The sequence below is a fragment of the Benincasa hispida genome, chromosome 8 (genome assembly GCF_009727055.1).
Source record: "Benincasa hispida cultivar B227 chromosome 8, ASM972705v1, whole genome shotgun sequence".
Classification (NCBI taxonomy): Eukaryota; Viridiplantae; Streptophyta; class Magnoliopsida; order Cucurbitales; family Cucurbitaceae; genus Benincasa; species Benincasa hispida.
The window spans coordinates 14,475,802-14,547,890 of record NC_052356.1 but is presented as its reverse complement, the minus strand read 5'-3'; the positions used below and the strand labels follow the sequence as shown (position 1 = coordinate 14,547,890).

Sequence of the window (72,089 nt, the reverse complement as noted above, 5' to 3'; positions counted from 1 at the left end):
AAGCATGTCTTATACTTAGGAAATTCAAAATTTACCCTCTGGCTTTTCCTCTGCGTTGACCAGTTTTTCAAAATATAATTCACTCGTACCTCTAACCTTGGCAGCAACACTCTTCTCAAATTTGGCTACTTCTTCTATGAGATACTTTCTAAGTTAAAATCTAGTAAGCCTCTGTTAAAAAACTTTTTTACTCATTTCGGGCGATTTTGCTTTTAACTTTCTACAATGCGCTCATTTAATACGATTCATAGCTTCATGATAAATTATTGAATTGGGGTGTTGAACTTGGTTACGCTCTTCGTTTTGGCTTGCCCCTAGGGTGTCATGCCGACATCCAATTTCGGTTGCGTGTTATATTCAACTCAACTCTTGTCTTAGCTTATTTGGGTTGAGCCATACAGAGGAGTTGTTATTATGCGTTGATTCTAGTCACCTACTTTCGTTTTGGCTTACTGCACGAGTGTCATACAAAGTATCCAACTTCGGGTAAGTGTCTTTCACAACTTTAACCCTTATCAGCTTGGGGCTCCTCTTTGCGCTGACAGTGGAGCTTTTATTATGAACTTTTTTTTTGTTGAAATAAACATCATAATGCTTAGACTGGAGGCATTTTCCTGAACCATTGCCACCCCCAAATTTAGAGAGTGGCAAAGGCCTTGCCAAAAAGCTAAAAGCAAACTCGTTTAGGAATGCGGTAAAAGATGTTTGAGCAGAGGTTTACACGTAATAAAACTTAAGAATGTCAAACCTTGAAGAAGTTACTAAAGTGAAGTGAGCCCTGCGACATTTAGTTAGTGGATGCAGTGAATTATAAGTATCATCATGCATGCTAATCTATCAATGCAAAAAAAAATCAAACGGACAAAAGAGAATTTCAGAAAGATAATGCATAAAAGATAACAAGAAAAGAAACCTACAAGCAGAATATCAATTGCGTTAATACTTTATAACTCATGCGAAGGAAATAGTCATGCGTTGAATGATGGAGAGGATTCTTCCTTTGAAACAACGCACCGAGAGGAATTATTATCGCACCTACAAAGAGCGAACACACACCACATCCAAGAAAGCAGCCGCAAATCCAAAATGACAATAATCAAATAAATAAACTCAAGTTAACAAGGAAAGCAAAGTAAATATAAAGTAGAAGACGTCCTTGGAGAAATCGGAGTGAAGCCACCACAAGGAGTCTTCGATGCAGGAGATTGATCTCGACTGCTTAGGTCAAGGAACTTGTTGTCCTGACCACCGGAGCCTCCAGCATTTGTTGGTCGCATGTTGGTTAACATGCTTCTATGACTGCTTTCAGCTCGTGCGACAGATAGTCTTTCTGTTTTGGGGTCAATATTGACTTTTGGTGCGTTGCCTTTACTTAAATACTGTTTGCAACTTGGTCGCACAAGCTACAATACACCCAAGACTAAAAGAGGTGCCTGCGAAAACACAAAACTTAACAAACTATTAGTTGCCAAGTCCCCAACAACGGTGCCAAAAACTTGTTGGTTTGAAAAAGAGGAGACGAAAATATGCTTATCTTATGTTATGTGTTAATCTCCATGCGTCGAAGGTCATGCGTTGGACTAGAAAATATACAATATGCATTTATACACGTAGGCAATGACCATAAGTTCCTGTCACAAGTTTTCTTGCTTTCTCACCAAGTATAACGAGATCGAAAGTTTCTCGGGATGATCCGAGGTCGAACATAGGGACTTGTAACTCAATAATATTTGTGACGCAATGCGATTGAGGCGATAAATAAAAGTAAAAACATAGAAGTTAATGGAATATATGTTACTCCTACTCCTAACTAAACAGATTGAGCAATGGAAGTTTAACTATGAGAATTGGTAGAGATGCAACAACTGTTAATGCATAATAAGGTGGCTTCATTATGTTTGTTCGCTTGAGTAATCCCAACTTGCCACACTAACGCATTGCACACCTCTCGATGGCCAGCCACATGCTTATATCTCTATAATGCATAGTTGCATCGAACATAAGATCGTTCCTATCTCTAAGAACAAAGGTTACCTTACTTTAGTGTGTTCCACTACGTACTCTCTCGGGCAGTTAGTTGCAGCTAATCAGCTCATAGACAACTGTTGTGACAACCTCACACCAAGCGAAGAGGATTAAATCACTATACTCGTGCAACGCACACCTCTCGGTGAGTTGCTACATACGTCATATCTCTAAATCGCATGACTAAGTATGTGACTGTCTTCGATACTTAACTAAACGATGAATGTAAACGACGATAAAGAAGATGATGTTGAAGGAATTAAGAGATGCATTGATTACAAAATGTTTTAATGTCTTAAGCCAAAAGGTAATACAATACTGAGATAAGAGGAGAGATGGAGGGCTGGATGTAAGCAAATTCTTACTTTTCATCCGAAATGCGTCAAGGCTACTGATGGTGCCATGGATGGATGGTGGAAAAGTCTCTCTCGAGCTCTATCTCTAGCGAAACTTCGTTCGTCAATTGAAAGGGGTTGTGGAGGTGAAGAATCCTTAAAAAGTGTCTTGCTCTTGCTCTCATCTGTGATGACAAGGATCTGCCTTAAGGTAGAGACTCAGATGATTTGAAGTGAAGATCCAAAGCGCTATTTATATAGCTCAAACACTGACAGCATTGGTGATTGCGTTCTGACTCACTGCTATCTTTGTCGCGATATGATAAATGTCAGCATCATCTTATCTTGTTGATACTCCCAAGGTATGCGTTCAAGCTTGTTTCTCTTGAAGTGTCAATGCATTCCACCCAATTGGCGATCAATCTTCTATTACGATTATCACTCTGTGGATGCAACATTCCATGCGACGAACTAGTCTTTAAGAACCTTTGCATGTGGTTACTTTTGCGGTGATCTGAGGTCGATGCATGTAGTCAATTCCTGCAATGGCTGCAAAAATAGACGCTTTGATGCATAATAGCACATGATATAAATTAGTGAGGATTTATAGTGTTGGTCGACGGAAGCTCACTTTTCCACATGAATTCTTGGTATTATTAACGCATATTTTGCTTATTAGCCCTCATAATTCTAAGTAAAAGGCTACAATAGTTTGTATTTCTACAAGCTATCTTAAACTCGATTTCAAGTTATGTAGTGAAAATTTTCTTTCTAAAGTGCAAAGAAACTACTTTTAAGAGTTTTTGAAGAATAAATTATTCAAAAAATATTTGAATTAAACAAAATTAAAATCAATATATGTATAAATAATTGTTTTATAAGTAACAAAAAAATATTTTAAAGTTAATAATAAACTCGGGTTGGTTCGAGTTGGTTTGGGTTATTAGGTGAACCCATGAACCAACCCAACCATAAAATTTTCATTTATTTGAACCCAACCCATCCCATAAAATTTTCATTTATTTGAACCCAAACCAACCCAAATGAGTTTATAGCCCAACCACAACCGCACAGGTTGGGTTGATCAGTTTTTTCGGGTCATCGATTTTTTTGAATACCCTTAAGAGGAGGGTTTGAATATTTCATCACCTTTACTGATAATTATTCAAGGTATGGATATGTTTATTTGATGCAACATAAGTCTAAATTTTTTGAAAAGTTCAAAGAGTTTAAGGCCGAGGTTGAAAATGGACATTTCAATCTAATCGAGGTAGAGAGTTTTTAGATCTTATATTCCAGAACTATTTGATAAAGCATGGAATTATATCCTAACTCTCAGCACTTGGTACACCTTAGTAAAATGGTGTATCAGAAAGGAGAAATTGAACCCTGATGGACATGGTTTGGTCTATGATGAGTTATGCTTCTTACATGATTCGTTTTGGAGTTTTGCAGTACAGACTGCAGCATATATTTTGAATTGGGTTCCATCTAAGAGTGTTACGAGAATACCTTTGGAGTTATGAAATGGTCGTAAAGCTAGTTTACGCCATTTCAGAATCTAGGGTTGCCCAACATATGTGCTTAAGGCAAATCCTAAGAAACTAGAACCTCGTTTAAAATTGTGCCTATTTGTAGGCTACCCCAAAGGAACGAAAGGTGGTTACTTCTTCAACCCTAAGGGAAATAAAGTGTTTGTATTAACAAACGCTAATTTTCTAGAAGAAGACCATATAAGGGAGCACATACCCCGTAGTAAAATTGTGTTGAATGAACTTTCCAAAGCAACTATTGAAACTTCAATAAGAGTTGTTGAAGAACCCAACACCTCAACAAGAGTTGTTAAAGTTGGATCATCCAGTAGGTCAAATCCACCTCAAGTGTTGAGGGAACCTCGACGTTGTGGGAGGGTTGCAAACCTGTTTGTCCGTTATATGGGTTTAACAGAAATCCTAGCTATGGTAGCTGACGAAGATATTGAGGATCCATTGTCTTACAAGAAGGCAATGGAGGATGTTGACAAAGATGGGTGTATCAAAGCTATGGATCTCGAAATGAAGTATATGTACTTAAATTTGGTTTGGGATCTTGTAGATCAACCTGATGCGGTAAAACCTATAGGTTGCAAATAAATCTACAAGAGAAACAAGGTGCTGATGGAAAGGTGCAAACCTTCAATGCTAGAATTATGGAAAAGGGTTACACCCAGGTTGAAGGAGTTGACTATGAGGAGATTTTCTCACCTGTTGTCATGCTAAAGTCTGTTCGAATTCTCTTGTCCATTGCCTCATATTACGACTATGAAATCTGACAAATGGACGTCAAGGCTGCCTTTCTAAATGACAATATGCGGCAACCTGAGGGATTCATAACCCAAGGTCAAAAGAAAAAGGTTTGTAGGCTTAATCGGTCCATCTATGGGTTGAAACAAGCTTCTCGATCTTGGAATATAAAATTTGATACTGCGATCAAATCTTATGGCTTTGATCAGAATATTGATGAGCCTTATATATACAAGAGGATCATAAATAGTTTAGTAGCTTTTCTAGTGTTTTATGTAGACGATATCCTACTCATTGGGAATGATGTAGGTTTAGTGACTGGAGTTAAGAACTGACTAGCGACCCAATTCTAAATGAATGATTTGGGAGAGACTCAGTTTGTTCTGGAAATTCAAATCTTTAGAGATTGAAAGAACAAATCACTAGCTCTATCTCAGACATCGTACATTGACAAGATGTTTGTCAAATTTTTGATGCAGAGCATCAAGAGAGGTTTACTCCTTTTCAGACATGGAATTATCTTATCTAAGGAACAATGTCCTAAGACACCTCAAGAAGTTGAGGAAATGAGACAGAACCCCTATGCATCGGCTGTTGACAGCCTGATGTATGCGATGTTATGTACTAGACCTGACATCTGCTATGCAGTGGGGATAGTCAGTATATATCAGTCTAATATAGGATTTGATCATTGAACCGCCATTAAGAACATCCTTAAGTATCAACAGAGAATGAGGGACTATATGCTCATGTATAGTTCTAAGAATTTGATCCTTACAGGATACATAAACTCTGTTCTTCAGACTGATAATGATTTTAGGAAATCCACATCAGGATCAGTGTACACTTTTAATGGAGGAGTACTAAGCAAGAGTGCATTGCTAACTCCACTATGGAGGCTAAGTACGTAGCAGCTTGTGAAGCTGCTAAAGAAGTTGCATGGCTTAGAAAGTTTCTGTCTGATCTAGAAGTGGTTTCAGATATGTCAAAGCCCATCACCCTATATTGTAATAATAGTGGAGTTGTGGCTAATTCTCGAGAGCCTCGAAGTCACAAACACGGGAAGCACATAGAGCGGAAGTATCATCTCATCCGAGAGATTGTGCATCAAATAGATGTGATTGTCACGCAGATAGCTTCGAAGCATAATGTTACTGATCCATTTACAAAGGCCCTCATGACTAAGGTGTTTGAGGGTTACTTACAGAGTATGGGTCTACAGGACAGACCACATTTAGTCTAGGGCAAGTGAGAGATTTTGTACCGGGGGCGTGTTATGCTCTAATTTATTGTTTTGTGTACTTGTATATTGTATTCGCCACTAGCTTTAGAACAAGTGGGAGATTGTCGGGGTTAGTGCCCATAGGGTTCTATAGTTTGTAATTGTATTATACAAAATTTTTATTTATTTAATGAAATATGAGATATTTTATTTGACATTTAGTAGCATTAAACCCGAAAACCAATAAACTAACGTATAAGGTTATCATTTGTAGCTTAAACATGTATGTAGAGACATATAGGTGGATTATTTTTAATTGATAACCTAAATGGTCTGTAGTAGATGGATAAGACTGAATATTTTATCTTGGTGACACTACGAGTACTACCCGCTTTATAGATGTTATAATGGTTGTAAAGTGCTACAAATGATTTGATCCTGACCACTCATGTGATGACATGTGAGTAGGGATATTCTATACAAATGAGTTTGTATAAGACCGGACCACGAAATGACTAGTCTTATTATTTAACACTGCTCATAATATAGACTTACATTTCACCGGGATGACCGTAGGTGACATGACCTGAATCCTAAGTGAGTTGTGAACTCCTACTTATGAAGGTAGTCCTTTGATTTGTATGGGTGAGAGTGGCCAGATTGCCGACTCAACAAGCCTACCATTTTGGAGATTCGTTTGATTGGGGAGCTAGGAACACAACTACACAAGACGAAATTCACTCATTCCTCGAGGTAGGAAAAAGTAGATAAATTGCTCTCTTAAGGGTTGATTCCGGGGCTTGAACAATGTGGCGTCACACCCTCTCTTGGCTCGAGAGGGGTTTAGTCATAGTTGGACTACAATTTATTGTTCATTAGAGGGATCAATGGTACTTAAGGAGTTAGATGTAACTACATAGGCAAAACGACAATTTTGGTCTAGCTGTACTTACGAGTAATTTGTGAAGGGTCATTGCACTGTTGATTGGTTATATCCAATGAACACAGAAATATATCTGTAGTGTGAAGAGTGCAACTATCGGTATTTAGTGAAGTGCACGACAATTAATGGATATTGAGTAAATTAATTAAAGAGTTTAATTAATTATTCAAGTACTGTTGGAGCTTCATGCTACAGGTCCATGAGGTTCCCTCTGTAGCTCAACGGGATTCATGAGAATCAATTTTTGATTAATTTGAATTGTTCAAATTAATTGAGGGAATTAATTATATGTGATATAATTATTTTAATTTAATTATATATGATATAATTATTATAATGTATTTGATACATTATAATATAAAGTTTATTTTAGAGGAAATAAATATTTGAATATGATTCAAATATTAATTATGTAAATTGGATTCATATAATTAAATTTAATATAAATGGAATTTATATTAAATTTCATTGTTGAGATAATTAAACTATATGTTATATTGTATTGGATACAATATTAAACTATAGGTTATATGTTATATTTGATATGACATATAGTTCAATATATATTATATGATAAAGTGGTTATCGTGTATATATATAAATGTTTTTTTTATTAAAATTAATTTTATTTTTTAAAGAATATTTTAGGGAGGGAGTTACTCCCTCCCCATTTTTCTCTCTACTACGTGTTAGTGGGAATGGGTTGGTTGAATTATGATTCATTATCTTCTTCCTCCTTAAGGTTTTACAGAAAGAGTTATGTAATTGTGGATCTATCCCTATCTCTCAAATCTCTCTTAATTCTTTCCCTCACCAAAAGGCCAGAGCTCACACACTCATAGATTCTCATCCCAGAGAATACAAAGGAAATTAAGTAATGGTGTCCATTGTAAGGTTTCAAGTTTGTGATTTTGGCAAAGAGGACAAACGTGAAGAATAGTTCTTCAAGGGTTAGTTCTCTCACCCTAAATCTCTCACTTCATTTTTATTTGCATGTTGTAAATTTATGATTATGCATAACATTTGTACTCTAATTTTGATTATGTGAAAATAATTTTTGGATCGATCTCCATGCTTCCGCTCAAGGACCTTCAAATGTTCCTTGTGTCTTAGGACACTGTTCCTTAAATAATATAACTTTATGCCTGAACGGGAGTAAACCTCTATTGGAGTTCTACATCGAATACTTGACAAGCATTTTGTGAATGTACGATGCTTGAGACAGAATTAGCATTTTGTTCTTTCGATCTTTAAAGATTTGAATTCCCAGAATAAACTGAGTCTCTCCCCAATCTTTCATTTGAAATTGGGTCGTTAGCCAGTTCTTAATTTCAGGCAATAGACCTACATCATTTTCAATGAGTAGGATATCGTTTACATACAACACTAGAAAAGCTACTGAACTGTTGATGATCTTCTTGTTACACAAGACTCATCAACATTCTGATCAAAGCTATAAGATTTGATCGCAGTGTCAAACCTTATGTTCAAAGATCGAGAAGCCTGCTTCAGTTCATAAATGGACAGATTAAGCATGTAAAACCTTTTGCTTTTGACCTTGGGTTATGAATCCCTCGGTTACTCCATATAAATGGTCTCCTCAAGATTGCCATTTAGAAAGATAGTTTTGACGTCCATTTGCGATCATAGTTATAATATGAGGTAATGGACAGGAGGATCCGGATAGACTTCAGCATTGCAACAGGTGAGAAAGTCTCCTCATAGTCGACTCCCTCAACTTGGATATAACCCTTCACCACTAGTCTAGTCTTGAAGGTTTGTACCTTCCCATTAACACTCCGTTCTGTCTTGTAGATCCATATGCAACCTATAGGTTTAACCCCATCAGGTTAATCTACAAGATCCTAAATCGAATTGAAGTACATTGACTCCATTTTAAGATCCTTAGCTTTGATCCACTCATCTTTGTCAACATGCTCCATTGCTTTCTTGTAAGACAGTGGATCCTCAACGTTTTCGTCAGCTACCATAGCTAGGATTTTTGTTAAACTTATATAACGAACATGCGGGATTGTAACTCACATTGCATTGAGGCTCCTTCAACACTTGAGGTGGATTTGACCTACTAGATAATCCAACTTCAACAACTCTTATTGAGGTTTCAGGTTCTTCAGCAACTCTTGTTGAAGGTTCAATAGATTCCTTGGAAAGTTCATTCAACACAAACTTATTGCGAGATTTGTACTCTTTTATGTGGTATTATTCTAGAAAAGTAGTGTTTTTCGACACAAACACTTTATTTTCCTTAAGGTTGAAAAAGTAATCACCTATCATTCCTTTGGGGTAGCCTATAAATAGACATAGTTTTGAATGAGGTTCTAGTTTCTTGAGATTTGTCTCAAGCACATATGTTGGGCAACACCATATTCTAAAATTATGTAAACTAGCTTTACAACCATTCCATAACTCCAAAGGTGTTCTAGTAACACTCTTGAACGAAACACGATTCAAAATATATGTTGCAGTCTGTGTTGCAAAACCCCAAAACAAATCAAGCAAGGAAGCGTAACTCATCATGGACTGAACCATGTCCAACAGGTTTTGATTTCTCCTTTCTGATACACCATTTCGCTGAAGTGTACCAGATGTTGAGAGTTGAGATACAATTCTATTCTCTATCAAATAGTTCTGGAATGTAATATCCAAAAACTCTCCACTTCGATCATATCAAAATGTCTTAATTATTATATTTAATGCATTTTCAACTTCAACTCTAAATTCTTTAAGACTTATGTTGCATTAAATAAACATACTCATATCTTGAATAACCATCAGTAAAGGTGATGAAATATTCAAACCCTCATCTTGCTTTTACATTTACCAGACCACAGAGGTCTGAATGTACTAGCTTTAAGGGTTCTTTGGCCCTATAACCTTTTCCAATAAAAGATCTTTTAGTCATTTTATCTTCAAGGCATGACTCATACATCGGTAAAGAATTTTCTTCTAACTCACTTAAAAGTCTTTTATTCACAAACCTCTCAATCCTATTGAGATTGGCGTGTCCTAATCTCAGGTGCTAAAGTTGAGCATTTTCTTTAAGAGAAATTCTAAGTATTTTATTTTGAGTTATCACAGTTTTAAATATTTTAGTGTTATAGAGGGTTTTAGTTGCTAACGGTCTTAGCGCATAAAGTTTGTTTTCCAACTTTACAGAACAAATATTAACATCATTCTTTGAAATAAACACTTTATTCACAGAGAAATGAATACAATATAATTGTTCTAATAAACACTTTACAGAAATTAAATTCCTTTTCAAACTAGGAACTACATATATAACTAGTAAAATATATTTATCCTGTAAAGTCAGCTGGAGACCTCCCACTGCCGTAGCTGAGATGATGTACCCAGTTCTAACCCGCATCGTCATCTCCCCAGCTTCTAGTTGTCGTCAGGAACTAATTTCCTGAAATGAAGAACAAACGTGGTTAGTTGCGCCCGAATCAATTATCCAGACCGAATCATCATTATCCACTAAACTTGGTTTCCAAAATAAGAAAATTCATATTTACCTTGCTTGACCTTCTTCTTTTCCACTAAGTATTTGGGACAGTTCTTCTTCCAATGTTCTCCTACTTGCAATGGAAATAGATTCCTTTTGCAACTTTGGCTTTCTTGCTCTTTTGGGTAGCAGCTGGTGGGTTAGCCTTCCCTTTTCTACCTTTCTTCTTCTTCCACTTTTTGGTGCCGAATGAAGAAGGCACAAACTTTATCCCATAGATCGAACCTCTGTGGTACTTCTTATAAGATGAAACAACATTTGCATCACTCTTTTGTGTTGGAATACAGAAACATGCAGCGGAAGAAAACGAGATGATTAAGAATTCTAATTCCTCAATTTTGACATCAAAATAAGCATGTTCATATGATATCAAGAGGGTTTCATTACATACCTTTGAAAATCCTCTTCAAACTCGAAATATAGCAGCAATATTCTCTAATTTAGGTCGTGGACCACCACTAGAGCTTTCCTACTATTCTCTTGGAGCCTTATATTGAGTTGTGAGACTGAAAACAAGCTTGAACTTAAAGAAATTGGAGGAAAGATTGTCTGGTTTTTCAACTTATTGAATAACAACTTCTTCAACTTTCAAAACTCAACAATTCAACAATTGCATCAACTTTTCCACTCAATCAATAGTGGTTTTATTACATGACTCTCATGCAAATTGATCACTTGAAATGAATCCAACTACTCCTTGAATTTGGTGGTGGAATTATGTGTAAGAAGGTGACTAGCCTTCTTGCTTGAAAGTGGGAAAATCCCACATTGAGATTTTTCTCTATTTTCATTTTTTTTTAATTTTGAAATTGATTTTCAAAATCAAAACTTTTTCCAATTTTAATTTTTAATTAAAATTGAAATTTTTATTAATTTTACAAAAATTAATTCAATAATGTTTTTTCCTAATAAAATTAATAATAATTAATTAAACAATTTAATTAATTCTATTAATTTAATATCAAATATTAAATTAATTTATCACCAGTTCCATTACTATGAATCCCTATTCATGAAATTAATATTTAAACCATATTTATATATCAATCGATTCTCCAATTACGTTTATTCTAAAATTAAACGTGTAATTATATCACATATAATTACTAATTCCCTTAATTCGAATTTGAACGTTTCAAATCAACTTATCACCCTATTTCAAGGCTAATTTGTTTGTGAGCTAGTAGGAGACCTAATGGATCTATAGATCATGGGCTCTAACGATCCAATATTAATTGGTCAAACTCTTTACACCGAATTAACCCCAATTTGTTAACTACCGGGTCACTTCACTAAAGCCCAGTAGTTGTACTCCCCTCACTATAGATTCGTTAACTACCAGGTCACTTCACTAAAGCCCAGTAGTTGCACTCCCTCACTGTAGATATATACGCTTACTGCCTTCTTGTATTTCTCAATTTTCTTTGCTAGCGTTTAAGCATATTTCATCCATCAAAAGGTTAAAGGCGTGAATTTTTCCTTTCACGTGTTGTCCAGCTCAAACAAAAGAAAAGATTCAAAACTAGGGGTTCCCCTTTTATTGAGTGATCTTTGTACAAATAACCCAATTCTAAATGCGCTAATGTGAATGACCCAATATTGAAACCAATGAAAATTAACCTTTTGCTGACGTCATCTAACATTGAACAACTTGGTACTTTTCCTCGTGATTGCGTAGGTTCCCCAATCGCAAATTAATCGGATCATTAACGCGATTTCAGTGTGCATCACAATTTTTTTTTAAATCTCTTTGTTGGCCATTCACGATTGCGGATGGCAAACTATCACAAAATTATAGCGTAGCACATATTGCGGCGATCTTAAGACAAATGGCCAACTGGAGATTTTTTAAAAACTCGCAATGCATTTTGAAATTGTGTTATAGTGATCCGAATAATTCGTGATGGGTGAGAACTTGGGATCGCGAGGAGAAGTTTCAGGTTGTTCTGTGCTATGTAACGCAAGAAGAATGTTAGTTTTCATAGGTTTCAACATTTGAGTAATTCCACATTAGGATTTATATAATTGGTTTATGTACAAAAAAAATCTCTTTTATGGATAACCTTTCTATTAACATCCCACGTATGGTAGCTTTATTCACCAATGTCGTCCTCTGATAGGACACAATTATTTCTGGAAAATTTCACAAAATGATCTAAATCTTAAAACTTTTCTATGAATGACCCCTTCCTATGGGCAAAAGGTAAGTCATAGATAAGTTTTTAAAAAGAGGTCATTCATAAAAAAGTTTTTGAGATTTGAGTCATTTTGTGAAATTTTCCATTGTTTGTTCGATCGAGTTTGAGTGAAAAGTAGGAAGTTCATTTCCAATAAATTAGAAATATTGAATTTTACTAGAGAGTACGGCCATCTCTCATTCTTCATCTTTTAAAAGTATAAATAAAAAGTAGAATTAATTTAAAACGACACAAAAAGAATCCCCACAAACTTGATGAAAGAAAATTTGGCTTAAAGAAACTGCAGGGGAAAGACATTTGGAGGAACAACTATCCATAAATGTGTATAGATGAAGAATAAAGGGTATAAAAATCTCATAAAATGTTGATTAAACGCGGTAAAGAAAGCAAAGTTAAGAGATTGATTTAATGAAGATGAGAAATGGTCTAGCTGAGACAATTGTTGTGTTGTTTTACCTGAGGGTGGGAAACATTCTAATATTACATGGGGGCTCGTTTATTCGATACAAAAGAAGGAATTGTTTAAAATCACATGCTACATGGATTGGCACGTCGTTCAAGTTGAATATTCCAATATGAAAACCAACTGTAGACTCCATTGTCACCTGCACATTCATTTGTACCCTTTTTCGATCATCTTCTAGTTGCGATACATTGTCTTTATCTGTAGAAGCTCCCACGACATTCATGGTTACGTTAAAGTATGTGGTATTTCCAGGCTTATGAGTGAAACCGGGAATCACGCTCCTGCCCAATTTCACGTCATCTGACGCCAAATTCACCACAATATTGCTGTAACTCAACTCTATTTTGTCATTCTTATTCCTCATCTCGATTGACACATCTACTTTTGCATTTAACAGAACATTATTCTGATTTGTGGAGTTATTAGTCTCAAATTTGGACAAGTTCAACATTTTTACGGTGATTTGTGGCAATCCTGATTGAAGGAAGGACATGAATATTACGCCAAGGATAAGAACGGCGAGAACAATTCCAAACACCACAAGACATATCCATGCGCAACATGCAAATAAACGGGGACAACATTTGCTTCGATGCCTAGAATTACCTTCGCCGGATGCCGCTCGGTGTCTAGGAAGGGATTCAGAGAACGCCACCCGACGCGATCCTCTGTTTTGGCTTGGAAGTCGATCAAGTTGATTAGAAGCAACATTATTCATTTCTTAAATTGCAACGAGAGAAATCAACCTCTCGCCCAACCCACCGCCACCACCTTCCCAATTCTAAATTTGATTTTCTTTTACCTCTCACGATCATCTCCATCACCCCCAGGGGTCGGGGCACAAGTTATCGTTGCCTAAAGCATCGAACTTGTCAGATTGAAATATCCATTTATAGTAAATTGCGGTTTTTCTTTTCCAATTTTTCACAACAAAGGTAAATGTAATTTGAGGCTGGCAACTGCCGAGCAAAGCCTCTCCATCTTCATTTTCAAACAAAATTTACCCCAATGTTTATGTGGGTACATATGTGTCATTTTACATTTTCTTCGCCAAATATATAGATTCATCTTTTCAATATATATAATAATGTTTTCCTACCCTCAATTTTAAGGTATTATAATTTTTCTCTGCAGCTTCTTGCAGTGAGAAAGTGTGAGAAAATTGACTAAAAATCAAAATTGAAAGTGCTAGAATTTCTCTAGCAATTTTTCACAACGAGAAAGAACGAGAAAATTTACAAATAATTGTTTCTCCTTCGAGAGCTTGTTTGATTCCGATCTTTGTAATTCGAAAGTGGTGGGTATCACTTACAAGACTTATTAAATGTTAGTAAAGTTCTTGACCAAATAAACGATAACTAAGTACTATAAAGATAAGAATTATTCTGGTATTAGTATTTAGTCAAGAATGTCTTGATTCAGTGAAGGAGTAGTCAACTGTCCTTTGGTGGGACTATTCTTACTCACTGAAGTGTCGTAGCAAAATGATAATGAGAATGGATACATTATTTTTGCTAAATAAATTGGATTAAAAAGAGTTGAAATCAATTCTCTAATAAATTTGTTTATTTTTTCAGTATTGTCATCATCCATTTTACAACTACTAGCTTCTGAAAAACTTAACGACGATAATTACGAAAGTTGGAAATCGAATATCAACACGATACTAGTAATAGATGATCTCCGATTCGTTTTAACGGAGGAGTGTCCACCATCTCCTAGTCCCAATGCAAACCGAACAGTTCAGGATGCGTATGACAGATTAGTCAAAGCTAATGAGAAGGCTCGGGTTTATATCTTAGCCAGCATATCTGATGTATTGTCTAAGAAACATGAGAAGTTAGCTACTGCAAAAAAGATCATGGACTCTTTGCAAGGCCTTTTTGGACAACAGTCCACATCTGTCAACGGGCTCCAAATTTACAAATCTTTATTGAAAAATAAAGGTTCAGAGGCAGAAGCAAATGTTGCTTCCCCCTTAAAAGGAAAACCCTATAAAGAATCATCTTATGGGAGTAAATTTGGCGCTTCTTTCTCCAAGAATAGAGGTATTCAAAAGAAAAAGAAGAAAACTGGGAAGGGGAAGGCTCCAACTACACAGAAAGTTGAAAAAGAAACACAAGGTAAATTAGATTTACTGGTTATTGAAACATATATAGTGGAGAATAAAGATTCTACCTGGATATTGGATTCAGGGGCCACTAATCATGTTTGTTTTTCTTCTTAAAAAACTAGTTCCTAGAGGCAGCTTGAAGAAGATGAGATTATTCTCCAGGTTGGATTAGGGGAGCGCATCTCAGCTAAAGTAGTGGAAGCTGTTAAGTTAACTTTTGGAAATAGATATATGTATTTAGAAAATGTTCTTTATGTACCTTCTTGTAAAAGAAATTTGATATCTATTTACTATTTGTTGGAAGATTTGTACAAAGTAAATTTTTGTCTTAATGAAGCGTTCATTACAAAAAGAGGTATACAAATCTGTTCTGCAAACCTAGAAAGTCACTTATATAAGTTAAAACCATCTAAAGTTGAAGCTGTATATAACACATAAATGTTTAAAACAGCTAGAACTTAAAGAAAAAAGTAACGCATTTATCAGAGTATCTATCTTTGGCACTTGAGACTTGGCCACATTAATCTCAATGGGATCGAGAGATTAGATAAAAGTGTTCTTCTAAACAAGTTAGAAAAATGTCTTTTTACCACCATGTGAGTCATGTCTTGAGGGAAAAATGACAAAAAGAACTTTTTCTGGAAAAGGTCTTCGAGCCAAAGAACCTTAGAGTTCGTATATTCTGACTTTTGTAGACCGATGGGTGTTAAAGCACGGGGAGGTTATAAATATTTCATTAGCTTTATAGATGATTATTTAAGGTACAGTTACATTTACCTAATTCATTTTAAGTCTGAAGCTCTTGAAAAGTTCAAGGAATTTAAGACCGAGTTTGAGAACCAATTAGGTAAATCTATTAAGACACTTTGATCAGATCGATGTGGGGAGTATTTGGATTTGAAATTCCATGACTATATGATAGAACACGGGATTCAGTCACGATTTTCTACACCAGGAACGTCTCAGCAGAATAATGTATATGAATGGAGAAATAGAACCTTGTTGGACATGGTTCGATCCGTGATGAGTTATGTTTGGTTGCCTAACTCGTTCTGGGGGTATGTAGTAGAGACTGCAACTTACATTTTGAATAACGTTCCCTCTAAGAGTGTTTCAGAAACACCTTATGAGTTATATACAGGACGTAAAGCTAGTTTATATCATTTTTGGATTTGGGATTGTCCGGCACACGTGTTGGTGCAAAATCCTAAGAAATTGTAACACCGGTAAATTTTATGATCCTCAGGATGATAAGGTAATTGTATCGACAAATGTCACATTCCTCATTCGAGATCATAAACCTCGCAGTAAACTAGTATTGGAAGAGATTTCAAATAATGCTACAGACGAATAAAAAAAAGTTGTTGATCAACTCTGCTCATCAACAAGAGTTGTAGATAGATCAAGGATGTCTGGTCCATCACATCTTACTTAAGAGTTGAGAAAGCCTCAACATAGTGGGAGGATTGTGAGACAGCCGGACCGCTATATGGGTTTAACTGAAACCGAAGTCAACATACCTAATGATGGTTTAGAGGTTCCATTAACATATAAATAGGCAATAGATAATGTTGATCGAGATTAGTGGATCAAAGCCATGAACCTTGAAATAAAGTCTGTGTATTTTAATTCAGTTTGGGAACTTATAGATAAACCTGATGAGGTAAGACCTATCGGTTGTAAGTGAATCTACAAGCGTAAAAGAGGCCATACGGGGAAGGTACAAACCTATAAAACCCAATAGTAGCAAAGGGATATACTCTGGTTGAGGGGGTGGACTATGAAGAAACCTTCTCAACTATTGCTATGATCAAATCAATCAGGATACTCTTGTCCATTGCCACTTTTTATAATTATTAAATTTGACAAATGGATGTCAAGACTGTGTTTCTAAATGGAGATCTTGAAGAGAGTATTTATATGGTCTAACCAGAAAGATTCATTAAACAGGGTTAGAAGCAAAAGGTTTGCAAACTGAAGAGATCTATTTATGGATCGAAACAGGCATCCAGATCCTGGAATATAAGATTTGATACTGCAATCAAATCTTATGGCTTTGAACAGAGCGTTGATGAACCGTGTGTATATAAAAAGATCATCAACTCCACTGTAGCATTTATAATTTTGTATATAGCTAATATCCTACTTATCGGGAATAATGTAGGACACCCTAGTTTATTGTATTTAGTGAAGTGGGAGAAAATGTGGGTATGAGATGCCCTAGTATATTGTATTTAGTTTTCTCTCACAGCACACAACTTTGTTGAAACCCACTAGGAGTTTTAGTCCAAGTGGAAGTTTGTTGGGTTGTATGTCTTAAAACTTGTAGTTTTGTAAACAGTAAACATATATGAAGTTTATTTAAACAAATGTTGTTGATTGTTTAATAACTCTAAATCCAATAAACTACGAACCTTTGGCTATCGTCACGAATACTTGGACTTTATGTGGAGACATAAACTTGACCAAGTTCGAGTAAAATAACCTAAACCGTCTATAGTACTTGGATTAGGTTGGGTACCTATTTCTGGAGATACTATTGAATACGACTCACTTTATGATTGTTACAAATGTTGTAAAGTGTCATAAACGATGTGATCAATTTGTTCATGTACAGACATATGAGCGAGGGTATTCTACACAATAAGATTGTGTAAGACAAACCACGAAATAATCATTGTTACGTATTAACACCGTTTACTATTAACACTGATTAATTTCACTTCTTGATGACTTAGATAACTTGATCTGAATCCTGTGTTGTCTATGAACTCCTGTTTATTCGCGATTGTCCCTTGATATACATAGGTGAGAGTAAGCCCAACGTCGCTGCTCAATATGCATGGGTGAGTTTATAAGATATGTATTTTTTCCCATATTTTTTAGTGGTTGTTTTTCGAATAATCTCTCGTGTACTATGGATTTCTTTTTAATTTTTTTAAAAATAATTTTGAATGAAACATTGAATCTATTCATTTTAAAATGAATTTATATTAGTTACATCTTATGTATTTCTAAATCAATTCATTTGCTCTATTAATTCCATGATAATAATGTAGGAATGCCAATAATGGCCTTGTTTGAGAACCATTCGTTTTTTGTTTTTGGTTTTCTAAAAATTAAGTTTATTTTCTCTCCATTTCTTACAATGATTTGGATCTTTCTTAAGTACAATGATTGAATTTTTAGCTAAACTCCAAAAACCAAAACAAGTTTTTAAATGCTACTTTTTTATTTTTCAAATTTTGACTTGATTTTTTAAAACACTGATAAAAAGAATATAAAAAAAAAAAAAAACACAAATGGTCACCAAACTGGACTCGGTGATTTTTATAAGAAATTTAGTTTTTGTAACAAAGTAACAAAGCTTTGAATTTAGTTCTATAACAAATGTACTTTTGCTGTAAATTTATAATTTATCTCTTTTTTTTAAATAACAGATTTTTTTGATAACAAATTAGCAAAATTTGAAATTTAGTTTACTAACACATTTACAACTATTTTAGTTTTGCTTTATTCCAAACCTTATCCATGTTGGTAGTCGCTTGTCTTATGAGTGAATCTCGATCAAATTTCTAGTTTATCTCTCTTTTGGTTGCCATGAAATGATATTAATCCTTGAAGTCAGTATTTAATAACATTTCCAGTCCATTCAACAGTTTCTACTTTTTATTTTATGTGTGTGTAAAAAAGAAGGAAGGAAAGGGAATAGGGAGGAAGAAGAAATAAGGAAAAAAAAAAAAAAACAATTGTTGATGACCGTCGTAGGTGACCAACGATATGGTTGGTTGGCAACAAGTGGTGAAGAGAATCTGATGACCCATGACCAACAAGATTGATGCAACACTTTAACAATGGGAGCTCCTAGATGAAAGGGTTGACTTTTTATTTTCGTCTTTTGTGTGAAAATAAATAAGAAGGGGAGCGGGAGGAAAATAAGAAAAACGGAAAAGAAAAGAAGAAAAAGAAAGAAGTATAAAACAAAAATCAAATTGTTAGTGGTCAACGACGAGTGATATACAATGAATAAGATTTGACAATCCACAACTAGCAAAATCGATGTTGCACTTAAACATTGAAGCTCTTAGAACAAGTGAGTTTGTTTTTTATTTTTTATTTTTGTGAAAATAAAAAGGGGGAAGGAATGAGAAATCCTAAGGAAAATGTGGAGGAAAAAGGAAAAGGGAAGGAAGGAAGAGATAAAGAAAGATAAAAGAAAAGTCGGTGACAACTAGTAGTTGTTGGCAAATGGCCGACAACAGTTGCCAACTATCACAGGCGCCCAATCATCAATTGTTGATGGTCACAACAGTCGGCTGAACGACGATTGCCCATGATCACGAGCTCACAACTATTTGGCTATCAATGATCATGACAGTCAGTTGCCAACCATTGCCTACTGTCACGACGATCAGGACAACCAATCGACATTTGTTGACAACAATTGTCGATAACCTTATAAGAGGTTGGAGAAGAATGAATATTTTTCTCAAACTTGTGCCATTTTTTGAAAACTCTATTCCAAACCCATGAGTTCATTTTTTTTTAATCATGGAAGTTTTATTCAAAGTGCCCAAATATGGACTTGGCTTCAAAAGAGCCAAGTTCCCCTAATTCCGAAACCATGAGCCAAACACTCCCTAGATGATAGATGTAGAAGCAGTCGAAAAAGTGTCAATATTGTGCCTAATGTGCCTGGCTTGTTAGTTCAGTCTGATTTTACAAAAACTCTTTGCAAAAGTCTTGAAATTTGTAAAATCTTTGATCAAATCAAATCACCAATATTCTTTGCTTAAACTAGTAAGGACAAATCTCTATGCCGTTTTGGAGGAAACCCTAGTCCTCGAAGTTCTATAAAATATAGTAAACACTGTTCCAAATTATCAAGCTTCACTACCGTAGAGAAACTCTCGAAAATAATGTCCTACTCTCTCAGCCATTAATTATGAATTCTCGAATAAGATTTTCTATTTTTCTTGACCTCGAATTTATCTAGATTATGGGGGAAGGAAGGAAAAAAAAACTATATATAAATGACAGTTATAAAAAAAAGACGAAAAATCTACATAGAGTGATTAAAAAGTCAAACCCTATTTCCTTAGGAAAAAATCAATCCTAATTATCTAAAAATTCAATGTTCTTCACCTCTTTTAAATGGTGGAAGTCACCACATGTGCTTTGAACCAAAAAAAAAACTCCTTTCAATTTTTTTTTAATCTCTTGAGTAATTTTTGTCGGCAATTTGGGGATTAAATATAAATAGTTAGCAATGCCATAACTTAATCTATAGCTAATTGAGTTGACTGGGTCCACATGGCGGTAGTGGAAATCTTAAATAAGTAGATTCCGTTCCGATTCCGTTTCCAATCACGGCGGCATCCAGTGTTTTTCGGTATGTCTTTTCGTTTCCGAAGCGAGGAAAACCCCATCGCGCTCGTGGGGAAAAAGGAAAAAGAAAAATATAAACTAGAATTATTGACAAAGCCTATACCCACTCTGACCTGGTCGTTGTTATTTTATTGTCTTTCCATGACTTTGAAGAAGTGCATGAAAGGGATGGCTTCTGTCATCATCAGCTACAGCAATTTGAAACTCAAAGTAAAACTCAATAACAATAGATTCTAACCTTCCACAGCCACCACCACCTACCTTCCCTTTTCATCTTCTGAAACCCAAACATCTATTTTCAACTATTCATCCTCCCCAAAGCTTCCAATTCTTCCTGTATTCTCAGTGCTTCCCCTCCTGAAATGTGTCGATCACAGCAGTGGGCTTTTGTAGCCCTTCTGCTCCTCTGCTCCTCGTCGTCCTTACTAATTGTTGGTGCAGCAGAAATGGTTACCCACCCCTCTGAAGGTAATTCATCTTCTCCCTTCTAATTGATTTTCACATTTCTTTTCCCGCAAAATTATTCTTCCTCAATTCTCCTCTCAACATTTATTCTCCAAATTATCTGAAGCATCGCGCTCACCAGTTTCTAGATTCAGATTATGTCATGATTGAATTCACATCTTTTTCTGGATATCATCTATTTTTAGTATCATTTCCATGGTACTTTTAACTCAGAAGACCATGGACCAACTTAGCTCTTAATTCTTATGGTCTATCTAACCTTCTTCCTTGAAGTTTTGGTCACTCTTTCCTTTTATTTTCAGTGGACGCTTTGCTAGTCATCAAAAGAAGTTTGGTCGATCCTAATGGGAATCTGAGCAACTGGAACAGAGGAGACCCTTGTAATTCAAACTGGACTGGTGTTCTGTGCAATACTACATTGGATGATAACTATCTACACGTTGCTGAATTGTATGATCTCAAGTATTTATGGATTCTCGTAACTTATGTTAAGACGTATCTCCATCCATCCTTTGGTATCAGTTTAAAAATAACAATTTGTAATTGTTATTATGGAAGTTGTTGTTATGGACAATCTACAGTTCTTAATTTTATTAGTTAGTCACCGACCTAACTTTGGGACTTGAACATCTATGAAACGGCTTCTTGTTCAAATAATCGACTGCATACTCCAAATTTGTAAATTATTGCGTAGCGTGGTTATTTGCATTTCATATTTTGGTCAGTCATATATGAGGTGTTAAATTCTACTTTTCTCCTCATACCTTTTCATGAACAAGAGGCTAAACCATCGACCTGTACAATTCTTTGCAGGCAACTTCTAAATATGAGTTTATCAGGAAATTTGTCACCTGCGCTTGGTCGTTTATCTTACCTGAGAGTTTTGTAAGTAACTAAAGAACAGGAAACGGAACTTTCATTGAACTTAAACTAATAGGTTGATCTAGAATTTGATTTATCCATGTCGTGGGTGCCATGTGGTTTTCTCTCTCTGCTAATTCAGCTTTTTTGTATTTTGTGAAAAGGGACTTTATGTGGAATGAGATAAATGGGGAAATACCAAGAGAGATAGGCAACCTAACGTCCTTAGAACTGTTGTAAGCTGTTCTCCTTTTCTGCTGGTTTACTTATTCACTTTGACAAAGGTTGGTGGTTTATCTAAAAATATACTGATACACCATTATATATTCACTAAAATTTTTAATATGCTCATAATCCATGGACAAGTTCTCACAGTGTTAGTATATATAAACCACTCGATGTATCTGAATATTTATTATTACAAGGGAATAGTTGTAATATGGATCTGATACTTCATATTTCCTCTCCTGCACTGCTTTACTTTCTATAAAATGTTTACAGGCTTCTGAACGGGAACCAGTTGTCAGGTTCATTGCCTGAAGATCTTGGTAATCTTCTACATTTAGACAGAATACAGATTGACCAGAACCATATATCAGGACCTATACCCAAGTCTTTTGCAAACTTAAAAGCAACAAAGCATTTGTAAGCACGTTTCTGATTCTGAAAGGAGAAAATATTCCTTCTTTGCATCTTGAAGGTTTTTGTAATCCTCCTTTGCCTTTTTGGCTCAGTCACATGAATAACAACTCCATCAGTGGTGAAATCCCATCTGAGCTATCTGGATTGCCCAATCTTGTCCACTTGTAAGTTGCTCCCCCATCCTCACCACCACATATACTTTCTAATGCAAGTTTTGTTTCCTTGAAGTTTGTTGGCTTCTCCAGGCATTTGTAGTGTGTGCATACACTCTACACTGTACTTTTTTTAATATAAAAACTATTTAAATGCTTATACTTTTGGCTAATGACATATTTTCCCACTCTTGGCAGCCTTCTCGACAACAACAACTTATCGGGGAAACTTCCACCTGAGTTGTTTCAATTGCCAAACTTAGAAATACTGTATGCCTTCGTCTCCTGCCACCTTAATTGCTTCAAATATATATGAACACCCCTTCCCCGGCTCAGTCTTCTCTTCTTCTTCTTTTTCCTCCTTTTTTTTTTGTTGGTTTTATTTTTTCCAAAAGAAATGTCATTGGAAACGTATTAGGAGAGAAAACATTGGGATTTTTAGAAATAGAAANATCGAATAAACAGAAGGTCATAGTTAGCTTAGGATTAAGATTGAGTTATCTTGGTCATCGAATTGAAATAGTTAGTCTATATTGTAAACTACGTTATAAACCATGGAGCCCAGTGCTTACTTTCTCACCCTGCTAACCTACCAAGAGAATATGTATAAGTCACTGTTTGCATGTCTTTTCCAAAATTTTCGGATGTCTCCAAAGGGACATTTTAATAAAAAACTGATTGATAAGGACTCAATCTTAGGCGACTTCTGTTAGTATTTCAATCTCTTACGACAAGGTCTAAAAACCATATTCAAACTCATTAATAGGCGAGGGAAAAAAAGAAGAAGAGGGAATTGCAATAGTATGGAAGATGTACACCTTTGTCCAACTCAAATAATCATATTATCAAGAACATCATTCTAAGACATTAGACAAAATAAGCTAAGCTCAAAAACCAAACGCCCCCCCAATTCAAACAAATATCTTGGATGGAAAAATTCCCAAAGAGTTGAGAAAGAGAGCACCAGGTAGAGACATTGATCCTTGCAATTTCAAATTACTCTGACCATTGAAGGGGTTTATCATGGAACACTCTTTGGTTTCTTTTAAATCTATATTCAGGAAGCAATGCTTTGACAGCATTAACCCATAATATTTGAGATTGAGGCTTCAAAGGAGTGGTTAATACTTAAAGAACGTTTTCTTTAAAGGAAGCTCCAAAAACCCAATAAAGATGAAAAATAGCTGGAAGCTTTTCCCAGCAAGCAAGAGAATAGCAGCAGTAAGAAAATAAATGTTGAAGATCTTCACTGGCAGCCATACATAACGGACAGATTATGGAGAAAGGCAGCGAGATAGCAATTTTCTTTGAAGAACCGAAGAACAATTTAAATATCCAAAGAGCATTATCCATGTGTAAAAGTATTATTTCTCACATATTACAAGGGTACAAGGCCTTAATTTAAATAGAATACAAACCTAATGAAAGAAGGAAAATATTGACAAAGAAGGAGAGAATCCTATAGTAATTACAACAAATAAAACTAAATAAAATAAAATATTTGCACAAATCAACAATCCCTTTCAAGATGTCTTCCATTGCCAACTCGTAATCAATTTGTCGAATTGTAAGTTTTGGAGCCTCTTTGTCAGTACATCAACAATTTGCTCTGTTGTAGGAAGATAGGTAGCGCATATCACTCCATTATCAATCTTCTCCTTTATAAAATATTTATCAATCTCTATATGTTTTGTCCTATCATGTAGGACTGGGTTGTGTGCTATGGATAAATTTCAATTATTTCCATAATCTTTTTATCCATATGTCCTCACAAATGCCATGTGCTAAAGCCCTGAATTCTGCTTCAGTACTACTCTTGGCTACCGCATTTTGTTTTTTGCTTCGCCATGTAACTAGATTGCCTTCAACAAAGGAACAATAGCCAGAAGTTGATCTCCTATCTGTGGTACTACCTGCCCAATCAGCATCAGTGTAAATTTCTATGTGTAAATGACTATTCTTCTTAAATAGTATCCCTTCCCCTGGCGTCCCTTTCAAATATCTTAGAATTTTGTAGGCAGCTTCAAAGTGGGTTGGCCGTGGGACATGCATGAATTGGCTCACCATACTGACAGCAAGAGCAATATCTGGACGAGTATGAGATAGATAAATAAGTCTTCCCACGAGTCTCTGATATTTCTGTATGAGATAGATAAATAAGTCTTCCCACGAGTCTCTGATATTTCTCCTTGTCTTTTATCTTTGTATCCTTTGCAGCTTGCAATTTTAAGTTTGGCTCAATAGGAGTTTCTGCTGTACAACAACCAAGTAAGCCCATCTCTTCAAGTAAGTCAATGACATATTTTCTTTGATTAACAAGGATACCTTGTTTTGACCTAGCAAATTCCATCCGTAGGAAGTATTTCAAGGTTCCCTGGTCTTTAATTTGGAATTCATTAGCTAGTTCATCCTTCAAGTTGTTCATCTCAGCTTCATCATTACCTGTAAGAATGATATCATCAACGTAAACTATTAAAACAACCATATTATCATGGCTAGTATGTTTGTAGAAAATGGTGTGATTTGCTCGACTCTGACGGAACCCATAACCTGTCACTGCTTGTGCTTTCTCAAAATATCCAAACCACGCTCTAGGAGATTGTTTAAGGCCATAGAGGGATTTCTTTAACTTGCAAACTTTGTTGGTTTCAAGGTTGGCTTCAAAACCTAGTGGTAAGTTCATAAATACCTCCTCCTCAAGCCCACCATTAAGAAAGGCATTTTTTACCTCAAGCTGATAAAGGTGCCACTCAAAATTAACTGCGATAGATAACAACACTCTAATGGAATTGTTTTTTGCAACAGGGGCCATTGTTTCATGATAATCACTCCCATAGGTTTGTGTAAAGCCTTCAGCAACCAGCCTTGCTTTGTATCTTTCAACGCTTCTATCAGCTTTGTACTTTATAGTGAACACCCATTTACACCCCATTGTTCTCTTATTTTCTGGAAGCTCAACAACTTCCAACGTGCCATTTTCTTCTAGAGCACTCATCTCTTCCATTGCTAAGTTCCAATTCGTATCATTCAAGGCTTCCTGTATATTCCTTGGCACAAATAGATTTGTTATCGTAGAGGTGAAAGCTCTATAATTATTAGACAATCTACGGTAAGAGAAGTAGTTTGCAATAGGGTATTTAGTACATCGACGGATACCTTTCCTATGGGCTATCAGAATATCAAGATTAGAGACATCAGGTAAAGGACTAGAAGGAGATGAAGAACTAGGAGAAATAGGGGTAGAGTGTCTAATACCTGGATCTTCAGGATCATTCATCGGAGTATTCAATTGGTTTTGTGATAAGTCAACTGTCCGATCTCGATCTCTTTGAGTCAAGTTTTTCTAATATAAACTTGAAGTTCAGGTTTTCGACTAGTTAAGTCAGTTTGTAGTGCTTCTCCCCCTGAAGAAGAACTCTCCCCACTTGACATCGGAGGACTAGAACTCATAATTTCAGGACCACTGATGTTTGAGAGAGATGAAGTGTCCCAAAAATTATCTTCAAGGTTATATGCCTCCCTTTAAAGAGAATTTAGGCTAAAAAATGGTTGATTTTCCAAAAAGGACACATCCATACTCTCAAAATACTTATTGGTCAAAGGATCAAAACATTTGTAAGCCTTCTTATGAAGGACATAACCTACAAAAATGCATTTAGTGGCTTGAGGTTCAAGTTTAGTTCGAGAAAGAGTAGAAGTATGGATATAAGCAGTACACCCAAACAATTTAATAGGGAAATCAGAGAACAGTCAGTTATTAGGAAAAAACTCATTGAAGTGATATAGAGGGGTTATAAAATTCAAAACCTTAGATGACATTTGATTGATCAAGTATGCAGTTGTAAGAATAGCATCACCCCACAAATATTTTGGAACATTCATAGAAAACATTAGGGCACGAGCAGCTTCATGTAAGTGTCTATTTTTTTCGTTCAGCAATGACATTCTGTTGAGGTGTGTCACGACACGTAACTTGATGAAAATTACCCTTATCTTGCAAAAAATTGGTTAATTGTTCATTGAAATATTCAATGCCGTTATCAGAGTGAAGAATTCAAATTTTAGTTTGAAATTGAGTCTTAATCATATGGTAAAACCGAACAAAAACTTCTTTTACCTCTGACTTTTTTGTTAACAAATAAAACCAAGTTAAACGAGTGTGATCATCTATAAAGGTAACAAACCAACGCTTACCACTATGAGTCAAGACTTTAGACGAACCCCAAACATCATTATGAATTAAGGAAAAAGGTGATGAAGCCTTGTAAGGTTTAGGCAAATAAGTGGATTGATGATGTTGGCAAAAATGTAACTTTCACATTGAAAAACAGAACAATCAAATCCGTTAAATAAATCGGTAAATAGATACTTTAAGTGGAAGAAATTTAGATGCCCTAATCTATGATGCCAAAGCATTATAATTTCTTTAACAAAAGGAGAACAAACACTACTCGAGCCCTGAACTTTTTCTATGACTAGCCAAAACGTCATCAAAGTAATAGAGACCATCAATCATCCTAGCACGTCCAATCATCCTTCCGAGTTCCGATCCTAAAAGATACAATGAGTTTCACAAAAGATAACACGACAGTTAGCATCCGTGGAGATTTTACTAACATACAACAAATTACAAGTTAATTTTGGAACAGGAAGGACAAAACGTAATGTAAGTTTTGTAGTCAAAGGGATAACTCATTTTCCTCATCGGCAATGCAAACTTTTTCATTGCAATACACAAGAGAATATGATTCGAATAAACAAGAGAAACTAGTCATATGATTAGAGACTCTGTAATCTATAATCCACGGAGATGAATTAAGGCAAGAGAGAGTTTTAGGACAAGTATCTGATTGTGCCAAGGAAACACTAGGATTACCAGATGATGAAGTGCTATTTAGCAACTTTAGAATTTGATCAATTTACTCTTTACTAAACAGGCTTGAGAATTTCGCTCACCTTGCTTAGAACTTTTCCAATTCGTAGGTTTTCCATGAAGTTTCCAACAAGTTTCACGCGTATGTCGAGGTTTATTGCAATGGTTGCACCAGACACGAGGCTTTTCATGTGGTTTGTTGGATTGATCAGAAGCCTTCATTGCAGTGTTTTCAGTCACCAACGTAGTGCATTCAACTGAGTCAATAGTTTTTTTGTAAACATAACATTCCTACGACTTTCTTCTCTGCGAACTTCTGAAAAAACATCATTAATAGTTGGATGGGTAGTTTTTCCAAGTGTTCTTCCTTTAACTTCATCAAACTCAACATTGAGGCCGACAAAGAACTTGTAAATACAACCATCTTCAACAGTTTCCTATAGTGCTTTTGGTCCTTTGTAGACTTCCACTCATACGTATCAAAAGGTCTTGCCAAATCCACTTTAGAGAGTGAAATATTGTGTAACTGAGTTAGTTCCTTGTCATATATCACTCAATTTCAAGTTCAACTCAAACACTTGTGACTGGTTGCCCAAGCCAAGTCATAACCATGGAGTTTTCAGCGTCACGTTCGGCGAATGACGGGTCATCTAGACTAAGGGCGGTCTTTTCTCCTGTGATGTAGCCAATCTTCCCTCATTCGGACACTTTGAGACCAACAAAGGAAATTTTCCCCATTAAGCAAATGGTGATTATTGAACAGTGGGACCGGTTGAATGGATACGATTGTTGCAAACTTTAGCGATGGGTGCCATAGTGTCCGACATATTGCTGGCAAAAACAAACCCAAAGAGAAAAAAATAGTAGATCTTGAAAGAAAAACCAGAAAATTGGATCCGGAAGAAAAACTAGAAAATTGAAGAGACAAACGGTGGCGGTGGTAGGAGGCAGCAACCGACAGTAGTGAGTAGTGGCAATGGTTGTAGACGTGACTGGCCGACAAACAGGAGAGAAACGGTGACGAATCAAAAATCAGAGAAGCAAAGCAACAAAACACAGAGGTAGAGAAGCTTGAAGGTCTGCAGCTTCGACGGTCGATGGCTCTGGTGGCGATGTGACATCCGGCAAGGCTCTAAGGGACCGGCGATGACAACGAACGAGGAAGAGCTCGACAGCGGTGCAACTAGGGTTTTTTTTTTTTAGGTTTTTCAAAAAATTAAGGTTTTTAGGGTTTCAGCACAATTTTATGCTCTAATACTATCTGTAAAAGTATTATTTCTTACGTATTACAAGGATACGAGGCCTTAATTTAAATAGAATATAGACTTAATGAAAAAAGGAAAATATTGGTAGAGTAGGAAAGAATCCTACAAAATAATTACATCAAATAAAACTAAATAAAATATAATATTTGCACAAATCAACGACCCAAATAAGAAAATTAATTCTTTTTGGACTATTTAACTTCCATAAGCCTTTAAAAACCTCCTTATCCATACTTTCAGCTGCTGTTAGTTTCTTGACACGAGATTTAACTGAAAAAAATTCCAGATGACTCCAAACTCCAGCTTCTAGAATATGAGACATTCCCCACTGACTTGCTGGATAACACTTGAAGAAGTTGCTGAAATTCCAGAATTTCTTCTTCTTTGAGTAAAATTCTAAAGTAAACAGCCCATGACAGTGTTCCTACATCCCAATGATTAGAAACCGAACCGTTTGGGAACTTTTTGCTACTCCATAGAGCTGAGGAAATCTCAGGCTAAGAGCTGAATAATCAATCCATGGGTCATTCCAAAATGAGATTCGATTACCATCATCAAGTTTGAAGGAAGCAAAACCTTCTACTTGCAACCATGCTCTCGAAATACCGATCCATGGACTTCTAAGACTCACTGCTTTTTCCAGCCGTATGCCATGAGTAAGAGTCTCTACTGTGAATGCTGTATATTACTTTACTCCATAAGGCATCTGGTTCTTGAAAAACTCTCCATCCCCATTTAGCAAGAAGAGCCAAGTTTTTGGACTTTAAACTTTAAACCTCCCAAACCGAGGCCACCATCCTTTTGAGATTTAGAAAGCAGCTCCCATTTGACTAGATGATTGATCTTGCTGCCACTATTTCCTTCCCATAAGAAAGATTTCATAATTCTTTCCGACATGGATTCGACTTCAGCCGGCATTAAAAAGAGGTACATGTAATAAATTGGCAAGTTTTCCAAAACTGATTTACAAAGGGTAAGCCTCCCACCTCTGGACAAAGTAAACCGTTTCAATCGATCAAGCTTCTTTTGAAATTTATGAATTACTGGCTGCCAAAATGCTCATTTTGGTATCACAATGTGTAAAAGAGAATCTTCTTTCTTTTGGCCTTGGGATCTATTCTCTTTGGCTTGCTTGCACCAGGAGATCGTTTTTGGCTTTTTTTCTTGGTCAAATTATGAGCTTCCTTGGTGTTTCACAGTTTCAGAGAAGATAATGCCAACTTGCTGATAGGTCCCAAATTGTAAAAGCGTACTAAAAGAAAGGGAAATAGGACTGACGAAACAAACATTTGGCAGAATCTTCTCCTATATGTAAAGAGGTTTACTCAGCTATATGGCAGTCTAAAGCTCCCAAAAGAATCAACATTCTTATTTGGGTAATGATTAATGGTTCTTTGAATTGTTTTTTTTTTCTTTTGAAAGAAAACATAACTAATGAAAGAGACTAATGTTCAAAAAGCAAGGAAACAAAATATTCAAAAAAAGACATAGAACTGCTGAAAACCCTAAGATGTCCATTCTAAAATTCATGAAAAAAGAGAGAAGACAAATGCTCCCCAATTCAAACAAATATCTTGGATAGAAAAGTTTGTAAAAAGCTCAGAAAGAGAACACGAAGATGAGGCGTTGAATCTTGCAGCTTCAAAACGATCTGACCATTGAATAGATTTATCATGGAACACCCTTTGAATTCTTTCAAACCAAATTACAACAAGTAGAACTTTCCCTGCATCGATCCATAATAGTTGAGCCATGGGCTTCAAGGATGGTCGAGATAAGACTTGAAGAACATTATCTTTGAATGAAACACCAAAGATCCAATGCCGATAACACAAGGACAGCAACTTCTTCCAACAAGCAAATGAATAACCACGATCAAAGAGTAGATACTGGAGATTCTTATAAGCAGCCAAAAATGGGACGGCAACTTTCTTTGAAGAACTGAAGAGCAATTTAAGGATGACCGAATAAGAACATTAATTCTTTTGGGGCTATTCAACTTCCAGAGTCCTTTGTAAACATATTTGTCCTAAGCTTTAGCTGCTGTCAATTGTTTGAAAAGAGAGTTAATCAGAAAATATTCCAGAAGACTCTAGTTAGAGCTCTCATCACCCTAACGAAACCAATTTAGTTTGCTTTTCTGATAGAATCTTGCTCTTCAGTGAGATAAATGCCCATCAATTCCCTTTGATTGCTGCACAAATAGTTAGTTCCATTTCAGACAAAGCAGAAGTCTCGGCTTTTGATTCAAGGAAAGATAAAACATTCTGGAAGCTTTTTCCTTCTTTTTTCTTTGGATTTCAACAGTTGCCCTCTACTTTTTAACAGCTTCTTTAACCTTTCTCAGTTTAAAATGTATAACAAAACCTGCCCATCCTTGAATGTTACAGCCAGCAATAGAATCTTCAATAATTTTAATGCACTTTGAATTTAGAAGTTAGCTATTGAAGAATTTAAAGGGGAATGACCCCAAAAATTAAGGAGATGATTTTCAAAATTTAATAATTACATAACTACCCTAACTTTGAAAACAGTTTACAGTAGAAGGGTAGGATTGTTGGAACTGTGGATGGGTCTCTGGAGAATGTCTGATCTCTTGTCAGTTTCCGATGAGTTTTGTAATGTTAGTTTATTTTTATTATTCTTAGGATTTCTGTTTATCTTCTTTCCCAGTTTTATTTATATGTCATTCGTTGTAGAATTTAGTCTGCACAAGTAATCTTCTGCATTTTTCCTTTTCAAATAAATTTGAATTTAACAGCCTGATTTTATTTGATTTGCAGTCAACTTGACAACAACAACTTCAGCGGGGCCACAATACCAGATTCTTATGGATATATGACTAAATTGTTGAAATTGTAAGTGATTTTTAAAGAGATTGTGCATGTTATTGTAAGCGAATTCAGCCTGAGGTAAGGCTAGATCCCATTTCTTTGGTTGATCACTATTAAGACAGCGAAGTAAGTTACCCAAAGTCCAGTTGGTGACCTCGGTTTGGCCATCCATTTGAGGATGGCTGGCTGAACTATACTTAAGCTTTGTATCCAACTTCTTCCATAAGCTCTTCCAGAAAAAAACTCATGAATTTTATGCCCCTATTAGACACAATACTCTTGGGAATGCAATGAAGGTGTACAATCTCTTTAAAGAATAAATGAGCAATATTAAGAGCATGAAGGTTTCCTACAAGGAACAAAATGGGCCAATGATTAACAATAACAAATATAGAATCATAACCCCCCATTGAGTTCGAGGCAACCCAAGAATAAAGTCCATAGACAAATCCTCCTAGTAGGAATTCAAAGAGGCGTATACAATCCTGTATTTTAAGAATGCCCTTTGGACTTTTGACAAACAAAATATTGTTTTCTAAATTTGTTAACATCTTTCCGTGGTTGAGGCCAAAAGAAATGTTCAGACTCTTAGTTTGAGAGGAATAAATTATTTTATTTCCAATGATTTTAACCATGAGATACAAAGCCTTTTTATATAGGAGAAAGGTTATATATATAAAAGGAAAAGTCTTAATAAGAATAAAAAGAACCTTAATGATTTTACAACACATCCATATATTTACAACCAACACTCTCCCTTAAGCTGGTTTAAATATATCTTCCATTGCCAGCTTGTCAAACATTCTATCAAATTGTACTTATGGTAGCCCTAGGGAGATAGGGAATACATATCATACCAGTTTCAATTTTCTCCTTAATGAGGTGTTTGTCGACTTCGATATGTTTTGTCCTGTCATGTAGAACTGGATTATGGGCTATAGAGATGGTAGCCTTGTCATAATATACTCGTATAGGAGTCTTTTGAAAGACCTTCAGTTCTTCCAATAATCCTTTTATCCATATTCCTTCATATACACCGTGAGCTCGAGCTCTAAATTCTGCTTCAGCACTGCTTCTGCCAACCACATTTTGTTTTTTGCTACGCCAAGTGACTAGATTACCTCCAACAAATGAACAATAGCCAGAAATAGATCTTCTATCCATTGTACTTCCTGCCCAATCAACATCAGTATAAACTTCAACCTGGAGATGGTTGTGTTTCTTAAACAATATGCTTTTTGCTGGAGTTCCCTTAAAATATCTCAAAGATTCTATATGCAACTTCAAAGCGGACCGGTTTTGGCGAGTGCATGAACTGACTTACCATGCTTACTACAAAAGCACTATCTGGACCGTAATTGATTGAAGCTAATGAAATAAACAACCTCACAGATGCCATTTTTACTACTGGAGAAAAAATATCAACATAGTCAAAACCATAAGTTTGTGCATAGTCTTTTGCTACGAGGCGTGCTTTTAATTGAGCAACAGAACCATCAGAATTGACTTTAGCTGCAAACACCCATTTGCAACTGATAGGTTTCTTTCCTGTAAGGAGAGAAACTAATCCCAAGTACAATTGTCATCTAAGTCATACAAGTTAGGATGAGACAAAGCTTCATGAACAGTTTTAGGGATGGAGACAGACTCTAAGAATGCAATGAATGAACATGTGGAAGACGACAAATGGTTATTTCAGACAAAAGAGGAAATAGGGTGAGTGCACTTACGTTTACCTTTACGAAGAGCAATAGGAAGATCATTGCTCATTTCTGGATCCAATGATGAAGAATACTCTGGTACATGGCACTGAACTGAAGGAGATGAAGATGCCTCTAGTACCGGGTATGGAGTTGAAGGAGGTTGTCGTCGATTATAGACCTTAATAATGGGTGGATGAATAGAGGTAGACATAGGTAGAGATGAGACGGGAAGAGGATCAGAAGGGGAAACAACTGTGTAGACAAGGAAATCATCTTCTGATTCCTTATGCTCCCCCTGATTCTTATTCGAAGAGAAAGAAGGTGACGAAAAGAATGAGGAATGTTCAAAGAACGTGACATCAGGAGAGACAAGATATTTATTTAGACTTGGACAATACTCTTAGGTTTGAGAAAGAATCAAAATACTATATTCATTCACCAAAGATATGAATATATACAAGTGTACAAAGCATAGAAAAGGAAAATATCACAAAATATTTACAAGAATGGAAAACCCTAACTATAGAATTATAACACTCCCCCTCAAGTTGGAGCATATATGTTAATCATGCCCAACTTGTTACATAGATAATCTATACATCTTCCATCCAATGCTTTCCTGAAAATATCTCCTAATTGTTCTCCAGTCTTCACATATCCTGCAGATACCAACCCTTGTTGAATTTTCTCACGTACAAAATGGCAATCAACTTCAATATGTTTAATCCTTTCATGAAATACTGGATTAGACGCAATATGAAGTGCTGCTTGATTATCACACCAAACTTTGTCGGTGTGGTGATTTCAAATCCCAACTCAACAAGAAGTTCATATATCCAAATCAATTCACACATAGATTGTGCTATTGCTCTATATTCTGATTCCGCACTTGAACGTGACACCACATTTTGCTTCTTACTCTTCCAAGAAATTAAATTACCACCAACAAAAACACAATACCCTGAGGTTGATCTTCTGTCTTCTTTAGATCTTGCCCAATCGGCGTCTGAGAAACATTCAATATCAGTATGACCATAATCCTTATATAATAAACCACGTCCGGGAGCAGCCTTTAGATAACAAAGAATTTGTTCCAATGCAGCCCAATGATCAACTGTAGGGCATGACATGTACTGACTCACAATACTTACTGAATAGGCTATGTCGGATTGAGTCATTGTAAGGAAATTAAGTTTTTCTACTAACCTCCTATATCTTTCAGGATCTTTTAGCAATTCTCCATCTTTTGTGAGCTATAAGTTGGGCATCATTGGGGTACTATATGGCTTAGCCCCTAGCTTTCCTGTTTCAGTCAACAAGTCAAGTACATATTTTCTTTGTGATAATAGAATTCCTTTCTTGCTTCTTATTACCTCAATTCTTAAGAAGTATTTCAACATGCCCAAATCTTTGGTATGGAATTGACTATGAAGAAAGGTCTTTAGAGACTGGATACCTAAAGCATCATCACCGGTAATCACAATATCATCTGCATATACGACTAACAAGATGACACCACCCTCAGGTCTCTTAAAAAAGACCGAATGATCTGACGTGCTCTTTTGCATTCCAAAGCTTTCAATCACCTGACTAAAATTTCCAAACCAAGCTCGTGGGCTTTGCTTTAATCCATACAAGGATTTACGAAGGCGACACACCGTTCCATTCTCCTCTTGAGCAACAAACCCTGATGGTTGCTCCATATACACCTCTTCTTGAAGATCACGATGAAGAAATGCATTTTTAATATCAAGCTGATGTAAAGGCCAATGATTGATTGAAGCTAAAGAAATAAACAACCTCACAAATGCCATTTTTCCTACAGGAGAAAAAGTATCAGCATAGTCAACGTCATAAGTTTGTGCGTAGCCTTTCGCTACAAGGCGCGCTTTTAACTGAGCAACAGAACCATCAGGATTGACTTTAACTGCAAACACCCATTTGCAACCGATAGCCTTCTTTCCTACAGGGAGAGAAACTAAATCTCAAGTACAATTTATCATCTAGGCAGCATTCTCCTCCACCATTGCTGCACACCAACCATATTGAGACAAAGCCTCATGAACAGTTTACGGATTGGATCAGACTTCAAGGATCAATGAATGAACTGTGGAAGTGACAAATGAATATGAAACCAAAAAGAAATAGATTAACACATGTTACGTTTATACCTTTAAGAAAAGCAATTGGAAGATCATCACTCGTTTTGGCTCAATGACGAAAAGCACGTCTAGTGAACAGGCATGAATTGAAGGAGGTTGTCGTCGAGTTATAAAACCCTTAACGATGCGTGTGAAGATAGAGTAACCACAGTAGAGATGAATCAGGACAGAGGATTGGAAGGAGAAATAACGTTAGACAAGGGAAATCATCCTCTAATATCCTTAAGGCTCCCTCCGACTCTTATTCGAAGAGAAAGACGTGATGAAAAAAAATGGTATGTTCAAAAACTATTTAGAAGAGACGAACAAATATTTATTTAGACTAGGACAATAACACCATACTCTTTTTGGACACGGGAATAACCAAGGAAAAATACATTTTCAGACTTTGATCCCGCTTGCGTTATGCTGAGCCGAACAATCCCCAAAACAAGCACGTCACAACCAAATTATTTTGGGGAATGGGAAACAAATGTTGCTGGGGCATTTAAAGTTACGAAAAGTATTATCTTACCCTTAAGAAGAATGAGGCATGCGATTATATTAAGAAACAAGCTGTGGATACAGCATCAGCCCGACAAAGTTTGAACATGTCATCTGAACAATCAAAACTCTGGCTGTCATCAAGGAGATTGACCGATTCTTCGATTCTGCAACTCCATTTGAGATGGTAGTACCGACACAAAAGATGATGAAGAATGCCTATTGGTATCTTAAATAAGACTTAGTTTTGAGAGAATTTCCTTAGCATATCACTTCAGTAATTTTTATATTTCACCACTACAACTTAGTTTGAATTTCAGCATGTAAGTTACGGGAAATATGAGTTTGAGAAAAGTAACTTAGAACGACTTTTCATTAAATATAACCATGTAACACGAGAATAACTCAATCGACAATATGTACAAATAACCTAGTCCCCTTTGGACTCAACAGACAAGGCGACCCAAAAACATCAGAATAGACTAATTCAAAAGGAGCACTAGCTCGTTATTACCGAATTCATAACGAGAAATTAGCAAATTACATGCTCACAATCAAGAAGACAATGTTGAATTGTTGGGATTGAGAGACTCTTCAAGTAGCAGAGGAAGAACGGATGACCCAAACGACAATGCCTCTACCAAAGGGACGACACACGCTTGAGCATGTAGGCCGTAGGTGTTGTGGTTTCAAAAGATGTACAGGCCTCCAAATTCACAGCCCTTTACCAATAGTCTTTCGTTGTAAGTCTTTGAAATAAGCAATAACCAGGAAAAAAGAAGACACACAACAATGAAGATCACGATTGGGTTACTCTGACCGAATCAAATTAAACGAAATTGGGTAATTAAAAAATACCAGACTAAAAAAATTGATTCAGTTAAGAGACGTTCCTAGATCTAAAACAGGAGTGGAGTTCCATCAGCTAGGAGATATTGAAGCAGTAGGTATGTACAAAGTGAGAAATTAAAACTGGGGTACCTGTCATATGTCTGTATCGCAGATCAATGAACCCACTTTGACGGGGAGAATAGAAGGCATTTAGAAATGTTACCTGTCTCTGCGATGGCCGTAATGGGAGTAGAAGATGATGCCCTCAATGACTCTTGATACTGCTGAAATTTAGCAAACTCCTCTGCAGAAATCGTAATTGACTTGTCAAGATTATCAGGCCGACATGTGCAGAGGGTGATGGCATCCTTTTACCCTTATTCAACAATCTTCTGCATTCACGCTTCGTATGTCCTGGTTTATGACAATAATAGCAAACAACACCTCTTGGATTTGATCTTTGGTTATTGGGATGACCTTTGCAGTTATTTGATTCAACCCCTTATTACCTCTATAATCGTTTGTGCGCCCAATCAAAGCACTACTAGAATTCAATGACGTACCTGCTTGTGTCTTCTCAGTACGAAGTATTCGAGTGTAAGCTTCTTCCAACATGAGATATTTGAGCTTAACACTTGATCTTTGGCCATCTCATATTTAGGTGCAAGACCTACTAAAAAGCTCATGATAAACAACTTTTCACGTTGAGCCATTAAAACTTTTGGATTCATGCTGATTGGCATCAAGGCATTGAATTCCGCGCATGTATTTTTAACCTCTATAAAGTAGCTTGTAAGAGATTTTTCTCCTTGATCAGGTTGATATAGAGTCTTACAAACATCAAATACTCTATTAATATTCTCTTTCCCTGAATAAAGGAAATCCAAATATTCCAATAGTTCCTTGACTGATTTGCAGTGATTTACTAGTTCAACAATTTCACGGTTAATAGAATTCTTGATTTGTAGAAGCATTCTTGAATCGTCCTGCCACCAAATCTTCTTATTAGCATCAATCAGTGACTCTTCTGTGATGTGATCATCCATCTCCATGCTCCTAATAAAGTGGCGAACATTTGATCTCCATGAATAGTAGTTGGATCCATTCAACTTGTGTTCAGTTACTTTTGACACCATAGGAACAATCTCAGACATGACTATTGGTTTCTTATCAGCCATTACCTAAAAAAATAGACACCGGACAGCAGAGAATCAAACCCTAATTTATCAAAGAGATGTCTTTACAAGCAGTGAGTATATCTATATATCCCAAACAAACATACCACCAAGAAGAGTAAACAAAACTGAGGAAACCCACAGAAGACGAACCAAAAACAATGGTGTGCGCGCCGGCGCGTGGACGGACGACAAAGGAACAAGCGGCACGTGAGCCTCACGCGCTGGTCAGATGGGATTCGAACTTTGGGTTTTGTAGATCGGCGGCTGGGCTCCTCGATGGACTGGGTGGTGTCGAAAAAATAGCCTTTTTTTTTCTCCCGGCGGCGGCGGCGGCGGCTAACGACGGCGAACAAACCAAAGACGGCGACTGTGAGCAAAAGTGTAAACTCACCTCTCCACAAAACCCTAAGCAGATGGCAAACGAACTTTGGGGTTTTGTAGATCGGCGGCTGGGCTCCTCGTTGGACTGGGTGGTGTCGAAAAAACAGCTTTTTTTTCCCTGCGGCGGCGGCTAACNCATGTAAAACTCTTAGGTTTGAGAAAGAATCATAATACTTTATTCATTCACCAAAGATATGAATATATACAAGTGTACAAAGCATAGAAAAGGAAAATATCACAAAATATTTACAAGAATGGAAAACCCTAACCTTAGAATTATAACAACACTGATACCCCTTCTGAACACGGGAATAACCAAGGAAAATACATTTTAAGGACTTTGGATCTAGCTTGGTATGTTGAGGCCGAACATCCCAAGCAAAGCAGGTACAACCAAATATTTTGGGTGGAATGATAAACAAATGTTGTTTGGGATAAAGTACGAAAAGGTATCTCACCCTTAATAATGGAAGAGGGCATGTGATTTATTAAGAAACAAGTTGTGGAAACAACATCAACCTAAAAGGATTTTGGAACATGCATCTGAAACATTAAGGCCCTGGTTGTTTCAAGAAGACGACGATTCTTTCGTTTTGCAACCCCATTTTGAGATGGAGTATTGACACAAGAAAATTGATGAAGAATGCCATGGACATCTAAATAAGACTTAAGTGCATGAGAGAAATATTCTTTAGTATTATTGCTCCGGATGATTTTAAGACCACCACTAAACTGAGATCAAATTTCAGCATGAAAGTTACAAAAATGAGAAAGTCACTCAGAATGATTTTTGATTAAATACAACCACATTACACGAGAATGTTGAAACTGTTCAACATAGAGATAGACGGGTGACCCAAACAATAATGTTCTTCAAAGGGAGACGACACGCTAGAGCATGTGATGACTATAGGTATTTGTGGTTCAAAGATGTAAAGACCTCCAAATTCACACCATTTACCAATAGTCTGTTTTGTCGTAAGATCTTGAAATAAGTAATAATCAGGAAAAAAGGGGACATAACAATGAAGATCACGAGTGAATTTACTAACCGAAATCAGATTAAAGGAGAATTGTGGTAAATCTAAAACCGAGGACAAAGAAATTGATTCAGTAAGATGGACGGTCCCTGATCCTAGAACAGAAGTTGAAGTTCCATCAGCTATAGTGACACTAGGTGAGAAGGTAGATGTACAAAGGTTGGAGAATAAATTGGAGTTACTTGTCATATAGTCTATAGCGCCAAAGTCAATGACCCATTTTGAAATGGAGGAAAGAAGACATTTAAAGATGTTACTTGTCTCTGCGATGGCAGTATTGGGAGTAGAAGATGATGCCATTAATGACTCTTGATACCGTTGAAATTTAGAAAACTTCTCTGCAGAGATCTTAATTAACTTGTCAAGATTACCAGGAGTAGAAGTGACATGTGTAAATGGCGCCCTTTGATCCTTACTCAACAATTTTTTGCATTCATGTTTTGTACGGCCAGGTTTACGACAGTAATAGCAAACAACATCTCCTAAATTTGATTGTTGGTTATTGGGATAACTTTTGGAGCTATTTGATCCAATCCCCTTATTACCTCTATAGTCATTTATGCGCTCAATTAAAGCATTGCTAGAATCAGATGACATAATTGGTGGCTTCTCTGTACGAAGTATTCGAGTCTAAGCTTCTTCCAATGATGAGATGTTTGAGCTAGACAAAACTTGATCTCTGTCCATCTCATATTTAGGTACAAGCCCAACTAAGAAACTCACGATAAACAACTTTTCCCGTTGAGCCATTAGAACTTGGCTCAGAACTTTTGGGTCAGTGCTAATTGGCATTAAGGCATTGAATTCCACACATGTATTTTTGACCTCCATAAAGTAATTTGTAAGGGATTTCTCTCCTTGATCAGGTTGATATAGAGTCTTATACACATCAAACACTCTATTAGTGTTCTCTTTCCCAGAATAAAGAAAACCCAAATACTCCAATAGTTCCTTGACTGATTCAGAGTGATTTACTAACTCAACGATTTCACGGTCGATCGAATTCTTGATTTGTAGAAGCATTCTTGAATCGTCTTGCCACCAAATCTCTTTAGTAGCATCAGTCGGTGGCTCTTCCTTGATATGATCATCCATCTCAATGCTCCTAATAAAGTGGTGAACATTTGATCTCTAGGAATAGTAGTTTGATCCATTCAACTTGTATTCGGTTACTTTTGACATCATAGGAATCATCTCAGACGTGACTATTGGTTTCTTATCAGCCATTACCTAAAAAAATCAGACAAAAAGACATATTAAAATTTAAAGGAAAGTTGTGTTGAAGCAAACCCTAATTTACCGAAGAGATTTTTCCTTCAATGAATCTCAAACAGTAAGTATATAACCCAAACAAACACACCAAGAGAGGAAACAAATCCGATGACACCCACAAAAGACGAACCATAACGTTGCACATGCCTACATGTGTCGGTGCGTGGATCGGACGCCGAGAGAAGAGGCGACACGTGAGCTTCACGCGCTAGTCAGATGGACACCGAACTTTGGGTTCTATAGATCGGTGGTTGGGCTCCTCGTTGGACTGGGCGGTGTCGAAAAATAGCGGTGGTGGCAGTGGTTGACGGCGGCTAACGACGGCGAACAAATCGAGGATGGCAGCGGTGGGCAAAAGTATAAACTTACCCTTCCACAAAAAACCCTAGATGTAACACAAAAAGGTTCTAAATTCTCTAACCCTAAGGTTCACAAAACTCTAATTTTCTAGAGCGCTCTGATACCATGTAAAACTCTCAGGTTTGAGAGAATCAGAATACTTTCTTCCATTCACTAAAGAAACATATATATACAAGTGTACAAGAATGAATCATTTTGATACCAATAGTATCAAGTATCTATGCTTGTAAAATGGCGATCTTCACGAATTCGATTTCTTTGGGATTTGTATCATACCAATTACATCGAAATAAAACAACTTGTTTCCTTTCGACATACTTCAATTCGATCACTTCTTTTAAGATACCATAGAAGTCGACCCCTTCACGATCATGTCCTCCAAAAACACAAACTCTACTATTTTGAGTTGTGCAATGATCATCCCGATCTTTTGAGTTGAATTAAACACCATTGTATATACAACTCCCATACGAACTAATTCAAATATCAGGGCCACTTGAAAGTGCATACAACTCACGCACGATTCGTTAGTCATCGACTGAATTTTCGATTGTATCTTAAGTAACATTAGCAACTCACAATCACTATACAATTATGATAATGATTACAACACACAGAAACATACTCCAATGCATATAAACTTTGATTTTAACCCAATCTGGAAATTGTGCTTCATGCATCTCAAGAACATTAGCTTCATTTCTATTTTGTAGCTCAATCTCGTGTTCACTATAAGATCGTAATATCAGTAACAAATAAAAAATTTTCATGAAGAAAACTTTCATTAATGTACTAATTTCATGCCTTCTATATGGATCTACTGCTTCACAATTTGTTAAAACATACCAATGAGCTTTTTGTAGTTCAACACGTGATAACTCTTTCATTCATGAACCACTGATTGGACCTACTTTTTGTGAAAATATAGGTTGATGTCCATTGTCTTTTGAGGTACCAAGATCTAATGTATCAACATTTCGAACTGTTCTGTTGAACTTGGTTTCAATTCCATGCAAATCGAACTGTTCTGTTGAACTTGGTTTCAATTCCATGCAAATACATTGAACAAAAGGTCAATGCTTCATTACCTCCCATATTATCACTTGTTTCAACTCTGATGGAGCTCCCATCACCTTGATTTTCAATCTCTCCCCCACTTGTTAAATCGGTTAACAATGCACGCATTTCATTTTCATTAGCTATATCTTCATGATTAGGCTCCACAGATTCTTTACGTCTACGAGTTTCTATAGATTCCAAAAAAGAAAAGTCTGGAGTTTCTCCATGATAAATCCATCTATCATAGGTGACAGCCATTCCATATCTATATAAATCACTTTCGACATCACAAGGTCTTTTCATTATGACATTTTGACAACTTTTGGATGGACAACGTGTATACCTTCTCTTATTGACATGTTCCTTTGCCAAGCTAATAAATGATCTTATTCCGTCTGTATATTCTTTACATAATCTATTTCGAAGTTTTGTCCCACTTTTATCCATATTTTTATCCTACAGAAAAAATAAAATAAAAGGGCAAGATCACAATTTCATTATGATTTTTAATCAAACAATAATATCCAAGTATTTTATCGACATGCTCACTGCTAGAAACCATTATTCTTTTCTCTTATTAATCTTAGGAGGAAAGAGTTTCTTAAATAGAAGAAATACCCAATTACAAATAAGGAAAGAATAAAATAATTACAAATAAGGAAAGAATAAAATATAGCAAATATAATACAATAAGTACAATATAAAATTTCACAATAAAGGAAATAATCAACACTCCCCTTCAAGCTGGTTTGAAGATAGCATTCATAGTCAGCTTGTCAATCAACTTGTTGAATTGCCATTTTGGAAGACCTTTGGTTAACACATCTGCAATTTGCTCTGGTATCGAGAAAAAGGGAATGCATATTATTCCTGCATCAATCTTTTCCTTTACGAAGTGTTTATAAACTTCAATATGTTTGGTCCTATCATGAAGGACTGGATTGTGGACAATGAAAATTGCTGACTTGTTATCACAATAGACGCGTATGGGCATTGTCTGAGAGATTCAATTCTTCCAATAGTCTTCTTATCCATATGCCCTCACAAATACCATGGGCTAATGCCCTAAATTCTGCTTCAACACTACTTCTTGCAACCACACTTTGTTTTTTATTTCGCCACGTAACTAGATTTCCTCCAACAAAAGAACAATACCCTGAAGTAGATCTTTTATCAGTTGTGCTTCCTGCCCAATCAGCATCAGTGTAAACCTCAATATTTAGGTGGTCATGCTTCGTGAATAATATACCTTTTCCTAGAGTACCTTTCAAATATCTCAAAATTCTATAAACTGCTTCAAAGTGAACTGATCCGGGAGCATGCATGAACTGACTTACTACATTAACTGCAAAAGCAATGTCAGGACATGTGTGAGAGAGGTATATGAGTCTCCCTATAAGCCTCTGGTACTTTTCCTTTTCTTTTACTTCTTTTTTAGTTGCAGTAACCAATTTTAAATTTTGCTCAATAGGAGTTTCTGCTATCTTGCAACCAAGTAAACCCGTCTCATTCAGTAGGTCAAAAATATACTTCATCTGGTTGACAAGAATGCCATTTTTAGATCTGGCAAACTCCATTACTAGGAAATACTTTAAGGTTCCCAGGTCCTTGATTTGAAAATCATTAGCAAGGTTTTTCTTCAAGATATTCAGTCCTGTCTCATCATTACCCGTAAGAATGATATCATCAACATACACTATCAAAATAACCAACTTACCACTTCCATCATGTTTATAGAACATAGTATGATCAACTTGACTTTGACTGAATCCATAACTTGTGGTTGCCTTTCCAAACCGTTCAAACCATGCTCTGGGAGATTGTTTAAGCCCATATAATGATTTCTTTAACTTGCACACTTTGTCAATCCCGAGATCCACCTCAAAACCTGGCAAGTCCATAAAAACCTCTTCTTCAAGATCCCCATTGAGAAAGGCATTCTTCATATCAAGTTGATAAAGAGGCCAATCAAAATTAACTGCTACAGACAACAAGATTCTAATAGAATTAATTTTAGCTACTGGAGCAAATGTTTCTTGATAATCAATACCATAGGTCTGAGTGAACCCCTTGGCAACCAATCTGGCCTTGTACCTTTCAATACTACCATCAGCTTTACATTTTACAGTGAACACCCATTTGCATCCCACCGTCTTCTTATTTTTTGGTAGTTCGACTATGTCCCATGTGCAATTTTGTTTCAGTGCATTGAACTCTTCCATCACGGCTAATATCCAATTCAAATCATTTAGGGCTTCCTGTATATTCCTTGGAACAAATAGGTTGGTTATTTTGGATGTGAAGGCTTTATGACAGTCGGACAATCTATGATAGGAAAGATAGTTTTCAATGGGATATTTGGTGCATTTACGAGTACCTTTCCTATGGGCAATTGGAATATCAAGATCAGAGACATTAGGTAAAGGATTAGAAGGAGATGAAGAACTAGGAGAAATAGGAGTAGAGTGTCTAATACCTGGATCTTCAGGATCATTCATCGGAGTATTTGATTGGTCCTGTGATAAGTCAATTGTCTGATCTCGGACTCTTTGAGTCAAGTTTCTTCTAGTATAAACCTGAAGTTTAGGATTTCGACTTGTAGAGTCATTTTGTAGTGTTTCTCCCCCTGAAGAAGAACTCTCCATACTTGGTATCGAAGGACTAGAGGTCATAATGGTAGGACCATTGATGTTTGGGAGAGAGAAAGTATTCCAAAAATTATCTTCAAAGTTAGATATCTCCTCATGAAGAAAATTTGGGCCAAAAAAAGGTTGATTTTCCAAAAAAGACACATCCATACTCTCAAAATACTTGTGGGTCAAAGGATCAAAACATTTGTAAGCTTTCTTATGAGAAACATAGTCTACAAAAATGCATTTAGTGGCTCGAGGATCAAGCTTAGTTCGAGAAAGAGGAGATGTATGGACATAAGTAGTACACCCAAACAATTTAATTGGTAAATCAGAAGACAGCCGGTTATTAGGAAAAAACTCATTGAAGTGATTAAGAAGGGTTTTAAAATTCAAAACCTTCGACGACATTCGATTGATCAAATATGCAGTTGTAAGAACGACATCACCCCACAAATATTTTGGAACATTCATAGAGAACATAACGGCACGAGCAACTTCAAGTAAGTGTCTACTCTTTCGCTCAGCAATGCCATTCTGCTGAGGCATGTCACGACACGTAGCTTGATGAAAAATGCCCCTTTCTTGCAAAAAATTGGTTAATTGTTCATTGAAATATTCAGTGCCGTTATCAGAGTGAAGAATTTGAATTTTAGTTTGAAATTGAGTCTCTATCATATTGTAAAATCGAACAAAAACCTCTTTTACGTCTGACTTTTTTGTTAACAAATAAAGCCAAGTTAAACGAGTATAGTCATCTATAAAGGTAACAAACCAACGGCTACTACTATAAGTTAAGACTTTAGACGGACCCCAAACATCAGTATGAATTAAGGAAAAAGGTGATGAAGCCTTGTACGGTTTAGGCAAATTGGTGGATCGATGATGTTTGGCAAAAATGCAACTTTCATATTGAAAAACTGAACAATCAAATCCTTTAAATAAATCGGGAAACAGATACTTTAAATAAAAGAAATTTAGATGCCCTAATCTACGGTGCCAAAACATGATAGTTTCTTTAACAGAATGAGAACAAACACTACTCAAGCCCTGAACTTTTTTATGACTAGCAGAAACTTCATTAAAGTAATAGAGACCATCAATCATCCTAGCACGTCCAATCGTCCCCCCCGATTCCTGATCCTGAAAGATACAATGAGTTTCACAAAAGATAATACGACAGTTAGCATCCTTATAGAGTTTACTAACAGACAACAAGTTACAGGCTAATTTTGGAACATGAAAGATAGAACGTAATATAAGTTTTGTAGTCAAAGGAATAGTTCCTTTTCCTGCAATAGAGGTGAAGCTGCCATCGGCAATGCGAATTTTTTCATTGCAATACACAGGAGAATATGATTCAAATAAACAAGAGGAACTGGTCATATGATCAGAAGCTCTAGAGTCTATAATCCATGGAGATGAATTAAGACAAGAGAGAGCTTGAGGACAAGTACCTGATTGTACCAAGGAAACACTAGGATTACCAAATGATGAATTGGTCAGTAGGAGCTTCAAAATTTGATCAATTTGCTCTTTGTTAAACGAGCAGGAGTCAACAACATTAGCATTAAAGGCATGTTGCTTAGAACTTTTCCAATTCGCAGGTTTTCCATGAAGTTTCCAATAAGTTTCACGTGTATGTCGAGGTTTATTGCAATAGTCGCAAACTCGAATGATGGGTACCTTAGTGTCCGATATATCGTTGAAAAAAAAGGAAACCCAGAATACAAAATCAGTAGATCTGAGAAAAAAACAACACAATGGCTTAAACGAACCAGCAACTAGGAAAATTATAGCTGACGGGCAGCGGCAACCGGTCGGCAGAAGATTGGGCTTTTTCTAGGGTTTCAAAAAGAAAAAAATAGGGTTTTTTTAATTTTTTTTGGGGGGTTTTAGGGTTTCAAAATTTTGTTGCTCTGATACCATGCTAGAAACCATTATTCTTTTCTTTTATTAATCTTAGGAGGAAAGAGTTTCTTAAATAGAAGAAATACCTAATTAAAAATAAGGAAAGAATAAAATAATTACAAATAAGGAAAGAATAAAATATTGCAAATATAATACAATAAGTACAATATAAAATTTCACCATAAAGGAAATAATCAACACTCACTAACAAAGTTTCAACTAAAAATTAAATGCAAAAATGCTAAAAAATCAAATGCAGAGATGTACATACATTCAAGGAGCTACAAGATACAAACGGAATCTCCAAACAAAAGAAAACGTTTGTAAATGAGCTCCAACCATAAAAATTTGTTCACATAAACCTACTTCAAATCAATGTAAACACACAAGTATTCACACTTTAGTAAAACAATTATTCTCAAAATCAAAGATTATTAAGCAAAAGTCTACACTCGATCATCATAAGTAGCATAGAAATCATAATTTATTAAATCAACATAAAAGCTACAAATTGTAAGAGTAAATCCTATATTGAGTTCCTTTACAGCTTGTTGGCAAAAGCTCTCCCTCAACCTTTTGCACATATCCTATTGTTACCCCTTCACATTCAATTTTGTCTTTGATTTAATTTCTCACTTCTCCAAGAGCCATGAATAAAAGTGGAAATAAAACAACACAACAAAACTCTCTTTTCTATAGCACCATATCCTACAACAGAGGGCAAGAGAACCATACCAAATATTTTTTACTTCTGAGTTCAACTTTGTCCTTTTGAGCTATATTATTCAACATGTTACCAATAATAATATTGGAAATATCATTTGAGGTAAGCCAAAATGCATAAAAAAAACTTAATTAGTCAATAAAACTCAATGAAAAAATTACAAATAGTCCATGTTATCCTCCAAATTGAAAACTCCATCCAAGTTTTAACTGCCAGAGTAGCAAAAGAGAAGTGTTATTGTAGTACAATATGCTTGGATTTAGGGAGACTCTAGGAAATAGGAGGAAGCATATGGAGATTGTGGAATATGTTTGAAGGGTAATCGGCATTGGAGGATGGGTAAGGACCTTGAAAAACCATAACTTTAATATATGTTTGTCAAATGTCAACCAATAATTTAAGCTTTTGCTTCTTGGTTTTTGGGCATTAACGTGGGGGAAATATCTCAAAAATCCTATTCACTTGCCCTTTCTTTGTTTTCCCATTTTGCTTCAAGGAGGAATTGAGGGAGAACTCTATATGAGAGAAAATAGGGCTAACCAAACATTCAACAAATTTTAGAGGAAGAAGTAGACAACTCACGAAAGTATAGCCACCTGCACAACTTTGCCCTATGCTGAAGTTGATTCACGCTGAAGTTCCTCCCTTCTCTGAAGGCTACCCTCACGTCGGCGACCCTCCTCTGAAGGTGCCACCTCACGTCGAAAGAAAGGAAATTTCTTCAAACTCTTGAACGGCATAACTTCTCCCTCCAAAGTTTTGAACGACACAAAGTGATTTTAGGTAAAATGGTGGAACCCTATCGAGCAGTAAGTGTGGGTTGAAAAAAAGCTCTGGGACGTTTTGGCGAATCACTACTAGGCCCTGCGATGTTTTGGACTAATCGCCACTAGGCCTGTGACGATTTGGGCTATTCAACGCTGGTCCTCTGTGACATTATGGGCTTTACACCACTACGCTTCGAAATTTGTGCCAAAGTCCTGCCTTTTTTAGGCTTTGCGATTTTATGTTATTTTTGTCACAGGATGCAACTCTTCAGAGTTTTGTCTCAACAAAATTGTGACGATTAACCATTTTGTCGCAATGTATATGCGACAAAGTTAATATTTTGTTGCTGAACTACGACATATAATCGTATCGTTGCAAGTTTAGCGACGTTTTTGTCTCTAAAGTTGCGACGATTTACAATTGTCACTAAAATTCGTCACTAAAAGTAGTATTTCTTGTAGTGACATTGTCTTCTTGCACTTTTTCTTTGGCTTTAGCCAACCTACTAATCTATCGGGTGAGTTGTTCCATCACTTGTTGCTTCTTGACCATGGACACTTGCATAGTTGAAAAATTCTCTTTCAGAAGTTCCACGACCTGTTCTACCACCGAGAGCCTTTGAATAACCGAGCAAGGAGAGGAGGAGGATGCTTCTGCATCAGCTGGGGATAAAACTTGAGAATGAATAGTCTGCTTTATTCCAAGAGGTCTGAGGCCTATTTATAAGAAAATACAGGGGATAGGTGCTCGACCAAAGGGAATAACTCAAAGCAAAGGCGCACAGCCAAAGAGGGAAGAAGCCTATAATTAAAACTAAAATTAAAACAAACTAAGTCTAAACAAATACAATAAATGGGTAAATCCTGAAAATATCCCTACATCAATCAGCCTTAATTGGACTTAATGTGGATGAGTCAAAGCTTTTTCAGTACTTTGCGAGACTAAAATGTAAGGTGGAGACTATACCTTTTCTCTATCTTGGTTGGTTTGTCCCTAGGGGGTTACCCTCAACAAACTTTCTTCTCAAAGCCTATAATTGATAAATTTCAGAAGAAAATTGAATTTCACTCTTTCAAGTAGGGGTTTTCACAAAACCCGATGACCCGAAAAAACCGATCAACCCAGCCCAACCCGTGCGATTTGGGTTGGGTTGGTTTCAAATAAATGAAAATTTTATAGGTTGGGTTGGTTCATGGGTTCACTTAATATAACCCAAACCAACTCAAACTTATTATTAATTTTAAAATATATATTTTTTGTTACTTATAATACGATTATTTATACATATATTGATTTTAGTTTTATTTAGCTTCATTATTTTTGAATAATTTGTTCTCCAAGAACTCTTAAAAATAGTTTGTTAGCACTTTGAAAAGAAAATTTTCATTATATAAATTGAAATTGAGTTGTTAATCTTAATTCAATATATGAAAATAATTAATTCAGATTTTTACGTATTTAAATTTTACTTCTCTTTAGAACAAAATTTTAAATAAATGACTCGAGTAACTCTAACCAACCCAACCAAAATATTTCATGGTTGGGTTAAGTTGGGTTCATTTTTTAAATAAAGATTATTTGGGTTGAAGAAATTTATAACCCGAATAATTGGGTTGGGTCTAAAAAGTCCTCAATCCAATCTAACCCAACCCACGAACACCACTACTTTCAAGGGGAAGACTTTTAGCCTTATGTAACTCAGTTCACTAATCTTCCTATCTATTATATGTTAATCTTTTTATTAGGGGTGCGCATCAAGGCACCAAAAACCGATCCGGCCAAATTAAGGTCGGTTGGTTTTTAGTTTCCACATAAAAAATTTGAAAAACTGACCGACTGACATATATTATTATTTTTTTTTAAATTTTTATTACTATTAATTGTTTTTTTGAAAAATTAGTATAAAAGCAAGCTACTACCATTAGCCCAAGCTCAGGCCTACTGCCTTAGTATTGATTTATTATTTTCTTTTTTATGTTACCTAATTTCCAAACCCACTACGTGACTGATTTAAATTTTTTCATAAAAAAATGATTGATTTAAATTTAAAAAAGTTGCAAATTATGTTAACCAAACAATGGCACTTCATTAATTCATCATTCCTTTTCATTCATCTTGGCGTTGCTTGTATATAAAGAAAAACCCGACAAAACCGATCGACCATCGGTTGGATTCCACACACTTTTTTTTGGTTAGTTTTCGGGGTCGGTTTTCTCCCAAAACCGATACTGATGGACCCATGCACACCCCTATTTCTTATGCCTTCTGTCAGTTTGGAACTAGAACGATTTATGCGCAATTTCTTTTTGGAAGGTTCAGTAGGGCAGCAAGATAAATCATTTGGTCAGATGGAATTTGGCTTCTAAATCTAAGATTCAATGAGGCCTTGGCATCAGTGCTTTTAACCACATAAATGTGGCCCTTGTTGCAAAATGGGGCTGGAGATTTATGCAAGAAAATGGATCTTTTTGGGGGAAGGTTATCATTAACATTCACGGCTCTAATTAGTTTGGATGGATGCGGTAAGGGTCACTCTAGTCTCTGCATCCCTTGGGTCAGGATCTCTAAGTCGTGGAAAAGGTGGAGAGTCTTGCACTTCAAAATTGGCAATGTTATTCACGTTTCCTTTTTGAAAGATACTTGATTGGCGGAAGCTTCTTTCAAAACTAGGTTTTCACGGCTTTTTTTAATATCTAATGAAACAGATGGCACTATTAGTTCTTTGTGGGATGCATCTTCTTTTAGGAGTTTTTTCTTTAGATGAGCTTTGAAGGATGATGAGGCTGCTGAATTTCAGATTCTTCTATCATGCCTTTCTTTGGTTTTATTATCTTCTAGTGGGAATGTTGGGCTCTTGAATCTTCAAGATCCTTCACGTTTAAATCTCTCTCGAGTTATTTGGCTTTTTCTTCCTTGATGGCCAATGATCTTTATAAAGCAATTTGGTCACAGAGTCCAAAGAGAATCAACATTATTGTTTGGATTATGATCAATGGAAGTCTTAATTTGGCTGACGAACTGCAAAGAAAGAATCCTTCACATTGTCTTAGAGGTAGGGTTTACTAGAAACCATAACGAGTACTTTGGATTTACTACAGATATAGATGATGTTAGTGTATTTGTTGCTGGTGAATGATGTATTTTTTTATTTTTATTTTTTGCTGGTGAATGATGTATTTCTTGGGCTTTATCCCAAGGCTGTCACAATTGGTGAAGATATGAGTGGAATAGTGGATTACCTACCTTTTGCATTCCTATCCAAGACGGTGGATTTGGATTTGGTTACCGTCTGCACAAGTCCATTGTTGTTAATTGGATTGAGCTTCTCAAGAAAAGCAATGAAGTTTGGGATTTGGTTTATACTGTTCACTCGCTTGTTAATAGAAGGGGGTTAGAGAAGTGCACCGCATTTTTTGACAGTCAAGTCCAAGCTCTTGTTGATGATAAAACATCCTCAAGAAGCTGGTTTTTGTTTTTTTCAGAATTCAATCAGTCCTAGAAGAAGTCTCTTTCCATGTCAAGCTTTTATTCTGTTCTTTTATTGGATATCTCGGTCTAGTTTTGATTTTCTGTTCTTATACTGGCAAGCTTTTGATAGCTTTATATTTAGTATCCTCTTTTGTAATTTGAACATTGACCTCGTTTCATTATTTCAATGAAAAGTTATGTTTTCGTTCAAATAAAAATTGTGGAGTTGTACTGACGTAAATTTATTGGTTGTCTTTGTGATTGATTTGCACAGGAGTTTAAGGAACTGTACCTTGCAAGGGTCAATTCCAGATCTGAGCAGAATAAAGAACCTCGGTTATCTGTAAGTCTAGATTAGGTTTCTTGAGTATAAGTATAGATATATGACGTCTTTATTATATTAGCTTCATGAATGTAAGAGGTAGACGCCTTCAAAATTGACCCTAATATCTTTACTGTTTCTTCGTATTTCAGAGATCTAAGTTCCAATCAACTAAGTGGACTGATACCACGAAGTAAACTCTCTGAGAATATCACAACCATGTAAGAATCTCATCTTTATCTTTGGCAATTAAAACTTCACTGTTCGATTAAAGAGCTTCGAAGATTTAAAACCTGCAATAAAAATATGATGTTGAATGGCCGCTTGATATTTTTCTTATCTATATATTAAATGCAGCATCTTGTCCAACAACCGTCTTACTGGCAACATACCATCCAGTCTTTCGGGTCTACCACATCTTCAAAAATTGTGAGTGGATTTATCTTTAGTTATGTAGTCTAGTGTAGTGTAGTGTAGGGATTAGGGTAAATTTGGCTATCTTGGTCAAATCTTTGATTGATTAAGATTAGGATTAGTTTCCATTGGTTTATTAGGATTAGTATTTGTTTCCTTGATTAATTAGAATTAGGATTAATTTGTAAAGTTTTGGGAGAAAATTATTTTCTATTCCCAAATACAAGATATAATACAAAGAAAAATATAGAAAAGGAAATAACCTAAAAAGGAAAAAAGTATATATATTTCGCACAAAAAAAACCAAGGAATAAATCTATACTTCCCCTCAAGTTGGGTTGTATATAGGGTACAAGCTAGGCTTGGAGTTGAAATCTTCAAAAGTTGTCTTGGGTAGTGTTTTGGTGAGAATGTTAGCAATTTGATGACGAGATGAAACATAAGATAATTCCACTGTGTTATAATTGACCTTCTCAAATAATGAATGGTGATCAAGCTTTATGTGTTTTGTTCTGTTATTATGCATAGGGTTCTTTGCAATACTAATGAGTAATTGACTGTCACAAAACATTGTAAATGAGTTCCAAGTATCAGTTTTTAGTCATGTCAATAATTTTTGAATCCACGTTCCTTCACAAATTCTCAAAGAAGGAGCTCTATATTCAGTAGAGGCAGAGTTTGAAACATATTCAAGAAAACCGAAGAATCTGCCCTACGACAAATATGAAGTTGAAACTTGTTCAAGACACTCAATTTATATATCAATCTTGAAGTATTGAAGGAAATGAAGAAGGGAGTAAAAGAGATCCAATATCTGTTAGAAAAGATGACTTAAAACATGGATCAACTTTCAAAATAATGGCAAGTGTTCAAAAAAGAAATAATTCAAGAAAATCAAAACCAAGAGCTTGTTGTATTAATATAAGGTCAAGAACTCATCCAAACGGGCTATGAAATTGTGCAAAAAATGAACGAAGTAAAAGTAAATAAAAAATTAGTTGAAGATGAGTCGAATAGAAAGGTAGAAAGATCGAGGAAGAGCTTGCATTGGAAGAAGAAACAATTGGTGGGACTAATATGAAGGTTGCTTAATTGGAACCAGATGACGAGGAACAATTAATCAATGAAATCAAAGATTGAGGTGTTGAAGAAGATGAAGCCATTGCAAAGAATGTGTTCATTCGGTTTGATCAATTAAGTGAGGCACACAACCAACCACAATTACCTCAATCGCAAGAGAATAGAGCAGAAATTAACCTTGGCCACCAAGAAAGACAAGGGAATCAAAAGCACCAATGCTATGCAAGAAATGTCCCAAATTTACCAAAAATCTTTCATGAACAACTAAGATTAAGGTTATATTAGAGGAAATATTGGCGAGATGTGAATTCTTCAAGTGTGAAAGCAAAAGTCACTTTAGGGCTCAACAAGTTTCCCTCATTTTTTCAACTGTTCTCTGCAGCAAAACTCACTTGAATGCTCCAAAATTTCGTGTCCTTGGCAGCTAATCAACCCTAGCACTTATTGGAGATTCTTTTGAAAAATGTAGGATTTTTCAAAAAAGGAAAGGCAGCGCCATAGCTCTTCATACCCCCAATCGCAGCGTCGCACAATGCTTTGTAGAGCACCGTAGCACTACTGATGATGCTTGAGGCCCCCATTTTGTCTTTGGCACCGTGCAACAGTTTGAAGGGTGCCACGAACCCTCCAACTTTTCCATTTTTTCTCTATTTCATCAATAATCTTGGAGGTTTTGGCCCGGTCCAATGGTGGCATTCTTGTCAACCAAAGGAAGTATATTCTTGATCTATTGAAAGAGGCAGGTTTACTTGGTTGCAAGACAATAGAAGTTCCCCATTGAGCAGAAGTTAAAATTGCAAGCTACAACAGGAACAAAGGTAAAAGGAAACGAGAAGTACTAGAGACTTGTGGTCTTGATATTACTTTTGCAATTAGTATGGTAAGTCAGTTTATGCATGCTCATGGGCCAACTTATTTTTAAGTAGTTTATAGGATTCTGAGATATATGAAAGGTGCTCCAGGATAAGGGCCCAAGGCATATAGTTTAAGAAACATGACCACCTACATGTCAAAATCTCTAGTAATGTTGATTGGGCAGGCAATACCACTGATAGAAGATCCATTTTTGGTTGATGCTCCTTTGTTGGATGACATCTAGTTAGTGAAATAAGAAAAACAAAGTGTGGTCGCAAGTAGTGCTGAAGCAGAATTTAGGGTGTAGCCCATGGTATCTTTTATTTGAAACAGATACGGAACTTTTCATTGATATAATGAAAAGAGTAATAGCTCAATTACAATGAGACAAAATACAAAGAGAAAATATCAAACCAAAGCAAACAAGAACTGAAAAGTGCATCAGGACATCTCAACTATATTGACACCCCCAAAGCTCCTCATCATTTCCAATATGAGATACAAGAATTCAGAGCATACGAACAGACTAAATCACTTGACTTGATTACATAGAGAATAAAAACGCATTCCAATTAAGACCAATATCCTAGATAGAATAATCTTCATAATGCTTGGATTGTGAGCAGAGGTAGTTAGCCTTCTAGGTCTAAAGTCTTTAACCTGTGACGAATTAGCCTTTTTAGGAATTAGGCAAATAAAATTTTCCTTGATACAAGCATTCAGCTTTCCATTAGAGTGAAATTCCTCAAACAATTTCTGAAAGACAGCCCTGAAATTCTGCCAAAATTAAATGAAAGACTACTGTAAAACCATCTGGCTCGGGAGCTTTGTTTTTGCCAAGAGATTTAATTGCTGGAAGGATCTCCTCGCTTCGAGAAGGGGAAATTAAAGCTGAATTTTCAGCAGCCGACACACGATTCCAAGTAATATCAGAAGGAATGGCTTGAGAACCGGAATTTCCAATACTGAGAAGCAAAATAACATATTATTTCTGATTCAATCTCTCGGTAGGATTGAATTGTTGACCCGTTGCTTGAAACTAATTCAGTAATCATATTCTTGCTCTTTTTTGCTGAAAGAAATCTATGGAAAAAGCTGGTATTTTTCATCACCCAACTTTAACCAATTCAATTTGCTTTTTTAAATTAAGTTCCTCTCCTCCAGAAGGTATAAATTCATAAGATCTCCTTTGATAGCTAATCTAATATCCATTTCAATAATTGAAAGGTCTTCTCTCTAGGCTTTTGAATAAAAAAAGGTCAACTCATAATAAATCTCTCTTGTCTTTTCTTTCTAGCTCATATTTCGCAAATCAAGATTTAACTTTATCTTTTACCTTGCGCAGCTTAAGGCCTATTGTAAAACCTGTCCAACCTTCTGATTGATCACGATCCAAGACTTTTTGGATGACCTTTTGAGCACTCAATAATCCTCATCCAACTATTGCAAAAACGAAAAGGGGAAGGACCCCAAGAAACTGCTCCAGCCTCTAAGAGCAAGGGAAAATGATCCGAAAAAAGCCTTGCTTTTCTACTAACTCTTGAGTTAACAAATAAATCGTCCCATTCCTTATTGATGAGGAATCTATCTAGTAGAGAATGTGATTTCGGGATACCATCCCTAGACTATGTGAAATTTCCATTGGATAATGGTACTTCAAACAACCCAGCATCTTGAATGAACTTATTAAACATTTTCATTCCTCTTGTAACTCTTCCAATAGGAAATCTTTCGTGACTCCATCTTGTCATGATGAAGTTTCCTCCAATGCACCAAGTTTCAGGACAATAATCAGTAATTGAAACAAATTCTGGCCAAGGATGTCTTCTTTCCCCTTTATGAATTCCAAGGGCGAAAATTTGCTTTCATCCCACATGGTAAGAATACCTCTAGATTTACCAAAAGGCTCCACATATGTCCAACCGTTGTCATTAGAGCTCCAAATGGATTTAATAAATTGAACATCAATAACGCTTTGTTTCTTGAATCAACACTAAATCAGGATGCTGGTTTTGTAAGAAATGCTCCAACATGGTTTGTTTAGATTTCACTAAGACCCCTCGTGTTCCAAGAAACAATCTTCATGCTTTTGACACCTCCTTAGGAGGTGCTATTTCCTGCAAATGGAAACCACAACCCACCACTAAAGAGGAAAATTTGGAAGGGATTTGAGATGGAGAAAGGTATGGAGCACTTACAAGAGATTGTTGTTGCTGAAAAAATAGTGCTCTATATGCTTCCCCCACTTGATCAGTAAAATAATCTTCAATCTTTTCAGGCCCTTCATGATTGGATTCTCCACTGCTCATACTAATATCTGATTCATCATCTGACTCTTGAGAAGAGGGCTTCTTATACTCTTGAGAAAATATGCCTTGGATGAAGGAAACTTTCGACTCCCGTACCCTGAAATTATGATGAATGATTACAGGAGAGGAATGGCGTTTTCTTGAAAGTTTAGGATCATGTGGGATGAATACTCGAACATATTTCTCTTCTAGATCATCTGGATTATGAGAATGATGCATCAAGGAATCTGCTGTATTTGTAAACTTCTGAGAATTATTTTGACATGAAGAACCGGATCTCTGGTACTTAGAACCTCTTCATTAATGATATGAAGTTCTTGCTCAAACTCAATTTCTTCTACAACTTTGTTTCGAGGAATCAAATTCTGATCTGATCAGGCAGAGCAGAAATTAGAGGATGACCGTTCAGCTTCTTGAAGCAATCTCGAGGCCTTCTCTTTCTTTATCAGACGCAACCTTTGAGTTTTCTTTTTGAAGAGTGCAATAGGGAGCCGAATGGACTTCTTGGCCTACTAATGAATTTTCAATGAAAGTATTATTACTAACCTCGTTGTCTGGGCTGGAATTTTCTCTCTCCGAGTTAATAGTCTGCTGTAAATCAACAGGCAAATTTAATTTTTCAACCTTCCTCATGTTATCCGGTGCAATGGCCGTTGGAATACCTTCTGATACATTAATATCCTCTTCAAAGTGTCTACCAAGAAGCCTTCATCCAACATTGCTTCTTTAATGCGACAGATGTCCAGGGAATTTGAAAAGCCTTCTGCCCTAAAACAAGTTTTGGCAAATCGCGGATTATTTTGAGAGATCAAAGGATCTAATCTTTCAAAAGTAATAACTACTTCTCCAAGCAATAAGTCTTCAATTTCCAAAGAAGCTGGAATAAAACCACAAATATTCTCCTTGATCTTAATATAGGCTGAAGAACACTCTAAAAAAGTTTGTTTTTTTATGAGATCTCAATTAAACGACCTAAATGATGCCCAATAGCTTCAAAAAACCGAATTCTTCCAAAACGGTAACGGAAGATTCTTAGTTGAAATCCAACCTCCATAACTTGAAGTAGCTTTTGGGATGGAATGAACTTTTTTAGACCAATGTTCAAGCTTTAGTTGCATCATTCCATATTCGTACCATTTACCTGTCAAGAACTCCTCATCAATCTCCATATGAATCTTGATTAATGCCTTATCATCACAGAAGGGATTAATTGAAATATTTCCTAGGAAAAAAATCTTCTAAAGTTGTTTTTACTTCAGGCCATGAGTAGTACTCCATTAATCTTGTTACCACAATCAGGGAAGGTAGATTTCAATCCAACATTTCTTTTTCTTTTCCAATCAAATCTGGAAAGGTGGGAATTTGATCTTTCTTGCAATCTTCAACTCTTCCATTTGCTAATGTTGCCTCTCCGGAAATGGCAACTACTTTTGCATATGAACTTCTAAAATAATGATCAACTGAATTAGGATTATCAACTTCATGCATAGGACTCTGATGGGCAAGATGGCAACTAACCTTCAAACTTTAACTAATCAATTCAGCAAAAGAAAGCCATCTTTGGTTATTCACACCTGCAGGAATATGAATATTGCGTCTACCTCCTGAGGAAGGCCAAAACGCGATTTCTGCAAACCAAACAGCCTTGAACCAAAACTTTGCTAATCTTGCAACTCCCTGATCCAGCATAGCCTTTTTGGAGAAGAATACCTGAGGTTTTTCATTAGAAAGCTTATGTAGCTCCATTTCTAACCATAACATCATTTGCATACTTAAAGAAGCTTTCTGATTTTTTGAGAAGTCTTCCACTAAAAAACCAAAATCCTCTTGCCAAACGCAAAAAGAAATGGTCATTGATATTGCAACTTTTAACTTTCATCTTGAGTTAATCCAAAACAAGAAGAGGATATATGTTGAAAGTGGCCGGAAAAAGGGAAGAATATGCTGAAAGAGCTTCGGAATTACTGGTCGGAGGAGAAAACAGAGGAGAGAGGAGAGAGGAGAGAGGAGAGAGCATACTTACCTTCTCAAGAAAAGCATTACATAAATCTAACATATTACTCAATGTACAAAGTAATGATTATTTGGTCAGTTTCCCATGGCAGGTCAGTTGCAAATAATTTATTGAACGGCTCTGTTCCATCCACCATATGGCAAAGCAGGATGCTCAATTCTCTGGACAGCCTTACAGTGTAAGACCTGAAGTAACTAAATTACTGGTTGAAGAATTATGGATTTATGTGAGAGCTGAGTGTCTTATCAACTTATTTTGTTGCAACGACTATTAATATATGTTCATAATAGAATGCAGTCCATTTACCAAATATTTATTTTTGCCTCTTCCATACTGCAGAGAGTTGCAGAACAATAATTTTTCAGATATTTCGGGAAGCATCCATCTCCCTCTGAATGTTTCTGTCTGGTTTGCTTCTTCCTCTTAACTTTGGTAGATCAAAATTAGTACAATACGACTTTTATGCAAAAACTGTATCTTCAATCGCCATAATGCAACCAAAACCCAATGTTGGCTGAGTAGTAATTTGAGCAGTTAAGGCTATTTGTTACCCCCCGTGTCATGGTTTTGATTCAATCGCCATAATGCATGTGCACTACTTTATCCATTGGTGCAGAGTGAACAATCACCCCTTACATATTTCTGGCTGCAAGTATATGTGTGTACAGCATACAACCAAACTTCACAAGTTTATGTTACAATCTTTTTTTTTCCCTTCTAAATTTCAGGCTTCATGGAAATCCTGCTTGTGCTAATAACAGCCTGCTGGGCTTTTGTGGATCTGAGAGTGAGGATATAATTGACATTCCAACAAATAACACTCTTGGCTGTTCTGGCCCAATATGCCCACCTTCTTACGAATGTTACTCAGCAAAATGTCCATCATCTTGTTTCTGTTCCGCACCTCTTCTAATTGGATATCGTTTAAAAAGTCCTGGATTCTCACGTTTCAGTCCATATCAACATATGTTTGAGGAATATCTCACCAGTGGTCTTAAGGTACATCTTGAACAATTGGACATCGGTTCTGCTGTGTGGGAAAAAGGACCTCGATTAAGAATGAGCCTAAAGCTTTTCCCCCTGTATGTTGCTGATAGCAATAGTTCTCACATGTTCAATGACAGTGAGGTTTTACGAATTGTTTCCAAGTTTACAAATTGGAAAATTCAAGATAGCGATATATTTGGACCATATGAACTTCTCAGCTTGACAATATCTGACGTTTATAAGAAGGGTTAGTCTTGAAAACTTCTCTGATGTATTTTGTTGGGATATTAACTCATTTATTTAAGATTAGATTATAAGTTTAGTCCTTGAATTATCAGATTTGTGTCTATTTGGTATGTAAACTTTAAAAAATGTCTAATAAATCTCCAAATTTCAAATTCTGTGTCTAATAGGTCTGCAACGTATTCAAATTTTAAAAATGAATTGATAATTGATCTATTAAATATAAATTTTATTTTGTCTAATAGAACCGAAGCTTTCAATTATATGTTCAGTAGATCTATAAATTTTAAAAAATGTTTAAGTCAATGATCTATTAAATACAAAATCGAAAAGTTTAATTAAACATAAAATTGAAAGTTTAAGGCTCTATTAGACATTATTTAAAATCCAGGAACCTAATGGAGATAAAATTAAAAGTTTAAGAACTTATTAAACCCTTTTTAAAAGTCAAGAGACCTATCAGACACTTTTGAAAGTTAAAAGGACTAAATAGACACGAACATGAAAGTTTAGGGATTAAACTTATAATTTAATATTTCTTAAACTATCTGACTGAAGATTGTTAGAAAAGCTCACTTTTACCTTTGGTTCACATGTTACCTGTTGAAACAATTGGAAAAAACTGACCTATATTTGTGATTTCTAAATATTATCCGTTGTATAAAATGGAAACCCTGTCTGTGGCACAGTGATGACCTTATATGTGTGATTTCTAAATATTATCCGTTGTATAAAATGGAAACCCTGTCTGTGGCACAGTGATGACCTTATATGCATTGTTTATTGTGTCGTTTGCTACATAAATGCATGTTTTGATTATCTTTGCAAAATACCTTTGTATAACTGTTCTTTTATATTATTTTCTGTATATAATGGTGACTTTTTCTTCTGTATGATGGTTCTGTATTTATGATTTCGATGCATTTTTAATTAAAGAGGCTCATGTCAATTAGTTGTTGACAGTAGAAAGTATTTCTGATGACAGTGACATTTTCTATGATTTCAATCTTGTTGAACATAGTTTAATATAGCCATTTTGGCTCCATCATAACTAATATGAGCAGATGACTGCAGTTATCTAACTTATGAAATTGGAAGACCATAATTAACATATTAATATTATTTTGATAGGACACCTACATGGTGTAGCTATTTTGAGGTACTATTGCATTATTATCACAATCCTTCAAAATTGCTTTTTAGCTGAAAGGGTTTTATTTATTATTATTGTTTCTTTTATTGCAGTTTTTGTCACAGCATCATCTGATTCTACTATGAGTAAAGGGGCATTGGCTGGAATAATATTAGGAGCAATTGCTGGTGGAGCAATGCTATCTGCAATTGTTTTTATTTTTATTATAAGATCACGTGTTAGGGGCCAGTACATCTCAAGAAGGCGTCATCGTAAGTAGTTTTTCTTCCTTACAAATTAGGATGTGCTATTTTATGTGCCTCGTTTCTAGCATTAGAAGTTCTTCATTAATGAATGATATAATTTGGCTGTTGATTATTTCTTTTATTGTGAAATTTTATATTGATTTATTGTATTATATTTGGTGTGATTATTCTTTCCTTATTTGTAATTGGGTACATCTATTTAAGAAACCCTTTCCTCCTAAGAGAAATAACACAGAAAATTATATTTTTCTACTATGGCTACATATGAGGGCTATGATTTAGATGCTAGTTCATGACCTGGAATATAAATAACTTTCTAATATGTTATATGCAGCAAATGATGATGGCTTAATTTTGAAACCTCATCCTGTCATGGGTAATAAATATTTATAAAAGACAAATTTAGAGGATGATTGGATCATAGGTCTGGAGATGTGAATTCATATAAACTATGTTTCGATCCTGTGTAGGAATGAGTCTCTGAAGCTTGAACTTGTTTATGCATTTGTAGTTTAAGTCAGTGTGTAACGTAAGAGGTGATTTTCAATTATGTTACCCATATAATTAAGTTCATATATCTAGTATATGCTTGAGAATTGAGATACAAACTCAACTTTGCATGGGTTGATAGAAACTGAATGGTTTTTTCCCCCTTTTTTTATTTTTTTATTTATTATTTATTTATTATTATTTTTTTAATTCTTATTTGTGATTATAAAGATTGTTTGACTGAGATGCGCCAGGTAAGTATGGTTGATTGGCATAGTGACCTTACTGGAAGATTAAATAAAGTTTTACTTGGACATGTTTAAATATTTTCATTTCTGCTAAGCTTTTGGGTTGTAGGATAGAGTGTAAACTGAGAATGCATTTCTTTAATGCGAATATGCGATGTAGTAATGTAGTTTGTTACCATCTGTGGCTGTGTCCTGGGCAAACAATTCAGGATTATCCATCCAACGGAGAATCCAATCAATTTTTTGGTTCATGGGGTTTGAAGGTCTACGCCTTACATGAATTAATAATCCATCCTGTCTTGATTGAATTGCCTTGTACTTGATGGTTATAAATTTCAGTAATTAGCTTTATTTCCATTTTCTTGAAATTCTTTATTAGATTTGAGAGAAAAATGTTATTTGTCTTATTCCCAAAAAGAGTAAAAACTAGGTTCGCTTAAACCCTAGTTGCTGGTGTTCTGCCTCCGATCACCGCAGCTGTTTGCCGTTGTCTTTGTTGCTGTAGGCACTTGCTGTCGTCTCCGTTATCATTTATGTTTCCATTTCTGTTTCCATTGTCGACATCCTTGCCATCTTCGCTGCTCTCCTTTATCCATGTGGTCAACCCCTAGGCATTCTTCTTTCTCTCATCAAAACCCTAGATCTTTCTGTTGTCGTTGCCCTTTCCTCCCGGTAAAAGCTTGATAATGATATCTTTCAATTGTTGCTTGGTAGGAACATAGTTGAGGGGTTTTTCTTTCTTTTCTTTTATCTTTTTTATTCTTATAAAAAAAAAAAAAAAAAAAAAAATTTAAATTTAATTTTATTTTTAGTGTAATTGGGGTAGGGGATTCGAAACACAGACCTCGTGGTTACTAGCCTAGCACACTCATCTGGCAATTGAGCAATGCTTGGTTTGGAGGAACATAGTTGAGTTGCATAATTTCATTATTGACTTTTTATGAGATAATGTGTCAATCAATTTTAACATGTTTGGTATTCTTCCATCCAATTTTAATGAAAGTGGGCACTTTCATAAAATAACAATGACTACAATAGTAATAATAAAAAATTGATCTATGCAGTGTCAAAAACCTCCATAAAGATCGAGGGCGTAAAGGAATTTGGTTACCGTGAAATGGCCCTAGCTACAAATAATTTTCATTGTTCCACTGTAGTTGGTCAAGGTGGTTATGGAAAGGTTTACAAAGGAATTCTAGCAGATAGCACGGCTGTTGCTATCAAACGTGCACAGGAGGGCTCACTGCAGGGTGAAAAAGAGTTCCTAACAGAAATACAATTATTGTCAAGGTTACACCACCGAAATCTTGTGGCTTTGATTGGATATTGCGATGAAGAAGGGGAGCAGGTGATTTGAGGAATCCATTATTTATCTAACATTTTTATAAGGATAATTGTGAAAAATGCCTCTAAACTACTGGTGTTGTTACATTTACCCTCTTGATTTTTTGAATTCGAGCAATTAACCTACTCAAACTTGTGAAATTGTTACAACTAGATCATATCAATTGAGAAATATGCCATAATCTCATAGTTTCTTGGTATTTCTTTTCCAATTTTGTATATAACCTCTATGAGAGTAATTTATTTTTGTTGGCTTTGTGTATAAATATATTTTCAATTGATTTGTATATAAATATATTTTTATTGGCTTTGAAAATAGAAACAGATTTAATGAAATTCCCATTCCGTCCATGAACATGTGTAACAATTTAAAAATTGTAACGATTTAGTCTCTAGACTTCAGTTTGTAACAATTTGGTCTAGATGTTATATAAGTAAACCAATAATAATCCTTAAAAACTATTGAATCTAAAAGCTTGAGCTGGAAACTGATTGATTACAGCATATTTAAATTAAAGTGTCTGTTTGTCAAATTCTGTCACAAAACTTATTAGTTTGGGAACAACTAATCTTATCAACTCGCAGGACATTATTTTTTTTTTGGTCAATTTCTTTCACTGACCTTGGAATTTAGCGTTGAACAGACTTCTTGATTTTGAATTTGTGTGCAGATGTTGGCTTATGAGTTTATGTCAAATGGCACGCTGAGGGATCACCTTTCTGGTACATTTCAGCTAATCTTCCTATAATTTATTTTTCAAAGATTCTGTCTCAATTGTCCATGGTTTTTGTTCCATCATTTTTATGTCAACTGAAAAAAACACGGTTTTTTTTTTCTTCCAAGCATTGACTTACTAAGTATCCTTGTGTTATTACAGTAAATTCTGCAGAACCTTTGAGTTTTGCCACAAGATTCAAAGCTGCCCTGGGTGCAGCTAAGGGAATTCTGTACCTGCACACAGAAGCTGATCCTCCAATATTCCACCGAGATATCAAGTCCAGCAATATATTATTAGACTCTAAATATGTAGCAAAGGTTGCTGATTTTGGACTTTCACGACTTGCACCTTTACCCAATGCAGAAGGTGATGTGCCTGCCCATGTATCAACCGTAGTAAAAGGGACACCGGTAAAATTCTATCAATATTTATAAAATTTTTAGAAGTATAATGAAAGAATTTAATTTTTTCTGACCATGTTAAAATTTTAGGAGATTCTAGATTTTAGAAGGTAGAAATCTTTTGTTATAATAGGTCTATTAGGTTTTAGAAGGAAAATATCCTTTATAATAACTGATGATTAGAGACGTCTATGCTGAAAATTTAGGGGCTTTGGGGCACTAAGTTGGTTATTATAGTCTATTTTTATTATAGTATGTGGGTTATAATAGTATGTGGATTATATTAATCCGTGATTGGGATGCAAACTATCTTAGTCAGGGTCATAATATTTTGTGTTTGGAGTGCATACTCAAATAGTACGGGCTATGATAGTATGGGTTATAATAGTTTGTGTGTGGAGTACATATTATTTTAGTACTGGTTTAGGTTTTATTCTGCTATATTTTTTTTTTTTGTTAAATATCATATTGTGTCAGCCACATAAATTAATCGAACTTATTTCTTAATTTGTACATAGCTTAACTGATTAAAACATATATTTGTAAACAAGAAATTTTTTTTTATGACACTCAAAATTGTACCATTATTAAAATTGGGCCCCAAAATTTTCAAATTCATAGACTTGTGGCTTCTGAACTTTTATTTCAATACGTAATTCTTAAAATGGGCTTTTCTTTTTATTTATTAAAGTTTTGTTTGTATCAAAATTTGTTTTCTTTTTCCATAGATTTAGATAAAAATCTAAAAAATAGTCATTTCCCTACGTTTTTATTTATTATTTCCTACTGTTCATACATTAGTTTTGAGGCCAAATTTTAACAATCACTGTTTATAAGTTTGAAGATTTATTTAATTTTATTGAGTTCATTTTTCTAAAAGAACTAATCTGAAAAAGAAAAAAAAGAAAAAAAAAAAGAAGAAAAAAAAAGAAGAAAATTAGTATGAAAAAGCAAGGGAAAATTACTTTTTTGGGTCTAGTTTTCCTTTGGTCCACATGTTTCAAAATGTTACATGGGTTTGTCTCAAAAGTGTTTCTATACACAAGATTGTTTGATTAGCTATGTTCAAAGTGCTTCTATTAAAGAAGACTAATAAAAACTATGAACTGGTCGCATAAGAGAGAGAAGATAAGAAATCCCCAAGAACATCTTCGAACCAGTTTGTGGGGTATTGGAACTTCTGCTTTTTATGAATGTTCGTGTTAATATTAATTGTCAAATATTTGGTCTTTATTGTCCTAATTCTTTTTCAAAATTATATTTAAATGAAGTATGATATCTTGGTTCTCTTGCTAAATCCTGATCATACTTCACTTATCTCTGATAGCAAACTGTATCGTGGTGATAATTTGCAAGGTAAACTTGTATAAGGTATTGAGTGATGGTCGAACTGGTCTTATCTTCCTTAGATTAGGAGTCAAGATATGGAGGTAAGATGTTATGGAAAGGTACCACTGCACATATTTAAGGACTAATTACTGCTGCCGGGAATGTGGGCATCAAGATGTGAAAGATCTACAGGAGAAGGGTTCTTGATAAGAATAATAATTTACCCATGAAAAGCATACGCTCAACCGGGGGCTATGGAGCTTGAAGGATCAAGAAACCTAAAAGAAGTTGGATTAGTTATCCCAGCGCTAACACTAGTGAGACGAAAAACAAATACACTTGCCATTGTCCATCAATTGGTAAACAAAGACGCATGAAAGTGAGATCTAAAATTAAATAAACCTTGTCAAAGAGGTACTTTCAGATCTGATGAACTCTACAGAGGTCCTGTCTGTTAAAACACTCACATTTAGTAAGATAGTGCTGAATGCAACAATTAAGCTAGCACAAGTATTCTACATTTTCATGGAAAATTGTTTTGCATATTCAAATCCACTCTCAAAGTTGTCCTATTAGAATAACTGGGATGGGATGTTGAGATACAAACGATAATATCAAACCTTTTCTCATTATGTCATGGTACCTCTACCTGTTGTAGAGAAAGTGAATCTTCTGTACTACAACTATTTTCTTTTGATTGTTCTATAATTCCCGCTCCTGGTAAAATAATTATATGAAATCCTGGATTGAGTTTAGTTAAAGGGATTTATATGCATTTTAATTTGCAGGGTTATCTTGATCCAGAGTACTTTTTGACTCATAAATTGACAGATAAGAGTGATGTTTATAGCCTTGGTGTTGTGTTTTTGGAGCTTTTGACTGGGAGGCACCCAATCTCACATGGCAAGAACATCGTTAGAGAGGTATTACAATTGCATTTCTTATGGCCTCTTTATTTGAAATAGCATTAAAACTTAAACCTTTGGGACATAAATCATGAACTGGATATAATAGTCATATCGGGAATCAATTTGGTTCGAATGCCTAAAGGATATAATATGTTGTTTACTTATTTCTCTATATAGTTTTCCTTTTCTTTGGTAAGGTTCCAACCCATGGATTGTAATCTTGAATGCATAGACAAAGGAGTGTATTTACACGTGTATCTCTTTTAAATATATGTATGGTCAATAACAGGTTAACGGTGCATATCATTCTGGAAAAATTTTCTCCATAATTGATGGTCGACTGGGATCTTATCCCGCTGAATGTGTAGAAAAATTTGTGACATTGGCTTTGAAGTGTTGCCAAGACGATACAGATGCACGCCCTTCAATGGCAGAAGTTGTTCGGACGCTTGAAAGTATCTGGCTTATGCTGCCTGAGTCTGATACGAAAATTTCAGAGCCTTTGATCTCCGATGTCATAAAAGTGACCAGTCCCCCATCTTCATCATCCAATATGAACAACTATTACATATCAGAAGTCTCTGGCAGTGACCTCGTGAGTGGAGTAACTCCCACCATCATGCCCAGATAGAAAACAATATTGCATGATCCACACCAAGTTTAGGAGCCCTGTTTCATACTATTTTAACACTGTTGATATGCTGCGTACGTCATTCTCGTACAGCCTCTCTTACACACGTTAACATGTTGAATCTCAGTTTGTATATAGTATTGTAGACATTGCTGTACTTTTCAAATCCTCCGAACATATTAAATTAAATTATATCTTCTTTCCAACATGATTTGTTGCAACTATAGCAATCAAGTCGAAAGTAACATGTATAGCTTAATGTAAAAGAATTTGCAAATATAGCCTCATGTTTTTCACACTTTTTATGGGTTGAATATAGGTTTAGGGTTTTAGGGTTTAGACTTTACGGGTTGGATTTTAAGGGTTTAGGGGTTGGGTTTTAGAGTTTAGGGTCTTAGGGTCTAAGATTTAGGCCTTTTAAAAAATATCAAATAATAGCTAGAGAAAAAAAAAAAACTTTTGAAATGATATGTTGGTCAAAACACACTTTTGGCCCTCGAGATTTGAGTTAGATGTTTATTTGGTCTCTGAGGTTTTAAAATAGACATTTTTGACCTTTGAGATTTGAAAAATTGTTTTATATGGTCTCGAGGTTATTTGTCTATTGGTGTAAAAACTAATAAAAATTGTTACATCATTCCATCACCAAAACCAATTGACACATAATCATAGATTAGTATAAAAACTAATAAAAATTATTACATCACTTAAAAGGTATCACTTCATGACCCTACAATATCATTAGTCAACTAACGGTTAAATAACCTCAAGGACCATTGAAAAACTATCAGAAATGACTTTTTAAAATTTTTACATTACGAAACTCGTGACATTATTTTTTTCAGGTCAACTCAGGTTGGATCGAGTCCAAGATTATGTTAGATGTTACAACTTCAAATTTATTCTAGCTGCATGAAAGGACTAAAATACCCTGATCTAAAAAACTGAATCGTTACCTTTGTTCAGCGAGTTCCACATCAATTTTCAACTTCTTGTTCATCCACTGGTTTCTTTGAAATCTTCTCCATTTTCACGCTTTGTTGCATCGATTTTCATTGGTTTGTTGTCGTTGGAGCAGAGGTATTTTCCTAAACCCTTTGTGTTAAAGATTTTATTTTTAATTTCATCAACCTAAGGTTTGGAAGATGTACGAGGAATCTAAGAAATTTGACGCGTTTTTTTTTTTTGGCTTTTTGTACATATTTGTGCTTTATTTCTTGTTGAGTTGTCTGTATAAGTTGATTTCCCGGTGATTTAAGCTCTACCTCGCTGTAAATTTCTATGAATCTTGCTTGAGTCTGGATGCATGTGGCTCAAGATTCATTGAATGTAGCCCGAGATTCACCACGAGTTTGAGGGTTTTAGGAGCTTTATACTTTCAATCTCGGGGTACATGTTACTCGAGCACAACCCCGAGATTGAAAACAAAAAGCCTTTAAAATCGTCAACTCGTGGCATCTCGGTGTTATTGACCCAAGTTCTTTACTCTCGGGCCACGATCTCGCTCGAGATTTGTAGCACTTTGCATAGTTATGTTCATTTTTTGGATTGTTTTGTTTATGTTATTATTTTAGTTTACTTCATTTGATTTGTTGTCTGTCTTATAGATGACATTGATAACAAAAATTTGCACTTCTTACTACTTTCTGGCAAATTTGATATGTTCTGTTGCCATTCAGAAGAAAACTCCTAGACAACTATACATGTTTAGGTAGAATTTTTTTGTCATTTTTTAGAATTGAAGTTTGTATTCAATGGGCCTTCTGTCATTATATTCTTCTATGAGAGGAGGAGGAGGAAAGGGAAGACACCGTTAGTTTCAAGTTGTTAGGGCGGAAGATATCTTTTGGATGGGAGGAGTTTTACATAGTGACAATCTTGAGATACAACACGAGGCGTGCAGTTGATTTTGATACGAGGAGCTCTTAGGCTTAGGAGATTGTATTTGGTTGATAGGGTTGACATGAATGGGATGAAGTTGGACAATTATTTTCAGACTATCAGTTCAAGAGCGATGAGGATGCAATAAAGATGGCTATATTTGACTTCATTGAATTGATAATGATGGATAGGGAATGGAGACAACACATGGACTAGACGATGATAAGTGTCATCGATGACTGGGAGGAGTTTTGCAGCTATGATTGGGGCAACATGATTTTTAGGAAGAGTCTGAGTAGCCTTTAAGGTGCATTGAAAGGGAAAGTTTCTATGCACCAAAAGAAGCCTGCAAATAACAAGACACCTGAGTCGGTCAATCTATATGAATTTTCGTTCGCATTTCACGTTTGTTGATTGTACATTAACATATTTGTTATTGGTAACTAACAACAATCGTTTAATAATGTTTGTTTATTTGTTCCCTCTCGTAAATTGGTAGGTTTGGGTGTATAAGACTATATTGTCACTAAGTGGATGGGTGGCGCATAGGTTGTCCATTAATGTCATAACCTGCATACTGCGATGGTGAAGGAAATCAAACACGAGGATTTCCATGAGCAGTAGAATGGATTGTTCCAAATTCCATTTGAATTGAACACAAAACAATTACAGTCTAAACGGAACCTAATAGGTCATGCACAACTAGAAATTACAGCATTCTATACGATGATACAAGGGATAGAGGATGCATACCTTTGAAGAATCATTCTTCACGAATCCCTCGATCAATCTACAAACGTCCAAGAACAACACACTCGAATGTAACTACCGGTACAGCCAATGAACACGAACACAATGAACGGTCAACAGCTCCTCGAACATAATCGAGTCTAACTCGATCCACGAACTAAGTGAGGACACCACCACAATGGTTACCTTGGTATTTTTGGTGTGAGAATCTAGAAGTTGTGGGCTTTGTATGATCTTAGCTTGAGGGAGAGGCTAAAGGACTACGATCGGGTAGACGATCGAGCAAGTGGAAGATATGACACTGTCTATCGTATAGACGATGTGCTCGATCGTTTAGTAAACGCCAGCCTATCGTATAGACTTAGCAACTCAATCATGTAGCTACGATCAACTGAGTAACTATTGTATAGTCAAAGGTAAGTGATCGCTTAATTGATCGTGTAGTCTCTCAATGCTATCGCTTAGTGAAACTCTTTCACTTGATAGCTTATTCGTGAGAACTTTCCAAATGAGGCAACTCCTAATTTAGGAAAACTATTTTTCTTTTATCTCACGATTACCATAAAACTATCAATAACCTCCCACTCAATTGGTTATTAGAGAAAAAGAATTAATTATTATATTATAAATAAATATGATAACCAACTTACCATATTATATTTATAACCTAATATTTCATCTCAAGAAACATAAAAATCATAGTTCTTTTTCTATTTTATAGTACTTAATGTAATCATATTTACATTAATTCATCCATTTGATGCGTCTCATACATCACACCAGTTATATCATATATAATTGAATTTTCTCTTGTTAATTTGAACACTTCAAATCAACCCCAAAATCTAATTCTCAACTTGAATCCATTAAGCTACCAAAGGGACCTTATGGACCTGTAGCTTGAAGCTTCAATGGTACATGAATAACTGACTAAACTCTTTAGTCATGGGATCCATCATCCGTTAACTGCCAGGAACTCCACTAAAGACCGACAGCTGCACTCTTCTCACTACAGATATATTTCTATGTCCATATTAACCAATCAACAATGTGATAACCCTTCACAGATCGCTCGTAAGTACAGCTGGGTCAATTTATCGTTTTCTTTCTGTAGTTACATCTATCTCCTTAAGTACCACTGATTCCTCTAATGAACAATAAGTCATAGTCCTACTATGACTAGGTCCTCTCTTCCAAAGAGAGGATGTGACTACTATGTTCAAGACCCATAATCATCCCTTAAGGGAGCAATCTATCTACTTACCTCTGCTTTAGGGTAGAAGTGAATTCTATCTTGTATAACTGAGTTCCTAGCTCCCTAATCAGACAAATCCCAAAAAGGTAGGCTTGTTGAGTTGGCAATCTGGCCACTCTCACCCATACTAATCAAAGGATCGCCCTCATAGGCAGGAGTTCCTAAAACACTTAGGATTAAGGTCATGTCACCTATGGTCGTTTTAGTGAAATGTAAGTCTCAAGTATCAACGACATTATATAAAGAGACGAATCATCTCGTGGTCCGGTCTTATACAAACTCTTTGTATAGGACACCCCCACTCGCATGTCTCCACATGAATGGTCAGGATTAGACCATCTGTAACAGTTCACAATACTTGTAAACCTCTACAAAGTGGGTCGTATCCGTAGTGTCACCAGGATAAGGCATCCCTCCTTTATCCTTATACTATAGACCTTTTAGGTTATTACTTAAGACATGATCCACTTGTATATCTCATATACATACTTAAGTTTACATACAATAATCCCAGATCTTTATTTATTGGATATGAGTAAATGCAAATAAAATAACTCTTATTTTATTATTAACAATGTGTACAAAGTTTACAAACTACGAGACTCCGGGAGAATTAGGACACCAATCCCAACAATCTCCCACTTGTCCTAATATCTTGGGAGACTAATGTACAATACATGAAAAACAAGTACAATATACAACAAGCTAGGGCATACTCTATACCCCAGTATCATCTCCCACTTGCCCTAGACAAGATGCCGCATGTCCCGTAGACCCAGACTCTCCAGATGACCCTCGAACACTTTAGTCGTGAGGGCCTTTGTAAACGGATCAGCAACGTTGTGCTCCGACGTGATCTTTGTGACTTATCATATTACCGCGATGCACAATCTCCCCGATCAAATGATATATTCCATTCGATATGCTTGCCTCTATGATGACTTCGAGGTTC

General features: G+C 35.7%; 2 protein-coding genes across 3 annotated transcripts; one reads left to right on the top strand and one right to left on the bottom strand.

Moving 5' to 3' along the window:
- Positions 1 to 12,839: 12,839 nt before the first annotated feature.
- LOC120083816 lies at positions 12,840 to 13,813 on the bottom strand. Its single transcript, XM_039039696.1, has one exon. The coding sequence runs from the start codon at positions 13,713 to 13,715 to the stop codon at positions 12,984 to 12,986; it is 732 nt and encodes a 243-aa protein (XP_038895624.1). The 5' UTR covers positions 13,716 to 13,813; the 3' UTR covers positions 12,840 to 12,983.
- Positions 13,814 to 20,669: 6,856 nt separating this feature from the next.
- Positions 20,670 to 67,457, top strand: LOC120083996 (probable LRR receptor-like serine/threonine-protein kinase At1g06840). 2 transcript variants are annotated; one of them, XM_039039900.1, is made up of 20 exons: positions 20,670 to 20,966; positions 21,266 to 21,413; positions 21,777 to 21,848; positions 21,989 to 22,060; positions 22,326 to 22,469; positions 22,559 to 22,630; positions 22,817 to 22,888; positions 31,540 to 31,614; positions 51,835 to 51,903; positions 52,035 to 52,103; positions 52,240 to 52,311; positions 58,646 to 58,732; positions 58,894 to 58,962; positions 59,283 to 59,788; positions 61,030 to 61,188; positions 62,984 to 63,267; positions 63,935 to 63,986; positions 64,142 to 64,392; positions 66,501 to 66,635; positions 66,910 to 67,457. In XM_039039900.1, the coding sequence occupies exons 1-20, from the start codon at positions 20,861 to 20,863 to the stop codon at positions 67,249 to 67,251; spliced, it is 2,856 nt and encodes a 951-aa protein (XP_038895828.1). In that variant the 5' UTR covers positions 20,670 to 20,860; the 3' UTR covers positions 67,252 to 67,457. The 2 variants fall into 2 exon arrangements, with proteins under 2 accessions (XP_038895828.1, XP_038895829.1); XM_039039901.1 differs by lacking the exons at positions 20,670 to 20,966; positions 21,266 to 21,413; positions 21,777 to 21,848 and having other exon boundaries at positions 21,989 to 22,108.
- Positions 67,458 to 72,089: the final 4,632 nt, after the last annotated feature.

Coding starts and splice junctions, on each gene's coding strand:
- LOC120083816 (XM_039039696.1), bottom strand. CDS start 13,715: ATGAATAATGTTGCTTCTAATCAACTTGATCGACTTCCAAGCCAAAAC.
- LOC120083996 (XM_039039900.1), top strand. CDS start 20,861: ATGTGTCGATCACAGCAGTGGGCTTTTGTAGCCCTTCTGCTCCTCTGC. Junction 31,615..51,834: donor ATGACTAAATTGTTGAAATT/GTAAGTGATTTT, acceptor TGATTTGCACAG/GAGTTTAAGGAACTGTACCT. Junction 63,987..64,141: donor GCTGAGGGATCACCTTTCTG/GTACATTTCAGC, acceptor GTGTTATTACAG/TAAATTCTGCAGAACCTTTG.